General features: G+C 35.6%; 1 protein-coding gene across 1 annotated transcript; it reads left to right on the forward strand.

Moving 5' to 3' along the window:
- Positions 1 to 40088: 40088 nt before the first annotated feature.
- On the forward strand, positions 40089 to 53274 carry LOC107625183 (CLIP-associated protein). The gene is made up of 21 exons (XM_016327757.3): positions 40089 to 40849; positions 42729 to 42884; positions 42982 to 43044; positions 43504 to 43572; positions 43739 to 43904; positions 45742 to 45903; positions 46412 to 46509; positions 46969 to 47043; positions 47122 to 47190; positions 47267 to 47352; positions 47422 to 47539; positions 47735 to 47833; positions 47915 to 48272; positions 48422 to 50220; positions 50623 to 50724; positions 51108 to 51212; positions 51351 to 51425; positions 51505 to 51573; positions 51694 to 51762; positions 52526 to 52627; positions 52814 to 53274. Exons 1-21 carry the CDS (start codon positions 40496 to 40498, stop codon positions 52973 to 52975), a joined length of 4356 nt encoding a protein of 1451 aa, XP_016183243.1. The 5' UTR covers positions 40089 to 40495; the 3' UTR covers positions 52976 to 53274.
- The last annotated feature ends 18815 nt before the right edge of the window (positions 53275 to 72089 follow it).

The following is a 72089-nucleotide window of genomic DNA, read 5'->3' on the forward strand; positions in this document are numbered from 1 at the left end:
CAATATCATGCACACCATCAACATGGTTTCACCCACAATTCAATCTCAACCAATCATTAAGCATATATCAAATCATGCTTATCTCTCATGCATCATACCATCAAAACATCAGAAATCCACTAATCACATACATAACCACACAATTCATCTCAACCAATCAACAATATCAATAGTTCAAATTCTATCTTAGGGTCTCTATCCCAAGTTTTCACACCACATTACATTTTAGATACAGAAAACCGAAACCATACCTTGGCCGATTCCCCGCTCAACCCGGAACACCTCCAAATCACTTTTTCATAAGCTCTCAAGGCTTCAACACCTCCAAGAACATATTTTTAACACACAAAATCCCTTTTTCCAAGTTTTTCAAGACTTCAATCAAGCTCTAACACACATATATACACTTCCTAAATCACAATACCACATTCAAACATACCCACTCAATACCCAAACATCATAAACCAATAAATTCTACTAGGGTTGAGAATCTTACCACACCCAAGGATCAAGGAGATAAGATTAAGCCTCTCCTTCAAGCTAGTTGGATCCTATAACATCAAAAGCTCACAAATCTCAATATTTTCACCCAAAATTTCGAAATTAAGGCTGGAATTTCAGTGAGAAAATCGTGGCTTACCTCAAGAACAAAATTGTGAACTTTGTATAATTCGATGCGGTGAACGTGTGGCCGCAAACGGTGCGGCAATTAGAGCTCCGGATCAAAAGTTATGGTATTTTGAAGATCAAGTAAGGGTTAGAACTTTGGAAGATTGTTCTTCCCCCTTTCCTTGCAATTTCAGCGTTTTTGAGGTTTAAGAGAGGAGAGAGAGTGCTGAATAAGGGTTTTAGGTTGAGCTTGGTTGGGCCAAGGGCCCAATATGAGTCCGGTTGGCCCAGTTTGACCTGTTCGGCCCAATCTTGGGCCGTTTTCTTTAAAATTGGTGTCAAAATTCTCGTTTTAATTTTCTCTATCATATTAAGCCATAAAAATTATATTTCTAATTTTCTATAATAAATTTTAATTTATGGGTTAATTACTCATTAATTAACCGGGTTTTACACAAGGTCCTTTCAAGTAAATGACCTTGTGCTCAGAAGAATCGAACAGGCTAGAAAACCATCAAGCCATGGCAAGCTAGCAGCTAACTGGGAAGGCCCTTTCCGGATCATAGAAGTCCTCAGAAATGGGGCTTACCAACTACAAACCCTAGATGGTAACACTTTGCCTAATACTTGAAATGTATCATTTTTAAAGTTATATTACAGTTAAAAGTCAGGGATAGGCAAGTACACTTTTTCCTACTGCCAAGACTTTTTTCCAAAACGGGTTTTGCTTAGAGAGGTTTTAATGAGGCTTGCCTACCTGCACCTTTGTACTCAAAGGTCTATCAATATACTTTCCATTCTATTTAACTATAAGCATCTTTACTTTCTTTTCGCAACTTTAGCTATTACCTATATTCCGAATCCGATCTATCGGAAATTGCCTATCAAACAAATAACCTAATTATGAATCCGATTAATCGGAACCCGCTGATCAAAGACATACTCAAACTCTATTAGACATCCGATATTATCGGATATTACCGATCAATCAAATAGTCCAACTCTATTCCAAATCCGAACACTCGGGCTTTGTCGACAAACAACTATTATCGATCAATGCAAACAATTGTTGATTAAATTGGAAGTTACCGATTAAACAACAATTAAATCAGACAAACCTATTTGTTTATCTATATCTCTTCTAGATATAGCCAACCAATCTTTTATACATCTCTATTCTCAACAAATCTGAAAGGCAGAGCAACAATCCGCTATCTTTCCGCATCACACTTTGTGAATCATCAATCCATTCTGACAATTCAAAACTTACAATTCCAAAAGGCATCTCACCAGCCATGACTACTCAACAACATTACCACCATCATATCTGGCAAATCAAATTATACAAATTCAAAATTACCTATTTCTCAAAATAAATAATGCCTTTTCTTTTTTATCAGAAAAGGCACATGCAAAAATAGTCAAATACTCACAAAATGAGCAAATCAGTTCACCAACTACTACCAAGAAGTTCAAACAAATTATAAGAAAAACATAAACTACTGTTCAAACATTTTCATCCTCCTCTTTAGCATCACCATCATCCTCTACCATAACCCCATCTTGAACTATCTTTCCCGAATCTATTTGGGAAAGGTCCACTTAAGGGGCTAAAAATTTAGCCTGCTGAGAAGCTCAGTCAAACCCTTCAACAAAGGAATCAAGGATCTCCGTTCCTTTTTGGTTTTCCACCTCCTTCAACTTCGTCGTCACCTCTATCACTTGAGCACTCATGGCAGAAAGGTCGGCCTCTTTCTTCTTCAGATCCTCCACCTCTTTCGTATAATTCTCCTTCATCAACATCAATTCCTTCTCAACATCTGATAACTTAGCTTCCAGTTCGGATATTCTGGTACTTTTCAAAACCGACTCATTTCTTAAAGTTGGCTTCTCCTTTTGTCCAGTAGTTTCATGATGCCTTTTTTCTCGGCTACACCCTAAGCTCGCCAACCGAAGACCAACCACCTTTAAAAATAGATACCATGCCCGATAAATACCCAAATAAACTAATAAATACAACCCAAATTACACAAACAAACAACACACATACCTGCAGATACTAATCAATAGCAATGTCACCAACCTCGTCCACCAAAGTCAAATTTGCCAAGGTCTGACAAACTTCGTCGGCAACAACCATATAAGGAAAATATTTTCCCCACAGAGAAGAGCCATCACTCTTAGTCAGCAACCTCATGCAATTTCTTCTGTTTTTCAAAAAATCCCCAAATCTCCTCCATGGGAAACCCATCCCTCGTATCTTCAGATCCCTCAGAAAGATCCACCACATCATGTTTCCTTTTCTTCATAATCACCTTTACTCTTCTAGGCTTTGGCTGGTTCACTTCACCAGTACCAACAACCTTCTCGGCTTTAGACGTCAACCCTTCCTTATCCAGTTTTTTGCTCTTTACCCAAGCTCTAAGGGTCATCACGGAAACACCGGGATATTTTCCACCTAACAATAACAAAATCAAACAGTTACTATAATTTTCCAATTCCATCCTAACTACTATGATCAAACAGCTCACCTAAGTACTCTACCACTGCCTGCCTATTCTCGTCCCACTGTAGTAGATCGAAAACGGAAATCAACTCTTTCCGATCAACACTCTCAACTAAATATTCCATTATACATTCATCCCTTCCACTTATGGTTTCAGGGCCGAGAATATTTTGAGGCTCCGAGCACCACCAAAGGGGAAACTTCTCCCCCAAATGCTCGTCCACATAAAAAGAAAAATCTCCTTCCACCGTTCTAACCTTCAAAAACATCTCCTTAAAATTTTTAAAGGACGATTTATACAATTTAAAAACAGCAAACCTCGATGAACTGTTCAAATTCACCCAACCACCTTTCCGAACGCCTTTAGATTGAAACAGAGAGAAAAACAACTCCACTGTAGCTGTTTCTTTCAAGAACTCCATCAAGATTTCAAAACCACGAAGAAATGCCCACATATTAGGATAAAGTTGAAAAGTTGCACAATTCAACTGATTAAGCACTTGACATTGAAAATCTGTAAAAGGGAGTTTCACCCTCAACTCTTCTAACACACAACTATACATGTAAAAATACTCGAAACCTTCCCCCCTATGAAACACCCAGTCACTATCAGAACAAGAAAGTAACTCAAGCCAGATCCCAGAACCACCCCTCACAATCTTACTCTTATTTATCTCTTTCACAGCATCCTCATCCAGAAACAAAGATGAATGTTTCTTCACATCCTCGTTTACCCAATCATATGACCACTCAACTTTCTCCTTTTTCTCCTTCTCAAACCCCATTAGCAAAGAAAAAACACAACACACAGAAAGACAAAGAAGAAAAGGTTGTAGAAAGCTATAGAGAAAATAGGACAATACCTCTCTTGTTCATTTTCTCTTCGAATGCCTCTGATAAACTCAAAATCCTTGTACAAAATACCAAAACCTTTTGGTATCCTTAGTTTTAATTGAAACCCCAAAAACCGTTTTCCAATACCACTAACCCATCACTTCAGTTGCCATAGGTGAAATGATTTGCATTGGAAACACGCACGTCATCAACGAGCAGTCAGTTTACCTTATCTCTCCTACCACTTAATTACTGTTTAATAAAGCAACTTGAACTGTGGGCTACAGGACCAAACCAAACTCGCCGAATTAACTAACACACTAAATGGCCGACTTATGATTCATTTAAAGCTCAACCTGCTTCATCAAACATACTCTCAGGTTAAGCTTAGGGGCTATGATCCGGACCACTACATAACCGACATTATAAATCGGCATCGCACGGACCTAACAGACTACATCCTAGAAATCATAACATTCGATCAAGTATTATCACCTATTAAGACCTAATAATTACTCTTCAATTCAGATTATCAACGGTAATGTAACCGACCTTTATGCTCCACCTATAAAAGTATGATATTTTATCCTTAAAGGACATATTGAATTCTGAACACTAACTTAAGTTTCGAAGTGCCTTTGCAGGTACACTTCTCCATTTTAGATTACCCTCTTTACAAGCGCAAACTCGAACTTCTCAAAGTTCACAGATCAGCGTCGGAAGAAACAACTTGGCATCGACTTATAAAAGCCGAGCTCCCCTCAAGGTATCCACACAAGAACAGTCTCAAATCAAAGTGTTAAACTGAAGCTGAATATTCTTCTTTGAAGTCAATGGGACAATGAACTCGAATTCCCTTTCAATTTGTCAAATGTGCGGCTTATAGACCAACTAATCTTTCTTCCGAGAAACTCTCAAGTCTCATTCAACCAGCCTGTAAAAGGGTAAATTATTTTAGTTGCTTAATTAATTTGCATAATGTACATTATGCTTTTATTCCTTCTAAAGCAAACATACCCCATGCTTTTATTCCATCTATCTTTGCTTTCTTTTATCTTGAACTATGTTTAAAATGAGTTGTTGATTAAGCTTTGTCAAGAAGTTAACCTTTTCCCCCAAACTTCGTCACTGCTTCCTTCGGCCAATATTAAAAAAAAAAAGGAATATTATATACATTATTTTTGTATAAAGATATTTTATATGTCTTTTATTTTTATATTAAAATTAAATGATAAAAAATAAAAAATACTTTATTTTTTATAATATAAAAAAATATGAACAAAAATAATATAAATATCATTTCTCTTAAAAATATCCCGTATCAAAAACCACTTAATAAATCTTAATAATATCGTTAAAAGATCCATGAAAGTTGTATTATCTAGTTGCTTTTTAGCAACTGTAAGCGGATTTTCATTATTTAATAACTTTTTATTCTCATTATTTAATAATTTTTTATTCATGTAACTTCTTTTTTATATAAAATTCATATTCGATGAAAAGGTTATACCTTAAAATTATCTTTATAAATTTTCATATCAATAACAAATTATTTGATATATTATTCTAATGAATTAGATAGCATATTTAGTAAATAGATAATAATCCGAGGATTTTACTAAATTAAATAGAAACACACTAAGTCTTCATTTATATCAGTGATCTATATTTTTAATCTTTCACAACATATTTTAGCATCTCTTTCTCTTTTAGTATCACAGTTAATCAGTATATGGTTCAACAGTTTATTTAGCAATAACAAATACAAGTAATAGGGTATAAACACAATCAATAGAAATTACAACAAATATAGCAATTAGCAGTTAAACAGAATATTCACATAGGTAAATCAAATACAATATGCACACTCAAATAATTTCACATAGAAGCATATAATGTATATCTAGTTCTAAACAAACCATGAGCTCATGTATCAGTTGGTTGCCTGCATCCGATAACATCCCTAAGATAGGCGTTACGTATCGCCGTCCTCATGGGGGATCATCCTTCTGGTTTCAAGTGAGCATTATGTATCGTCGTCCTCACTGAGCCGTACTCACAGTCTCACGTGGGCGTTACGTATCGCCATCCCCACTGAGCTGTACCCTCAATCTCAAGTGGGCGTTACGTATCGCTATCCCCACTGAGCCTCACTCACCATATCTCAAGTGAGAGTTACGTATCGTCGTTCTCACGAGATTGTGCTCAATAATAATCACACAAGCGGGACAAAGCCTCCGTCCTTGCCAACTAACAATCATTATCGATTTCAAATACACAAGGGTGGCTATATGATTGATGAGTAATGAGTTAGTGTTTGATGAGTCATGATAATATTTGAAATGGTTTTGTTTAGATTGGGTTGAATTTAGTTTGGAAAACTTGAGTTTTAAGTTTTTGGAAAAAAAAATGATTTTTAACCAACTTCTGCAGATCATAACTTGAGTCTCAAATTTTGGATTTGAATGAAATTTGATTCAAATTAAAGATAATTTCAAGAGCTTTAAAATGGCTTAAAGTTTGTGAAATCGAAGTTTTGTAGAGGAAGTTATGAATGTCGAAAGTTAGGTGTAGAAAATTGGTTTTTATGACTTAGCAGCTTTTTGAGAAAAAGGAAGAGTTGCGTACGTGAGCATGCACACACGACACGAGATTCATTCACTGCCTTGATATCTCGCGTACACGAACATGGTCTCGCATACGCAGACTTGAAAATTTGGATGCCTGCGTACACGAGAGTCCCCCTCTGTTTATGTAAGAACCACGATTAATTAACCGTTTAATTAAAGAATTAAATGGCCCAAAGTAGGTTCCAAAAATTTAGAATGTTAATTAGAAAATATAAATATGATTTTTGGACTCAGTAGATTTTTCTGAGTTGGAAAATGTAATTTTCTGTGAAAAACCGCACAAAAACGTGAACCGGTAAATTAACCGGCCATATTGGCTTAAACTGTCCGGTATTGTGCGAGAATGATAAAAACAGTAGAAAACCTTAGGAAAATATTTAGAATTAAAAATCGGTTGCTAATTTTAAAGATTTGGTCAAAAACGCTAACGGGTTGGACCGGACCCAAATTGGTCCCAAGCCCAATGTATATAAGTTCATTAATGAACCCATTTCAGCCACATTCAACCTCAAACACCACACATACCATCTACGTGAGTTGAGAGAGAAGAGAGGAAGAATACTATTCACTTCCTCGCTCTTTTGGCTATATCTCGAGCTACGGTACTCCGATTCGCATGCCGTCAGCAGCTACATAAAGCTCTTTCTGAGCCCGTCACTTCTAGCTAAGTATTGTGGTAAGCTTCTTGAAAATCTGATAAACCACTATTTTATGGTTTATATTGTGTTTAGTTATGTGGTTTTATCATGATCCTCATCCACTTATTCATCAATTTATCATGCATTTAAATATCCTTCCTGGAATTAGTACATGATTGAAAACTGCTTCCTAGAGACTTTTAATTGTGCATTTTAATTCTTCTTTATTCCATTTGATGCCGTGATCTGTGTGTTAAGTGTTTCAGGCTTTATAGGGCATGAATGAGTTGGAGATTTGAAAGGGAAGCTAGCAAAAATAGAAGGAACAGAAGAAATTGAGGAGATGACCAGCGAGAGGCGACGCGGCCGCATGGACGACGCGACCGCGTGGAAGAGAGCAAATTGCAGTGACGCGGCCGCATGGATGACGCGACCGCGCGGCATGGAATAGCACGAGTGACGCGGCCGCATCGATGACGCGCCCGCGTGGTAAAGCGAAATGCGAATGACGCGTCCGCATGAGCGACGCGATCGCGTGACATGCGCGATCTGCATAATTTGCAGAATCACTGGGGGCAATGCCGGGCCACATTTTGACCCAGTTTTTGGCCCAGAACAGCAGACTAAAGCCAGAGAACATGCAAAAACAAAGCACAACATTCATTCTACACAGTTTTAGTTTTTTAGATCTAGTTTTACTCCTCCTCTAGGTTTTCTCTCTAGACATTCATAGTTTTAGGATTTTAATTTTTACTCGCTCTTTGCATTGGAACACTGAGAAGAGTTATTACCTCATCAAGACTCTGTCATTCTAATTCGTTTTCTTTACTGGGTACTATTCTTCCATGTCCTTTGCTTTGTTTAATTTCACCATTGGGATACTTTTATGCTTATTTAATACAAAGATTACTTTTATTTTCTAATTAATCAATTTAAATTCTATTTATCATGTCTTCTTTTAATTCCCTTTCATATGTTATGGATTTATTATTTACAATGAGCGAGTAGTTCCCTCACTTGATGGGGAGTTGATTGAAAGGAACTCTTGAGTTGGAAGGATTGAAAGAGAAATTGTAATTGGGTTAACTGTTGGATTGCTCTCAAGTCACCAACACCAATCCCTTCGAACTAAGTGGGTTGCAACTCGTGAATAGACGTAGTATTCCAACTTGTTTGACTTTCCTTTACCTAGTAAAGGATAACTAAACAGAACAACCATTAATTATCAATTAATCTTGAAAGCATTCCAACAATAATAGAGATTCCAACTAATCAACTCCCAGTCAAGGCTTTTATTTATATTATTTAATTTCATCAATTTGAATTTCCTGTTTACTCAACTCATTTCCTTGAAAATTTCTGGTTAATAAAATAGCACACTTTTCTGCAACTCGTTGGGAGACGACCTGGGATTCATACTCCCAGTAATTTAAATTTTAATTCTCTGTGACACCTTTCTAAATTGATGAGCGGATTTCTGGCAAGTTAAGAACTATACTTGCAACGTGAATATTTTAACAATTTTTAATTTGCCAATTTCTGCACCCCATCAATTTTTGGCGCCGTTGCTGGGGAGTTGCAATAGAGTGCTAAAGTTATTAAGTAGAATTTATTTATTTGCATTTTATTTTATTTTACTACTATCAGCTGCATGTTTCTTTCGTCAAATGACACGTTCACTTCCTGATCCGTGCTTGCTAATATTCGATCCTGAAATTGAAAGGACTATTTCACGAATAAGGCGAGATCGGCGTCGGTTAGTCCGCTCTGAGGGCGGATCTGAAAGTGAACTCGAGGAAGAAACCAGCCCCCGTTCTACTGATTCGGTTGATTTACGCACAGGTAACATGGCGGCAGCCAGAAGAGTTACTATCCAGGAGGAAGGAGCTCCTGATTTTACAATGCAACCGTTTCAAGCGCATCACCCAGCAGTGGCTACAGATTTCGAAATAAAGACCGCACTGCTTAACTTGATGCCCAAGTTTCATGGCTTACCTGCTCAAGAGCCTATCAAGCACCTGAGAGATTTCCAGGCAGCCTGTTCTACTGTCAGGCGAGATGGTACGGATGAAACTTCAATTCTGCTGAAAGCTTTTCCGTTTTCTCTGGAGGGAAAAGCAAGGGAGTGGTACTACACTCAACCTCTAGCAAATGTATCCAACTGGGATACACTCAAAAAAGAGTTTTTGGAGAAATTCTTTCCATCTGAAGTTACTGATAAACTAAGGAAAGACATTTCCACGATCATTCAAGATGACAATGAGACTCTTTTTGAATACTGGGAGCGCTTCAATAATCTTCTGGAAGCATGCCCCCACCACATGATTGACAAGATAGTGTTACTTAGCTATATCACACAGGGCATGAGGCCCCAAGATAAGACCACATTGGAAAGTGCTAGCAATGGGTCTATGAAGAAGTACAAGACCACTGATAAGGCTTGGCAATTGATCAGTGACTTGGCTGAATCTACTAGGAACCACAGACAGAAGCAAGGCCATTCAAAAGCCGTTGCAGAAGTATCCTCTAGCAGAGAGACTGCTGCTCTAACTCAGAGTATCTGTGAAATGACCAACTTGCTGAAGCAGATGCAATTGAATCAACAACAAGTTCAGCAAGCTCCACCTCCTTCGCCACAGCAAAACCAACAATTAGTCCCGCAGAGAATTTGTGAAATCTGTACTGATTATAGCCATTACACTGATGAATACCCGCAGCTCCAACAAGAAGACAACATGATGGCATCCACTCATAATTTTTATGACCGCCCCAACCAAGGGTACAATCACAGTGGAAATAATAACCATGGATGGCAGGACAATTCTAACCAGAATTGTAGGGACAACAATAACAGAGGAGGCAGAGATAATCAGGGAAATCAGAGGTGGAATAATAACAATAACAGGCAGCAGAATCAACCCTACAGAGCACCTCACCTGAGGCAATCCCAAGGACCACAGAACAACCAACAGCAGACCTCTCAATTTACTCATTCTTCTTCATCTCCTAATGATGAGTTACTGCAATCTATTGAGCGGAGGCAACAGACCATGAAAAATACCATTAATGCCAATCTGAATGGTTTGACCGCTACTTTGCAAGCTCTTGTCTCACATATTGGATCAATGCAAAATTCCAGTAACCAACCTTCAAGCTCCACTGGAATCCCCTCTCAACCATTACCCAATCCAAAGGGAGGCATTAATGCCATCGCCCTAAGGTCCGGAACCACACTGCAGAAGAGGACTCAGGAAGAGCCAAGCTCACCAGAACACGCCTCAGCTGAAGAGGTAGTAGAAATAGAAGATGTTGAGGAGGAAGAGGACACACAGGACATAGCTGAAGAAGAAGCAGCCCAACCACAGGAGGAAGCAAAAAAGGGCGCAGACACTACAGAAAACACTACTCCTATTCCATTTCCACAGCTTGCAAGGAAGCCCAGGAAGCAGCTGGAACCTGATCCCAAAATGGTAGAAATATTCAAAAAGGTTGAGGTAACTGTTCCTCTTTTTGATGTCATTCAACAGGTACCTAAATATGCAAAGTTTCTAAAAGATTTATGTATACATAAAGATAAAATTAATGAATTAGAAACTATTCCTTTAGGTAGTTCTATATCTGCTTTAATGGGAGGATTACCTGAAAAATATAGTGATCCAGGTCCTTGTATAGTTAGTTGTACTATTGGTGGTGTAGTAATTTATGATTGCATGTGTGATTTAGGAGCATGTGTTAGTATAATGCCTTTGTCTATATATGATGTTTTGAGGCTCCCTCCCTTAAAAAGGTCGGCAGCTCGTTTTGTGTTAGCAGATAAAAGCATTATTACAGTGGCTGGAGTTGCTGAAGATGTTTTAGTGAACATTAAAGGGCTTACATTTCCCACTGATTTTTATATTTTGGAGATGCCCCATAATGACTCAGATAAGCCATCATCAATCCTACTTGGAAGACCATTCCTGAAGACATCAAAATTCAAATCGGATGCTTTTTCAGGAACATACTCTTTTGAAATAGATGGCCGCATAGTAATTTTCAATCTGAATGGAGTCATAAACAACCCTCCAGAAGATCATTCTATCTTCCAGTGTGATGTCATAGATGAAAGTGTAGCTGAAGTTCACAAGGAAGAGTTTGAAGAGAGGCACACTGGACAAGGTCCAAGTGTGAGGACCTTTTTAACTGACAATGAGAGTACTTCGCCATTTTCACAAGCCCCAGATAATCCAGAGCCTGCCCACGATTAGAAGTTAGAATTGAAACCCCTCCCTCCGCATCTCAAATATGCTTATCTTGAAGATGATCAGAGGTTTCCAGTTATCATTGCAAGGGAACTTACTTCTCAACAAGAAGAGCAGTTACTTGATGTGCTAAGGAGGCATAAGAAGGCAATTGGGTGGAGTTTGGCAGACATAGTAGGAATCAACCCTCAAGTATGTGAGCACAGAATTTTTCTAGAAGAGGGAGCAAGACCTATCCGCCAACCCCAAAGAAGATTGAATCCCACTATCCTAGAAGTTGTCAAAAAGGAAGTGACCAGACTATTGGAAGCAGGGATCATCTATCCCATTTCAGACAGTGAATGGGTCAGCCCAGTACAAGTGGTGCCCAAGAAGTCTGGAGTCACTACAGTGAAGAATGAGCATGGAGAGCTCATAGCAACTAGAGTTCAGAATGCTTGGAGAGTCTGCATTGATTACAGGCGTCTCAACCAAGCCACCCGTAACGATCACTACCCACTTCCATTTATTGATCAAATGCTGGATCGCCTGTCAGTTAAATCACATTATTGCTTTTTAGATGGTTACATAGGTTATTTCCAGATTCATATAGCTCCTGAGGATCAAGAAAATACCACTTTTACATGTCCTTTTGGGACTTATGCTTACAAAAGAATGCCCTTTGGCTTGTGCAATGCACCAGCTACTTTCCAAAGGTGTATGATGAGTCTTTTCTCTGATCTTATTGAGGACTGTATGGAAGTTTTCATGGATGATTTTAGCATTTATGGTGATTCTTTTAGCCTTTGCTTAGATAGATTATCTAGAGTATTGGATAGATGTGTCAATACAAACCTTGTATTAAATTTTGAAAAATGTCACTTTATGGTAAAACAAGGGATTGTATTAGGACATGTGGTATCTAATACTGGCATTTCTGTAGACCCAGCAAAGGTGAATATTATTTCTAGTTTACCTTACCCCTCTTCTGTGAGGGAAGTCTGTTCGTTCCTTGGCCATGCAGGTTTTTACAGGAGATTTATTAAGGACTTTAGCAAGGTAGCACTTCCCTTATCCAGATTACTACAAAAGGATATAGAGTTCGAGTTCAGTGAGGATTGTAAAGACGCGTTTGATAAACTGAAGACCGCTCTGACTCAAGCTCCAATTTTGAGAGGACAAGACTGGAGCCAACCGTTTGAAATCATGTGCGATGCTTCCAACCATGCAGTAGGAGCAGCGCTGGCTCAGCGTGAAGGTAAGGATCCTTTTGTTATTGCTTATGCGTCTAAGACTTTAGACACTGCCCAGTCCAATTATACTACTACTGAGAAAGAGCTTCTTGCTATTGTTTTTGCTCTGGATAAATTCCGAGCTTATTTACTTGGTACTAAAGTAGTAGTGTATTCGGACCATACAGCTTTAAAGTATCTATTAGCTAAAAAGGAGTCCAATCCAAGGCTTATACGTTGGATACTGCTATTACAAGAATTTGATTTAGAAATTAAGGATAGGAGTGGTAACCATAATTTAGTGGCAGACCACTTGAGTTGCCTTGAGCATATTAAGGATGATTCTACTCCTATAGATGATAATTTTCCTTTTGATAACCTGCAAGCAGTATCTAAGGTAGCCCCCTGGTACGCACCTGTAGCTAATTATCTAGTTAGCCGCACATTTCCCCCAAACTTTTCTAAGCATCAAAGAGACAAGCTGAAAAGCGAGTCTAAATATTATATATGGGATGGCCCATATTTATGGAGATGTGGCGCTGACCAGGTAATTAGACGTTGTGTGCCTCAATCAGAATTTCAGTCCATTTTAGAGGCTTGTCACTCATCCGAGAGTGGAGGATACTTTAGCCCTCAAAGAACAGCTAGGAAGATCCTAGACTGTGAATTCTGGTGGCCTACTCTTTTTAGAGACGCTGCTAAGTTTTGTAAATCTTGTCTCCCATGCCAAAAATTTGGTAATATATCCAGGAAGGATGAGATGCCTCAACAAATTATGCTTTTCTGTGAAATTTTTTATGTTTGGGGCATTGACTTCATGGGTCCATTTCCAAATTCTAATGGATATTTTTATATATTGTTAGCTTATGTTTCCAAATGGGTGGAAGCAATTCCTACCCGCACTGATGATGCTAACACTGTTGTTTCCTTTGTGAGAAACCACATTATTTGTCGCTTTGGATCACCACGCACAATCGTGAGCGATCAAGGCACCTATTTTTGTAACAGGAGACTAACAGGATTAATGACGAAGCATGGGATAATTCATAAAGTTGCAACAGCATACCACCCTCAGACCAATGGGCAAGCCGAGGTGTCAAACAGAGAGATAAAGCGTATCTTGCAGAAGATAGTCAAACCTCATAGAAAAGACTGGAGCACCCGGCTACAAGATACTCTCTGGGCATATAGAACAGCATACAAGACACCCATTGGGATGAGTCCTTTCCGCTTAGTTTATGGAAAAGTTTTCCATCTACCAGTTGAAGTGGAGCACAAAGCCTTTTGGGCAGTCAAGGAGTGCAACATGGGAATGGAGAAAGCCGGAGCTGAAAGGAAGTTGCAACTGCAGGAACTGGAAAGCCTTCGCCTAGAAGCTTATGAGAATTCAAGAATATACAAGGAGAAAATGAAGGCTGTGCATGATCAGAATATCAAGAAGAAAGAGTTCCAACCTGGGGATTTAGTCCTCCTTTACAAATCTCGACTGCGGCTCATGCCAGGCAAGTTGAGATCAAGATGGGAAGGTCCATACAAAGCGGAGAAGGCCGAACCGTACGGAGTTTATCATCTAAGCCATCCTTCAAGCTCTGAACTTATTAAAGTTAATGGACAACGCCTAAAGCTATACCATGGCGAGAAGATGCAGAGAAACAAGGAACTTGAGATCTTCCTCTTGGAAGATCCCTACATAGCAGAAGATTGAGCTAGTGGAGCGTCCAACTTACAGACGTTAAAGCAAAGTGCTAGGTGGAAGATAACCCACCATGGTATGATCGTTCTTCTCTTTATTTTTAGTTTTTCCTATTCAATAACTCTTCTCTTTATCAGTGCATTTTGTGCATTTACATCTGCATATTTAAAAAAATGCCCACGCGACCGCATCAGCGACGCGTCCGCATCGCATGGAGAAGGGAGAAAAATAAAACTGAACAGAGAGTCACGCTGAAGCGTGGCTGGAGGCGTGCCAATGGCACGACTTGTCCCACGCGATCGCGTCGATGACGTGTCTGCGTCGCATGAAAAAAATGGCCTCCCACGCGACCGCGTGTCCCACGCAGCCGCGTGCCCTACTTTTCGACGCAAAAAGGGTGCACAACGAAATATTGTGCGAGAGTGGTGCTGGATTGGTGCTAGACGCACAATCCCTATCACGCGATCGCGTCGATTACGCGTCCGCGTGACCCCTTTTCCGAAGCCCACTCACGCGATCGCATGCCCCACGCGATCGCGTCACCCAATTTTGGCATATGATTTAATTTGAACAGAGAGTTGTGCTGGCGCGAGGCTGCACTCACGCCAGAAGCATAACACGGGTCACGCGACCGCGTGACCGATGCGATTGCGTCACCTTACTTGAAGTGCATTCACACGAACACGTGCCTCACGCGGCCGCGTCGCTTGCGTTGCACAGCTCAACCTAGATCGCCAAAATATCTTATCTTTTTCCTCTCTAATCCTGATTTTTCTCTTCCCTCCTTACTTCTTCCTTCCCCCTTCTCCCTTCTATCTCACCTTTCACTCTCTCTCTCCCTCACCTCCATTAACAAGGTTTTATTTTCTTTTTCACCCTTTTCTTTTCTACCATTCTTCTTATCTTATATGTTATTTTCTTTTCTTTCTTCTTTCATTATTCTTATTTTCTTTCTTTTTCTTTTCCTTTTTACGTGGTGTTAGAAATTTATTTGAGTCATTATTCCTCATTATATGCTTGTGGATTGTTACAAATTGTTTGACAATTATTATTATTCTATTTAAGGGATTGCTTGCATGTTCACCTTCATATTTTCTATACCTTATTCACCATGCATGCTATGTGTTTGTAAAAAAGCCCATATAGCATTATGCACTTCTCTATGTTGTTCTACTATTCAATGCTTGCTTTTCACAAATTCCCCTTACTATTGTATTAATTGAATTTAATTGTCAATACAAACGTGATGGTTTGTTACAAAGTATTGCTTGGTCTATGCTACTCATGCCCTTTTCCGGCATGCCAATAAACACCTTGCATTCCCTTGTCGTTATATGCACTTGCTATTTTCTATTAATGATTTTTCACATGTACTCATGAGCATGTGTTCACATCATTTATCTTTTAATGTGCATTTATAACCATCCTCTTCCGTTCTCTTCATTGCTATATATCTCTTTAAATTTAATTTTCTTTCTCTTCTTTTTTTTTTTTCAGGATGGCCACCAAGAAAGGAAAAGAGAAAGCTACTCCCAAACCCCCAGCAAGAAGAGGAACTAAACGAGCATTAGTGGCAGAGCCTTCTTCAACTGCAGTCAAGCCATCAACAAAGAGAGTTAAGAGGATCATCAAGGTTGATGAAAAGGAGAAAGCCTTTCCAGCAAAGGACACTGCGCGATTTCCAAATCGCTACTGTGAGCAGATGTTCCCTATTCTAGCTGAAAGGAGTTACAACAACGAACACCTTCTTATCCTCCCGCCCAATATTGCCACTTTTGTTGAGCCGCAAATTGAACGAAGACAATGGGGTTTCCTACAGAGACAACAAAAGCATGTCAATCTTTCTTGGGTAGTCGAGTTCTACTCTAACTTCCACCTGCCTACCCTGCAGTCTGTCTATGTCCGTCAGAAGCAAGTCCCCATTACAGAAGAGGCTATTCAACAAGCTTTGAGTATTCCCCCTATTCCAGAAGGATTGGACGCCTTTCAAGAAGCCACACACAAGCGCCAGATGTACCAATTTGACTGGGAAGCTGTTCTCAGAGTTATCGCACTACCTAGCAGCCGTTGGATCTACGGATACCATCGTACCCGCCCTAAGGGTATATTGGCTTCAGCACTTACCTTGAAGGCTCGTGTTTGGGCATAGATCATGTCCCATTACGTCTTTCTGAGCACTCAAGAGTCCTCCTTCACTGCAGACATGGTTGTTCTACTATGGTGCATCCTTACAGACCAACCTCTGAATCTATCAAGACATATCCGGAATGCCATGGGACACATACAGATTGTGGGCAACTTACCTTTTCCCGCCTTGGTCTCAGATCTTGTCTCAGCAGCCGAAGTTTCCTACAGAGCTGGAGACACCAAAGCCATGCTTCCACGGGATGATCAGTATGTCCCTAACGGAAAATACCTCAGACCTCCAGCAGCCACTACAAGCCTTCCTACTGCACCGGTTGAAGATATTCCTTCTTCCGTACCACAAGCACCGACAACAGCCCAACTGCTCCAGCAGATACTTGAAAAGTTGGATCGGCATGAACAGAAAGCTAAGCTGAGAGAGCGCCGTAACAAGCGCCGATTTACATACCTCAAGGAGCTGATCATGGGAAAATTCAAGGACTCCGACACCCCGGACTCCACTTTTTTTACCAGCACAGGGAGCCATGATGGTCCCGACTGTGGAGATACTGCTACCAGCCCACCTCTGTTCCTAACAGATGGCACCGAGGATGGTGCAAAGCCTTAAGAGTGGGGAGGTCGGTCAGTACCTGACTTCCGGAGGTAATTTCTCTTCCCTAGCACCAATAATTAGGATATTTTAGTTAGATTTTCTTTCTTTTATAAGAATAGGATAAATTGTATAGTAATAGGTTAGTCGCATGCATGTTCTCCTTGATTGAAAAGACAATAAGTTTCTTCTAAGACTCTATCTTTGGAACAAAATTTCACTAATTTTTAAAATTTTTATGATAAATTTGCTTGATGTTATATTTGGAACATGATGTTTGAGCTAAAGAACACACAACCTGTGAGGATTTGAGCCTTTATGCATGGTTACATTATTTAACCATAATTATTTTATTCTTTTGTGTTTACTTCTCTATGATTGTAATCTATATTTTGTTTTATCTTATATGTCCAATATTTATTATATTTATATGCTTGCACATGATTGAGGCCATTATTTGTTTAAACTCACTTATCCAAATTAAGCCTACCCTTTTCAATTACCTTTGTTAGCCACTTTGAGCCTATAAATCCCATTTGTTCTATATTTTACCACATTACTAGTCTTAAATGGAAAAACAATTGTATATCCCAAATTGAATCTTTGGTTAGCTTAAGATAGAATTGTGTGTACTAGTTAAGTATGGGAAATTGTGGGAACAAAAGTCATTAAAGGAATGTATCATGATAATACAATGGGAATTTGGATACCTACTCATGTGAGACTATAAGAATTAAAAATCTATGTGTATTGATAAGCTATATTTATTTTTATGAAAAAAAATATATAAAAATAATAATAATAAATAAATAAACAAGGGGACAAAATCACCCCAATGCTGAATTAAGATTCAAGGATCAATGCACATATGATAAAAATTAAAATAAAAAGTTGATACATGAGTATGGATTGAAAAAGGGAATTCTAGGTAGCTAGGTATGAATTTTAAAATTACATTATATATAGGTTGGGTTGAAGCTTGGGTTAATTAAAGATTCAATTTATAAGCTCACTTGACCATACATGTATCCTTACCTCTACCTTAGCCCCATTACAACCTTGAAAAGACCTCATGATGTTTGCATTGGTATATTAACTGTTGTTGATTGGTTAGGAGAAGAACAAAAGTTAGAGAGCATGATTAGAGAAGAATAGAGTGATCACCCTATACACTAGAGATTAGAGCGTACATACATTATCAGTGAGGGTTCAATGCTTGAATTTCCATGTTCCCTGCTTTCATGAGCTCTCTTCTTGCACTTTTATCTGTCTTACTGTATAATGATAAAATTAGTGGGATTTGATTTGTAATTGTTTTGAAGAGCCTATTTACTTTTGATCAAGTGGACAAGTATCATATAGTTGCATTCATTCATATATATATAGGATTGCATTGCATGAGTTTCTACATGTTCATACTTATTTACTGTATCTCCTTCAATTAAGCATGAGGACATGCCAATGTTTAAGTGTGGGGAGGTTGATAAACCACTATTTTATGGTTTATATTATGTTTAATTGTGTCGTTTTATCATGATCCTCATCCACTTATTCATCAATTTATCATGCATTTAAATATCCTTCCTGGAATTAGTACATGATTGAAAACTGCTTCCTAGAGACTTTAAATTGTGCATTTTAATTCTTCTTTATTCCATTCGATGCCGTGATCTGTGTGTTAAGTGTTTCAGGCTTTATAGGGCATAAATGAGTTGGAGATTTGAAAGGGAAGCTAGCAAAAATAGAAGGAACACAAGAAATTGAGCAGATGACCAGCGAGAGGCGACGCGGCCGCATGGACGACGCGACCGCGTGGAAGAGAGCAAATTGCAGTGACGCAGCCGCATGGATGACGCGACCGCGCGGCATGGAACAGCACGAGTGACGCGGCCGCATGGATGACGCGCCCGCATGGTAAAGCAAAACGCGAATGACACGTTCGCATGAGCGACGCGATCGCGTGACATGCGCGATCTGCATAATTTGCAGAATCACTGGGGGCAATGCCGGGCCGCATTTTGACCCAGTTTTCGGCCCAGAACAGCAGACTAAAGCCAGAGAACATGCAGAAACAAAGCACAACATTCATTCTACACAGTTTTAGTTTTTTAGATCTAGTTTTACTCCTCCTCTAGGTTTTCTCTCTAGACATTCATAGTTTTAGGATTTTAATTTTTACTCGCTCTTTGCATTGGAACACTGAGAAGAGTTATTACCTCATCAAGACTCCGTCATTCTAATTCGTTTTCTTTACTGAGTACTATTCTTCCATGTCCTTTGCTTTGTTTAATTTCACCATTGGGATACTTTTATGCTTATTTAATACAAAGATTACTTTTATTTTCTAATTAATCAATTTAAATTCTATTTATCATGTCTTCTTTTAATTCCCTTTCATATGTTATGGATTTATTATTTACAATGAGCGAGTAGTTCCCTCACTTGATGGGGAGTTGATTGAAAGAAACTCTTGAGTTGGAAGGATTGAAAGAGAAATTGTAATTGGGTTAACTGTTGGATTGCTCTCTAGTTACCAACACCAATCCCTTTGAACTAAGTGGGTTGCAACTTGTGAATAGACGTAGTATTCCAACTTGTTTGACTTTCCTTTACCTAGTAAAGGATAACTAAACAGAACAACCATTAATTATCAATTAATCTTGAAAGCATTTCAACAATAATAGAGATTCCAACTAATCAACTCCCAGTCAAGGCTTTTATTTATATTATTTAATTTCATCAATTTGAATTTCCTGTTTACTCAACTCATTTCCTTGAAAATTTTTGGTTAATAAAATAGCGTACTTTTCTGCAACTCGTTGGGAGACGACCTGGGATTCATACTCCCAGTAATTTAAATTTTAATTCTCTGTGACACCTTTCTAAATTGATGAGCGGATTTCTGGCAAGTTAAGAACTATACTTGCAACGTGAATATTTTAACAATTTTTAATTTGCCAATTTTTGCACCCCATCAAAATCCCTGCCCAGTTTTCATCCCTAAGAAATTCAAATTTTTGTCTTTTGGTTTTGAGTGAAATTGTATGTTTTAGTTGTTTAGGTATACTCTAGCACGTGATTGCTATTGGATTTTGCTCCCAAAACTGTTAGGCTAGGTAAGAAATCCCAAATCACTTGTGATTTTATGAATATATGGAACCTAAGTATTGATTTTTATGAATTAATTGTGTATAGCTTGATTATTGAGATATTGGGAGCATTTGGATTTGAGTTGGTGGCTTGGTTGTGGTTAAAAGTTTGTTGGGCACATATTTGGTGTTTTGCACATATTGGAAATCGGCCAAGGTATGATTTCGGTTTTCTCTATGTAATATGTAATATCTATGGACACTTAGACTAGTGGACCATAGAATTGGATTAAAATTGAATGTGGATGATTATGATGTATGATGACTTTGAGTTTATGTTGCATGATGATGGATTATTGATGTCGTGTTAAGATTGGTGTTGGGTGATTATTATGATAATGATGGGTGGTAAGTGATGGATTTGTGTATGAGAAATTATTAATGTGTGATGTTATTGTGTATTTTTTGAGAGACTAATGAATTGATTGATAATTTGGTATGGAAATAATGAAAATATGAATTTTAGGTTGTGGAATGACTTGGAGGATATATGAATATGATCTAGGCACATTATGACTATTTTGAATGTGCAATAGGTGATTTTGGATTGAGATTTTGGTAAAATTGAGGTTTAGAGATTTTTCATAAAAATGGATTTTTGGTGAACTTCGACGTATCATATTTTGAGCTACGGTTTTTAAAATTTCTTGAATTTTATATCAAATTAAAGATAATTCAAAGAGCTTTAAAACAGTATAGATTTTGTAGAAATCTAAATTTTGTAGAGAAAGATATGATCATTAGAAGTTGGTGTCAAAAATCTGAATTCTGTGATGTTGCAGAATTTGTGATTTCTGGTTTGTGTGCGCACGCAAACTACTGTGCGCGTGCTCTGAACAGTGGCTATGTTTTGACTTGTGCGTACACACAGCCTTGTGCACATGCAGACCTTGTAAAATTTTGAAAATGTGCATACGCACACACTGGTGCGTACGCACAACAGGGAGATGCATTCTATTGAGAGCGCTAGCACACTCTGGTGCGCACACACACACCCTGTGAAATGTGCAAGTTGTGCGTACGCACAACATCGTGCAAACGCACACGCTGGGAAGCGCATTCTGTTGAGGGCGTTCGCACGTATCTGTGCGTGCGTTTAAAATGAAAACTTTTACCTTCTGTGCGTGCGCACACCTCTATGCATACGCACACTTCTCGAAAACTCTTCTGGGAGTGTGTACGCATAACCCTATTGGTGCACGGAATTGCAATCACACCTTTTCAACTCTGCACAACTAACCAGCAAGTGCATTGGGTCGTCCAAGTAATACCTTACGTGAGTAAGGGTCGATCCCACGGAGATTGCCGGCTTGAAGCAAGATGTGGTCATCCTGTAAATCTTAGTCAGGTGGATTCAAATGGTTATGAGGTTTTGATAATTAAAAGATAAATAAAACATAAATTAAAATAAAGATACTTATGTAATTCATCAGTGGGAATTTCAGATAAGCGTTTGGAGATGCTTTGTTGCTTCTGAACCTCTGCTTTCCTATTGTCTTCATCCAATCATGCGTGCTCCCTTCCATGGCAAGCTGTATGTTGGTGGATCACCGTTGTCAATGGCTACCATCCGTCCTCTCGGATGAAAAATACTAGGTACGGTTTCTACACGGCTAATCAACTGTCGGATTTCTCGTCTCGGATGAAAAATACCAAGCACAACTACCGCACGTCTAATCATCTGTCGGTTCCCACTTGTGTCGGAATAGGATCTCTCTATCCTTTTGCACACTATCACTGCGCCCAACATTTGTGAGTTTGAATCTCGTCACAGTCATCCCATCCCAGATCCTACTCGAAATATCACAGACAAGGTTTAGACTTTTTGGATCTCAAGAATGCTGCCAATTGGTTCTAGCCTCTACCACGAAGGTTCAAATCTCACGGATTTGAATGCTCTGTTGTCAGGAGAGGCAAGTCAAATCCGTGGATCAGAGACCCAAGAGACTATACTCCGGCTGTCATCCAATGACTACGTTGAACATCATGTAGACCGATTGTGGTTGTCAGGCACGCGGATCGTGGCTAAGCGAGTAACTAAGATAGTGGGTGATTGTCACGGGTCACCCCTTCATTCTGACTTAACTGAATTAAGTACGAGAGTATATCTTGGAGAAGAAGTAAGCATGAATTGAAAGAGAAACAATAGTACTTGCATTAATTCATGAAGAACAGCAGAGCTCCGCACCTTAATCTATGAGGTGTAGAAACTCCACCGTACAAAATACATAAGAGAAAAAGGTCTAGACATGGCCGAATGGCCAGCCTCCCAAATGTAACATAAAACTCCAAAGATGATCTAAGATCTGAATACAATAGTAAAAAGTGCTATTTATACTAAACTAGTTACTAAGGATTACAGAAAATAAGTAACTAAGTGCAGATAGTGCAGAAATCTACTTCCGGGGCCCACTTGGTGTGTGCTTGGGCTGAGCATTGAGCTTTACACGTGCATAGGCCTTTTCTAGAGTTAAACTTCAGCTTGGATGCCAGTTTGGGCGTTTAACTCCAGTTCTGGTGCCAGTTCTGGCGTTTTACGCCAGAAAAGGGTCTCTAGCTGGCGTTGAATGCCAGTTTGGGCCATCAAATCTCGGGCAAAGTATGGACTATTATACATTACTGGAAAGCCCAAGATGTCTAATTTCCAACGCAATTGAGAGCGCGCCAATTGAGCTTCTGTAGCTCTAGAAAATCCACTTCGAGTGCAGGAGGGTCAGAATCCAACAGCATCTGCAGTCCTTTTTCAGCCTCTGAATCAGACTTTTGCTCAGGTCCCTCAATTTCAGCCAGAAAATACCTGAAATTATAGAAAAACATACAAACTCATAGTAAAGTCCAGAAATATGATTTTTGCATAAAAACTAATAAAAATATAATAAAAAGTAACTAAAACATACTAAAAACTACCTAAAAATAATGCCAAAAAGCATATAAATTATCCGCTCATCACCTATGCGTACGCACACTGCCCTATTTTTCAATGAAAACCTTGTTTTTAACTGTTTTACCTTCCCGGCAAGCTTGTAAACTTCCGTAATATTTATCTAAGATTTTTTTTAGCTTGTTTTTAGGCGTCAAAACATAGAGGATGCTTTAGGTAAGTTTGATTAGGAATTTTCTGGTAAAAAGTTTAGAAGAAGGAGGCTTAGGTTTCTGAAGCTTGCGAGTGGACCGTTGGAGTATTATGTTGATGATGATTATGGTAAACTGTGGAAGTAAGAATTTATGATGCTCGAGAGGAGTCTGGGACTCGGAGTGGACTGAATAATGAAAATGATTTCTAAAAACTACTGAACTATTGATTTATACTGAGATTATTGAGACGCTATGCGCCTGGCAAGGATGGTTGGTTAATCTTGCTTGTCGAGGTCGCTGCGGCAGCGTAAGGACGGTTGGTTTATCCCGCTTACGTTGAGATGTGAAGTCTGTGGCAAGAGTATCCCGCTCGCATCCCTTCAGAATCACTAGAGTATGCAGGCACTATATCTGGACCGTGTTCCAGGCATGATATCTCAGGGGTTCCTATTCTGAGACTGAAGGGCGACATCTCCATGGAGATGTGTTGGGTTGACAGTTGAACCGACAATGTGATATCACAGCCAAATAGGACAGGAATTCATCATGTGCATCTTCTATATGTTTGTTTGCTTTGCCGACTCGAATTGCATGCCTAATTGTATAACATGATTAATTGCTTCTTGAATTTCTTGATATACATGCTATACTTGTGCTTTAATTGCATTGTTATTACTTGTGTTTTCTACAGGGATTGAGGAGGTTCGGAAGGCAGTGGCGATGGGATCGCATAGCGGTTAGGCTGGTAAAGGCTGTGGGACAGCGGTGAACTGATAGTTAGAAATCCCTTAAGTTAGTTTACCCCATTTCATAAAGGTTTTAAAGTTATGGTTTTAATTTTTAGTTATGCTTTAAGTTGAATCTTATTATTGATATGAAGCTCTAGGATTGCCTCTGGCGTCCCGGAGTCTTATATCTTATATTACTGGGCACTATTACCATACTGGAAACCTCTGGTTCTCATTCCATACTTTGTTGTTATTTTTCAGATGCAAAACGTAACCCACCTCGGTGAGTTGCGGAGGGTGACAGAGCGGAGGACCTTGATTATCTTTTGGAGTCTTTTGATCACTTTTGTTTAGATTCTCTCACTTTTGTATTTATACTTTGCCTTAGATGTTTACTTTGAGAGAGATGTTTTGTATATGTTATTTTAACTTTCAAAATTTTATATGTCTGTATAACACTAGTCAGCCTAAACTCCGTGGGCTGAGGCTAGTTCCTTATGACTATTATACTCTCTTATATACTTATATCCTGTTACCTTGAGTCTTTATCTTGTGCTTTAAGTTTGTAGCTTTGCTTAAATATTTGCGCTTTTGTAACTTTATTTTTGAGCTTATTCCTTAATCGAACTTCTAGAATTATTATTCTTGTCTATATATATTTATGTATAAGATTTAGAATTGTCGTAACCTTTGATTAACCTTTTCTATATTTAGGGTAATTAGGGGTGTTATAGGTTTGAGGGTAGACGAGTAATTTCTATCCGAGATGCAATTTATGAGAGTAGAAAGTAATTCTTATCCGAAGATAGACAAGTAATTCCTATCTGAGTCATGGCCTATGGATAGATGAGTAATCCCTATCCGGGTTATGGTTTGAGGCACCTACCTGAGTGGATGAGTAATACCTATTCTGGGTTAGGTGAAACATCGGCATGGAGAGACGAGTAATACCTATTCCGTGTTGTGGTGTTCTATCTAGGGTTCGCTACTAGACATGTCGGGTTTGGCTGTATAATCGACAGATGATATTATCGACTATATGGCAGACATGCATCATATGCATTTGCATGCTTTGTTTGAGTTTGAATTTATTTTGGTTTGCCTAATTGCTTATCTGTTATTAGCTGCTATCTGATCTATTTGCTGTATCTGCTTCTTAATTGTGTTTTTCTTGTTTTCATTGTATGTGTTTGAACAACTAAGAGATCCCTCATGCTAGTGGTGGAAAACTGAGGGTTGTTTCCGAATGTGATGTTTGATTGTTGATTTGATTGAATTGCTTGGGTCAGAAGCCGTGGTTGATTATGTGATGGGTCGGAGGCCGTGTTTAGTTTCTGATTAAGTTTTAGTAAAGTATGAAATATCAAGCTGGTTCAGTATAGACTTAATAAATCTATGTTTGGAACATGTTAGTTATTCATACTGTTAGGAAACTTTTAGGATTCTTTTATAAGAAAGTGAGTTTTGAATTTCTGGATAATTAACTGATTTCTTTTAAAAATGTTTTGAATTTTTGGATGGTTAAACCATCGATTTTCAAAAGATTCATAAGACAACGATAATCACTGAGCTTGAAAACAGTTTTCTTATTAAATATCTTCTTATAGCAATTTTGAAACTCCGGAGTGAGACCGTGTGGTTAAGTTCTCACCCCCTACATCTTTATCTTTTCAGGAAACGAATAAAGAAGCTTACGAAGAATTTAATCGCATTTTGCTTATACAATTTTGTTGTTATATTAGTATAGTTGTTATTTACTTATCCCTCGCCATTAATATTGTATCTTGTAAAGAGGGGTTAGGAGTTTTGATGGTTATGTTTGTAAGTTGTTGTATAAAGAACTTAGTTATTGTGTGTGTGTGTGTGTGTGTGTGTGTGTGTGTGTGTGTGTGTGTGTGTGTGTGTGTGTGTATAGTATGAATATATATGTATGAATGTATGTATATGTATTTAAGTAGTTGTGATTGATTTGTACATATGTATGTGCGTTTTTCAAACAAAAGGTATTTCCGGTTTTTAAAAAAATAGTTTATACAGTTTTGAGTTTTACAATGACTCCTATTTTATTATTAAATATGGAAGTCATCGTAATACTCCTCACTATATATATATATATATATATATATATATATGTATGTATGAATGTATGTATATGTATTTAAGTAGTTGTGATTGATTTGTACATATGTATGTGCGTTTTTCAAACAAAAAGTATTTCCGGTTTTTAAAAAAATAGTTTATACAGTTTTGAGTTTTACAATGACTCCTATTTTATTATTAAATATGGAAGTCATCGTAATACTCCTCACTATCAGAGTGGCGCAGTCGGAAGCGTGACATTCTGGTAATAAGGGTGTTAGACATCAGTTTGCTATGCTTTGTTTATTTTTATATTTCACTCTTCGTTTTGCAGGCTCAAGATAACATTATGAACCTTCTATTGGCAAATGGTTGGGGCGAAAAGCACAATCTCTTTGTGAAATGAAAATTTGTAGAAGCAAAGGTAGGGGGTTCTTTGCATCTTGATATTTGTTGAGCTTTTCTTTATCCTTTCCAATATTTGGCTTGGGAGGTACTATTATGTATTTGGTTTTCTGCTGGTAGTTCTTCTACAGTTGATTATCATTTGCACAGAAGTTTCTGTTGTACTCACATATATGCATCTTTGTGTGGAAGATTGGCAGTGATGGTGGAAGGCATTCTTTGCTACAGGTTCTATTTCGTTATATGTCTTCAGGTTCTCATTGACTACGTAAGCGAAAGATCAATTGATTTGTAACATCTGCTGAGTTTATTTTGTAGCTTCGCTTGTATTATAGAACAATGAGTAGTAGCAACTCATTGTAATTGATCTCAAAAAGGAGTTGTGAATTATTATATTACATATTGCAATATTTGCAGTTTGTTCCTCTTCTCTCTATCTTCCAAAGTGATGTTCTTGTTTTAGTATTCAACTAGTGTTGTAGCTCTTTTTGTTTCAAGTACTTTAGTTAATTTGATTTAGGAACTTGTAACTTTTTAGACTCTCATCATATTTTACTACTGAAAAAAAAATTATTAGATGGATATTGTCAGATTTCATTGTGATTTTTAGTTTTTTGTACATAATTTTTTTTCTTTTTTGTTCTTCCTCTATATAAGCAAGGAGAACATAATGTTTTTTGACGTAAGACTTAGAGCTCCATGAATGGTCTATCTTGAGATGGAAACAATACTACAAGCATACTTATCTTTAATATAAACTAGAGTTTGCTTTCTAATCTGACATTCAAATATCATATTAGAGTAACATGGAATATGATGATCGGTAATTGACACTTTTTTGTGAAGATGCACATTTTTTCATTGAAAAAATAGATCTTCTATACTTTCTTTCCATACTTAAAATTCTAAAAATGTGTTTGTGATCTTTCTAGAATAGAGCGGTTCTTATCCTTTTTTAGTTGTATTTTTGTTCCTCTACATAAGTAGCAATTCACTTTGAGATATTTTTTATTGATAAGTAAAGAAAGTGGCAGGGAATAAAGAATTCAATCACAAGTTTGTTGATAAATTTTGAATGGTATATAATCTTAACAACTTATTTGTGTATAGAGAAGTCGGCAGTTCGACCGCGAATGCATTAGGTATGTCCCTTACATAATTGATACTTGCCAAGTTTAGCTCAAGTGCACTTCATTAATGTTATGGAGTGGATTCATGCAGGTATTGCATATATCGAAAGGTGAAGAAGCCAGCATAGAGTTAGTTAGAGAACTCCTGGAATATAATATGGTGTGGTCTCTACAATAAAGAAAAATGTTACATGCTTCATGTATAAGAATCTAGAAAGCATTACATGTATATAAGAATGTATGCCTTATATTCTTCTTTTCCACTGATGTAATGTATATTTTTGCTTACATTGTGTACAATAGCTTTAATAATAAAATTCTGTACATATCAATAATATAGAACGTTTTAGTAATTTTTTTCTAGTTTAGTAATATGATAAATTTATTTATTTTTTGAAATACTATGAATATTCTAATACAAATTAGATGAAAATTAGATGAAAATTTATCTTGATTAAAATTATATTTATTTTGTATGAAATCGGGTTTATTTTGCAATAAAAAATTTTTAAAAAATTCTATTTTACTTTACTGATGGATATATAGACGGAAAATCCATCTGTATTCAGAGTTCGGAATACTTTTTTAGGCTCTAATTATCGACAGAAAATCTGTCAAAAAATCTGATGCTAGTTATTGACGAAAAATTTGCCAAAAAATCTGACATTTTGAGCAAAATGAAGGGGACAATTACTAAGGAAAAATCTGTTGGTAACGAAAAAAATCTGTCGGTAAATAATTTTTGACGAGGCTTTTACAGATGGACAAAATTCATCGGTAATTTTATTAGTAACCGAAAATCCGTCTGTAATAAAGACCAAATATGTCTGTAAATTTATCTGTAATAAATAATTTTCTAGTTGTGAGTGTATTTTACACTAAATATAATATAGAGGTTAAATTTAGTCTCTATCTATCAATCTCAATCTCCCTTTCAAATGTAGGCTAAGAGGCAGCCGACTTCTCTATATGAGGTACATAAGCGAGCTGAAAAGTATATCAACATGGATGAGGTAGCTCAAATAAGAAAACATGTGGCCAAGTGGGACAATCCATATCAGTTCGAGATGAAGAGATGGAGCAAAGGAAGAAGGAGGGCGACAACTCAGATAAACCTAGAAGGTATCATTCATACACCTCATTGTGTGTTTTCTTGGTAATTGCCTATAGAAAAATATGCCACACAAAAAAATACCACCGTCAAGGTTAATTCGAGGCAAAAAAGAGTATATTGGTAAGAATATTGTGAAAATAATCGAATCTACTATCACTCTACCAACGATTGTTACGATTTGAAAAATATAATAGAAAAGTTGGCTAGAAAGGGGAGATTAGATAAATGTTTTGCTAGGAGGCCAGAGAAAACCAGCAAAAAGAAAAGAGAAGATGAAGAGATAGTAGAGCGCCCAACAAAGACCCCGGAAAGGCATGTTCACGTTATTGTTGGAGGATTTGCAGGAGGAGGGGTAACTAATTTTCCTCGAAAAAGACGTTTAAAAGAAGTCTATTAGGTCATGAAAAATGGCAGGATATCCAACTTGACTACAATTACCTTCACAAAAGAGGATGCCAAAGGTGTGATCCTTGGTCATGATGATCTAGTAGTGATAGCAATTATATTAGTCAATGCTAACCTCCACAGGACGTTAGTGGATCAGGAAAGTTCAGCAGATATCCTATTCAAGCCATCTTTTGACAAGCTCGGTTTGAAAGAAAAAGATTTGAAAGCATACCCAAACACCATCTACGGATTAGAAGAAGCACCAATCTGATCTCTTGGTTACATAACTCTCTATACTACCCTTGGCAAAGGTTTAAGAACACATACCATAAATGTCAACTACATTGTAGTAGACACTCCATTAGCATATAATACCTTGATAGGTCGAGCCATGTTGAACCGACTTGACGTGGTAGAGTCTACTCCTCACCTATGTATGAAGTTTCTAACTCAAGAAGGAATAGCTACCATAAGAAGGGATCAGAAGATGGGGCAAATGGATTATAATGAAAGCTTTTAAACCTGTGGAACAACCTCATGAGCAAGGAATTCCATTCGATAAAACTTGAAGGTGTATTGTCTGAGTAAGAAAAGACATGAGGCCTCATCCCGAAGAAAAGATGGAAGAAATATGGATAGGTGATGAGTTATAGAAGATCACTAATGTGGGAGTCAATCTAGAGCAAAGGCTAAAAGAAGAAATCATTAGTCTATTAAAACAAAATGCCAATCTCTTTACATGGAAAGCTTCCGATATGTTAGGCATACATCTCGATTTCATATGTATAGTGGCGACGATGAAAGCTCAGTCCTGATAGAACATAGGTCGTGGAAGAAAAAGTCTAGATACTCTTGGAAGCAAGATTTATCAAGGAAGTCAAGTGCTCTATATGGCTAGACAATGTGGTCCTTGAAAGAAATAGAACGGCAAGTAAAGGATGTGTGTAAATTACACCGGCCTTAATATGGCTTGTCCCAAAGATCTATACCCGCTATCTAGCATTGATGCTCTTGTAGATTCAACTTTGGGATACAAATTCCTTTCTTTTATGAACACTTGCTCAGGATACAATCAAATCTCGATGTATGAGCCTAACCAAGAGAAGACATCATTCATTACCCTAAAGGCAAATTATGATTATTTTGTAATGCCTTTTAGGTTAAAGAACACGAGATCAAACCAACGGCTAATGAACAAGGTGTTCTCACCTCCACTTAGAAAAGTTAATAGAGGTCTATGTAAATGACATGTTAGTCAAGAAAAAAGAGGAAGCTACATTACTGATCAACCTCTCTGCAGTTTTCAACACCATTAGGCATCATAGGATGAGACTTAATCCTACCAAATATGATTTTGTAGTAGAGGCAAGAAGATTTCTCGGATTCATGCTCACCCAAAGGGGAATTAAAGCTAACCCTGATAAATGCAACGCGGTCGTGGATATAAAAAGCTTGACCTGTTTGAAAGAAGTTTAGCAATTGAATTAAAGACTAACAACTCTTTCAAGATTTCTAGCTGGATTAGCCTTGAAGTCACTATCACTTTTCGCAATCCTCTAAAAAAGGCACAATTTTATTTGAACTCAAGAATGTAAGCAAGCCTTTCGAAGAACTCGCTTTGTATTTAGCCGTGGTAGTTAAAGCGGTAGCCTCCGCATTGGTTTGAGAAGATAAAACATGACAAAAAAGCCTATTTATTTCACAAGCAAGACATTACAAGGCGCCAAATTGAATTATCAAAGAATTGAAAAGTTCACTTATGTTATGGTCATGGCATCTAGGAGGCTACGATCCTATTTTCAACCTCACATCATTAATATCTGTATCAACCAATCTATTTACAGAAGGTGAACATTGCAGAGTAAGAAAAATAGACATACCCAGGAAGTACAACAAAAGTGAGAAAAACATTTAGAAAATAATACAGTCTTTTCATTAAAGGGAAGCATAAAATCATGGAGTATGTTCTTCCTATTAGAGAAGATACAGAAAACGCGAGGAAAGCACATGAATAACCACATTAGAAAAGATACAACAACAATAGCATTGAAAAACAAAGAAATAAATGTAACACCTTAATTAGCCTAAGCTTTACCTCGCGCCGTAAAGCAAGGGTTAATCAGAGATTACGACAGTTCTAAGCTCATACATAATATATATATATATAGAAAGAATAATATAGTCTAGAAGCCCGATGAAAGATATAGCTCAAAATTAGGATTTCAAGGCGCAAACGTATTACGAAGCTTCTAACTTAAGGCACAAGAAACATATAAGATATAACAAAAGATAAGTATATAATATCATAGGAAACTAGCCACGGCTCGCGGAGTTTAAGCTGGCTAGCCAAATATAGATATGCAGAACCATACAGTGAAAACAACTTATACAGTTTTGTTCTCTCAAATACAAGCCTCTAAGCTAAACAAAATACAAAAGTGAGAGACATATAAAATAACCCAAAAAGACTCCAAAAGAATCCAAGATCCTTCGCTTCTGTCACCATCCAAAGCAACTCACCGAGGTGGGTTGCGACCTGCATCTGAAAAACACAACAGAAATATGGTATGAGAACCGGAGGTTCTCAGTATGATAACAGTGCCCAGTGATGTAGGATATAAGATCCCGGGACGCCAAAGGCAATCCTAAGTTCCATATCCATCACAAGATTCAAACTTAAGCATTCTAAAACAAATAATCATAATTATAACAACATTGACTTAAATAAACCAGGTAATCTATCTTAGGAATTTTTATTCTAATCAAACATCGCTGTCCCACAGCCTTCACCGACCTATCCTCCATGCGATCCCATCGCCACCGCCTTCCGAACCTCCTCAATCACAGTAGAAAGCACAATTAATGACAATGCAAGTAATTCACAAGTAAAAGCATATAAGGCAAATAATTCAGATAGCAATTAGGTATGTTATTTAATTAGGCAAGCCATTACAAGTAATCAAAGCATACAAGCAGATAGAAAAAGCATATGATGAATGCCTGCTCTACTGGCTGTGATATCACATTGTCGATTCAACTACCAACCCGACACATCTCCATGGAGATGTCGCCCTTCGGATTTCTCATATGGAAACCCCCGAGATATAGTGCTCGGATCACTGTCCAGGTATCGGCGCTTGCACGCTCTATAGATCCGAAGGGATGCGAGCGGGATACTCTTGTCTCAGACCTCACATCTCAACGTAAGCGGGATTAACCACTGTCCTTACCCTGCCGTCGCTATCTTGACAGGCGGGATTAACCACCGTCCCTGCCGGGCGCATAGCGTCTCATAATCTCAGTAAAAATATTATTTCAGTGGTTTTCAAAAACATTTTCAGCATACAGAGATCCATCATCTCAATCCGAGTCCTCGACTCATATCAACCACTATCCATTCATAACTCAGTTTCCAAATATCAAAAGTTCATGATTACTCATCTCATATATCAATCATGCTTCACCTAACATCAAATCATTCTCAGCATGTCAAAAACCTAGGCCTCCGTTTTCTAATTTATCATAAAATTATGTACTAGAACCCTTAAGTTATATCCCATGTTCTAATACTCAATACTAGGTCCAAAAGTCTTAAAATGGTGTTTTAGAAGCTTACAACCTTGTTGAGAAGGTAGAATAGTTGAAAATAAGAAAAATTTAAGAAACAGGATGTGTGCAGCCGCACAGGGGTGTGCGCGTGCGCACGCCTAGGAAATTTTAAAATGTGTGCGTACGCACAGGGGTGTGCGTATGCACATGTGACAAAACTTACAGAATCTGTTCACTCACACAACCTGTGCTAGTGCCCCCAACAGACTGGCCTTCCTAACGTGTGCGTCTGCACAGTTGAAGTTTTTCCTTAGATATGTGCGTGCACAAGCTGTGCTAGCGCTGCAAACAGATCTTTAACACCAACTTTGAATGATCATAACTTCCTCTACAAAATTCCAAATTTCACAAACTTTATATCGATTTAAAGGGTTTTCAAAGATCTTTAATCCTAGACAAGTTTCATAAAATTTTGAAAACTAAGACAAAAGTTATGATCGAACAAAGTTCACCAAAAATCCCATTTTACCAAACTTCACAATTTGCACAACTTCTAACCATACACATTGCAACTCATACCAAACCATTCAAAAACTTCATCTTTCATCAAAATTGACCTGTTGTGCCCTAATACACCAATGTTACCACATCATTTCCCTTCACATTTCATCATCTTCAACATCAACACCAATATATCACAATTTTACAACTATAATGCCAATTCATCAAATCCAACATCACTTATATCATCATTATGCCTTTTCAATTTACACAATCAATCATCATTATCATATTACCATCAATCATCATACTCAAATCCAACAATCATTAATTCATCATAAATCACCACATATCATCATTTAACAACTCAACAGCCATTTAAATTCAAACCTATCCTATGAGTCACTAGCTTAAGTGTCCATGAATATTATATACTACATAGAGGAAACCGAAACCATACCTTGGCCGATCCCCTTTAAGCAACAAAACCCAAATGAGCATAAACTATGCTTTCCTACACAATCCAAGCTTTCAATTCCACTCCAATAAGCACAATTAATTTCCAAAAGCTCCCAAAGGCACAATAATCAAACTATATACATATAAATCACCTCAAATCAACCTAGGGTTCCAATTAAACATAAATTCACAAGGGTTTAATGGCTCTTACCTCTTCCAACAGATTTGGATGTCAAAACCCAATGCTAAGCAAGGCTTAGAACAAACCTAAACATCCAAAATCACAAAAACTCACTTAATCACAAACCCTAAGAACCGAAATTTTGGAGAGAAAAATAGAAAGGATTTCATGGTTACCTCTCCAGTTTCTTGTATGGGTTTTGTAGAGCTCTTTGCGAGGAACGCGTAGTCGCAAATGGTGCGGCGATCAGAACTCTATAGCTCAAGATATGAGCTTCGGAAGAAGATGGTGAATAGTGCTTCTTCTTCCCCTTCTCCCCTTTCTATTTTCCGCTGTGTGTTGTGTTTTGTGAGTGAAAAGGGTTCACTTAAGTGCTTATATATGTTGGGCTTAGGCCCAACCCGTTAGCGTTTTTAGCCCGTTTGGCCCAACTTCGGGCCAAATCTTTAAAATTAACGCCCGGTTTTCCATTTCTAACATTTTTCTAAGGTTTTTGACTGTTTTCACTTTTTCTCGTGCAGTATCAGGCAGACTTGAACCGATTCAACCAGTTGAACTGCCGGTTCATAGTTTTTTATGGTTTTTCGTGGAAAGCACATTTTCTGACTCAAAAAGACCCACTGAGTCTAAAAATTACCTTTAAATCCTAAAATTCTCTCTCTAACTTTTCAGAATCTAATTTGGACAATATTAATCACTTAATTAATCGGTTGATTAATTGCGGTTCTTACAATAAAGGTGGCATAGAAGAGCATAGCTAATAAAGCTCGGGGAAGCCAAAAGGTGTAAAAAGAAATTGGAAAGTCTAAATGGATAGTATGAAAGGTTGGAGAAACAGAAGAAAGACGAAAAGGTAGAATGAGAAGGATATATGTACACAATTATAAATAGGGGCAAAAAGTAACTTCCTGCTGAAGGTATCTAAAGAGATGCACGAACAGTTGAAGCGATGCTATAATTATAAGACGTCGATGAACTTCAGCTATTCACGTGGCAAAACACATTAAGATTCTGATCTCTTCGCGAAAATGTACAAACTTATATTGAAGAGTGACCATAAAAGATTCATCATTCAACTTGCTTGAAGAACGACCTCTTTTGAGTTTGAATTCTAGTACGGATACTGTTCATACCTTGACCTAAATAGCTTGGGACCAGAACCCAGTAAAGGTTGGGCCATTTTAAGGAAGCCCATTAAGCTTTCAAATCTAATCCAACTAGATTCTAGATCCACCAACCTAACTTGATAACCCGTGTCCCAACCCAACTTGTGTAGTAAGCAAAGCTTTGTCATTCCACTACCTCAGGCACTATTTACAGATCATCATTCCTAACAACGTGGAATAACTTTCCAAGATACAAGAGAAGAAAATTACCCATTATCTACAAATAAAGTGATGACCAAGTCATCATCCTCTATAAATACCCTGCCAAACTCAGGTATTTTTCAATTTCAATTCACTTAAACCAGCCTAAAACTCTAGCTAACTTAAGCATCGGAGTCCCTTGTAGGTACCTCCAACATCATCCATCCAAGGACATCAGACAGCTTCACCCCTTTGGTAAAAGATGTCATAGGCTTCATCTATAATAACTTGTGATGGTTATCATTGGCTAGGGAGTTGAATCTTGGCCTCCTTTTTTATTTTGCTTTCAACCTTGAGTTCAGTTGAGATACTTTGAGTAGAAAACAGCAGAGACTATGGTTTTGTCTCTTGGCGTGGTAGGAGACAAAACAGAGTTACGTGCAAGGTGTGTTATGAAGAAGTGTTACTGAATAGTAGAATCAGGAGATACTTCAGTTTTGTTTCCTATAATGCAAAACCAAAAACTGAAAAGAGAAAGAATAATGACACACAAATGTATCATAGTTTAGCTACTAAGTGCAATGTAGCCTACATCCAATCTCCATCACAACATAAGAGAATTTCACTATCTTTCAACAGAATTACATTCACCAATTCTCTCTAGGATTCTAACCAATTCTATATGGGACAAATCCAGTTTCTAACCCAAACTAGACTTGATTAGGAATTCACCTTGAGTTTTCAACAATAAAATGCTAACCCAACTTGCAAGGAAATCTCCTCAGGATTCATGACAACAAAACAGAAAAACTTATAAAGAGTTTCTGAAATAATTATGGTTTTTTCTCCAAGTCTAACTCTCTGCCTTTTTTCACTTAATGGCTTTTTCTTACATACCTCACCATTTTACCTTTTACTATTGAAACACAGAAAGACTAAACTGAGAAAAAGGCACACTCAATGACAACTATGAAGAAGAAGAATAAACAGCTTAGTGAGATATGGGAACCTAAACTTTGTGCTCTCACTCCTTGCATCAATCCTTGGCTGTTCACCTCTTTAATATAGGAGTGAAACTTCTAGGGTTTGAAACTTGCTTCAACACCTTGTTTGAATTCTTTTCCCACAATCAGTGGTAGTAGCGGCGTGACATAGGAGACAGAGGGTAGAAGTAGTGACTGAATCAAACATACAACCATACTTTCAATCTTCTCTTTCAACCTTTTTCATTTTTCCTCTTGAATATGAACTGTGTCTTCTTACTTTGGCTCCAAGTCAGATTCTTGAGCGTTGATTTATAGCAGAGCACCATTATCTTTACTTTCTTCATTTTTTCAAAGATCGGTGCTTGTAGCTTAGAGAATTTGTTCAGCAACCTTCAACGAAGCACAAATGTTGAAATCTCCTTTTTGTGATTTGCCTTTGGATGTGATCTTGCCTTTTGCCCTAGCCTTTTTTACTTTCTCTTCTTTGCTTGAAAATAGAAATTTTGGTTTTTGTTCTTTAATTTGCCCTAGCTTCAGAATTTTCCCATTCTTCTTTTTTTGTTTCAGAGAGTTCACGTGAGTGATGTGAAAGAAAAGAGAAGATAGACTTTGTCTTTCAGTGATATGCAGTTTGGTTCAAATGAAATGGGATTGCATTACTTAGTTAGCAACTAAGTTGAGTATGTGGATTTAGATATGGACCACGGTTTGGACTTAGGTTTGATCTTGAGCCAAATTTCTTGCTTTTCTTCCACACAGTTCAGCAACTTAATTTTGGATTAAGAGTGATGAGTGATGTGTTCAAGCTGAACCAATATTGGGCTTGTATACGTGCTTCTTGGGCCAGTTTTATTTCAATTTGTTTTTTGCACATTACACAAGATAAATTATACAAACAATTTGATTTTAACCAAATAATATTTAGTCATCATTTCAAATTGTTTTAGTTCTTCAAACTCAACTTGAATCCCACATCCAAATCCAAATCACCTTGGTTTTAGGCATTTTTTTAAAACAATTTAGGAAGTGATTTTCTTTTTAATTGAGTCCTTATACCAAATTAAATTTTGTAATTAAGTATCTACCGTAATAAAAATATTGAAATTAACAGAATATTTTGTTGAACAAAACGAAATATTTTGTTAATTTTAACATTTTTATCACAATAACTCAATAAGTACTTAATTATAAAATTTGATATGGTATAAAAATTTAATATATATATAAAATTAAAAATTAGATAAAATTTTAAAAATTGACAGAATAATTAAACCTAATTTAAATTGGTCTCTAAATTTTATTAAATGACTCATTTAGGTCGAATAAATTAAAGGATGTGATTCAAATGATGAAATTAGTCACTAGACCAATTTCTCTCCCTCTCTTGTTTTATAAATTTAACATTATCTATTATTTATAACTCACTATTTTTTTTGTTTCGCATGTTATTGAAATATAAATATTTATCAAATATTTTTAAGTCTTAGATTTTGAACATATAACCTTTTTTTTATAATAATCTAATATTTATAAGCTTAATAATATATAAATATGTTATTCATAAGATAGTTATATGACTAATTAAAATACATATTTTTTTTCCATCCAAATAACGGAAATTTTATTTAAGATAGTTGTGCCTAGAGTGTATCACCTTCATTGTGAAATTTTGAAATCGGAAGCACCGATATCGAAGACATCGATTTCTCACTTGATAAATGGTGTTCAGCATAAATTGGACACAGTGATTTGTGTTATTTATTTTAAAGGGTAAAGTATATTTTTTGCCCCTGAAGTTTTGATAAAAATTTTAAAAATATCCGTAAATTTTATTTTGTTTCAATTTTGTTCTAAAAGTTTTCGATTTGCATCAAATATACCATTGACGGCTAATTTTTCAAAAAATTTAAGACCAATTCAATAACAATTTCATAAGAACAACCCTCAACATAAGTAAATCAAGCATAATTTTCATGCATTATTGTTAGATTGGTCTTAAATTTTTTGAAAATTTACCCGTCGAGGATATATTTGATGCAAATCGAAAACTTCTGAGACAAAATTAAAACAAAATAAAATTTAGGGATATTTTTAAAACTTTTGCCAAACTTTAGGGACAAAAATATACTTTACCCTATTTTAAAAAATAAATAAAAAATCAGATTCTCTTATTTATTTGTTTCGAATTTGTTAAATTGAAATTGGACCACCTGATTTTATTTTTAACAAAATAAAAAATAAAAAATTTATAATGTTAAAATCAGACTATTCAATTTTAAACTTGTTTTTTTCCATTCAATTTGTTTAATATCAATTAAAAAAAATTATTTCATATGAATGAAAAACACTTAGACTTTCAATATCAACGCACTGCATCTATGTTTGATCCATATAAAAAAAATTATAAAAACTAGAAACTTATTAATTCTTACCTTTCTGCATCTTACTAAAAAAAATTAACAAAACAATATTTTTAGAGCTTGTTTGGGTGAGTTTTTAATTTTTTTTTTCAAGTTATCTCTTTTCAAAAGATTTTATAGAAAAATAAAAGTAATTTTATGTTTAGATATCTCATACAAAAAGATCTTTTTTATTTATCAATTATGTACGAGTATAACCATATAAAAGTATCTTTTTATTTATTTATTACGTAAAAAATATTTTTTTTTTTCAAAAAATCTTTTAAAAAAATGATATAAATGGTAACTTCTCAAAAAAAAAATATTTTTTATTTTTCTAGTATTTTTACTTTTATTATTAGAAATTTATCAAATACACTAAAAAATAAAAAATATTTTTTTTATCAACTTAATAGCGCCAAACAAACACTTATTCTAATACCAATAAAAATTATATTATCTTAGAGTGAAATAAAAGTCATTGTTTTAAAGACAAAACTGATATCATATTATATTCTATCATAAATGTATTCATATAACTTTTAATACTTTTTATATACAAGTTATATTGTTATTATTTTTATAAAATAATTTGTAGTATGATAAGTTTTTTGAAATAGTTTTTTTATTTTATAAAAAAGATTTTATTTGAATTACGCGAGAAAAAATAAAAGAAAAAAAATAGTACATTTGAATATGTTTTAAAAACTTTGATTTATAAAACAAAAAATAAGAGAGAATAGTTTATGAACTAATTTGATTCACATAATTTAATTTTAGAAAAAGATGCTTTATTTAATAAAAATTTGATGCCAATTTGAATCAATTAAAACAATGACATATTAAATGATATGTGAATAAATAATGTCGTTATGTTATATTGATATGTGAATAAATTATGTTTTAACTTACGGTTTTAAAGATTTGATTTTAATTTAATTTTATTTTGGGTCTTATAAAATATTAAATTAATTATTGTGGGATCATATATTTGAGACTAATGTAAAATTTTTCATTTTAATGTTTAATTTTAATTTATTAGAAACTTTATGTAAGACAACAAAAATTAATTAGTTCTCCATAAAAGTAAAATTGTCTCTTTGAAGTAAGATTGATATTATTTTATTAATTATCTATATATAATACAAAATAAAATTTAGCATTATTTTATTTCATATATATGTCACATTTAAAATTTTAAAAATTGTCAACTAAAATTAAGTTTTGATAATTAAGTTGGACCAAATTAATTTAATAGTTTGAGACAATAAAAATTAATTAAAGGAAAAAAGAGATATATAAAAAGAAAAAAATTGAAAAACTTATTCAGCTAAACCTTTCCTATTAAATTAATGTAAAATTCAGAGACTATTTTGGGTTGGGAATGAAGATTCAGAGATGATTTTAAATGTTAACTCACAAGTCTACTTTATCTCCATTTTTAAAAAAAATAAAACTACAAAAGCAACACCTTTTTTTTTTTTTGGACTTGAAGAAAAAAAAGGCAACACTGGTATACAATTATATACATCATAGATTAGGAGCACATGGCTGGTTAAATTTCCAAGTTCCAACCAACAACCTCAATAAAAGAGACAGAAAAGGAAAAAGAAAAAACAAAAACCGCATAAACAATTAAACACTGTTTCCTCCTCGTAACTCATTTCAATTTCATTTCTTCACATTCCATCATCTTCTTCCCTCGTCAATCTCAGTCTCGCTCTATCTCTCTACTACACTAAATTGCACTCTCCTCCTTCCGAATTTATCGCCCTTTATCTTGTTGCATTTGCATCTGCAGTTCAATTTGCATTTTGCGTTTCTCATTTGCATTTGCATTTGCATTTGCAACCGCTCAATGTAACTAACTTCAACACTCACTAACCTGGTTTCCCGAAGCCAGATCTGAACCCTCCCGCACCAGATCCGATCCTCTCTCTGTTCGGCAAAATGGAGGAAGCGATAGAGCTGGCGCGTGCGAAGGATGCGAAGGAGAGGATGGCCGGAGTCGAGCGCCTCCACGAGCTTCTAGAAGCTTCAAGAAGGAGCCTCACGTCTTCCGAGGTAGCTTCGCTTGTCAATTGCTGCTTGGATCTCTTGAAGGACGGTGCTGGTGGCGGAAGCGGTGGCAGCTTCAAGGTGTCGCAGGGTGCACTTCAGGCGCTTGCTTCCGCCGCCGTTCTCTCCGGCGAGCAGTTCAAGCTTCACCTCGATGCGCTCGTCCCCGCGGTCGTCGACCGCCTTGGCGATGCCAAACAACCCGTCCGCGACGCCGCGCGGAGGCTCCTGCTCACTCTCATGGAGGTAACCGTTTTTTGGAATTCGATTGCGATTTTTGTGAAGAAATTGAAGTAGCTATGTGTGATGGGAGAGTATTGATGTGTAAGTAAGTGGAAAAACTGTATCTTATACACTTCGATATGCTTGAGAGTATTCAATAAATTTTGAAAAAGATTAAGTATATTAGTTTATCTATGCTAAAGGAAAATCTATTATGGAGGAAAATTATGTTTTAGCATTTGTGAATCTGAGCACTAGTAATTGCCTAGTTTGGATTTGGAATTAATAACTAATTAAGTGCATAAGTCATAATACATGCATATAATATATCCTTATATATTAAAATATAACGTCATATAAACAGATCTCTTCGAATTAATTTATCTTTTTGATAATTCCATGTCCTCTTTACTGTGTGGATAGTTTATTTTATTTATTTATTTTTACATTCCAAAAATAATCCGTTACGTTATTTTTTTTTGGTAACTACTCGTTACGTTAATTTACTTCTATACGCTTATTTTATTATTATTTTTTTAATCATTGATCATAAAAGGCATCAATCAATTATATATAAAGGTTTATTAAAAAAGAACAATATCATATATAAAAGTAAATCTAGTAAAAAATTTTAAAAGGTATAATAATTCCATTTATAATTGCTTGTTGAATAATTAATTTTCACAGATGATCCAAATACACCCTTATTAAAGGTAGATTCTCAGTCACCAAAAAAAAAAAGGTAGATTCTTGCCCAGAGGAGAATCCGTGTAAAGGAAAGTGGGAAAAGCTTGTGTTAGCTTGCTTGTAACGTTATGGTCCTGTGGACTGTTCAGCCATGAGAGATGACAGTGAAAACTGTTAAAAAAGGGCAATGGGCATAAAGACTTTGAGTGTATGAAGAGAAAGCTCAGTGGTATTAAACTTAAAAGTCATATCACAGTTTTAATGTTTGTGCATGAAGGTTTCATTCTTTGCCGTTTGGTTATAATGCTTCTCTAGGCTACACTTTTAGTTCTAGTTAACCTGTTAGAAAGTCCTATGATTCTGGAGAAATGGAAAATCTGATAAGCGATGATCATTGATTACTTGGATATGACGTAATCTGTGGCTAATTGATTCATAGAAGACTTCCTATTTCTGAATAATATTGCAAGTTTTTAATTGCAATTGTGATCTTATTGGAAATCAGTCAAGGCTGGTATGCAGCCATGCTATTCTGTTGGAGTGTCATGATGTGCAGTGCCTAAGTATCTTCCTAACCGAAGTGGTTGGTTAGGTTTACGTAGCAAACAATTGTTATTATTATTAGAGTGGAGCTGTGGTGATGATATATCTCTTCCCGAAGTTTAAGCTGTTGGGCAGAGAAAAATGTGTACTAGTAAACTGCTGCTGGAATAGAATGTCTGAAATGAGATATGAATGAGTTTAGTTTAGTTTTTTCCTAAATTCTTACAAGCTAAGATGGAAGCTTGTTAGAGTGGATGATTGCTATATATTGTATGTTGCTTCTTTGGTAGCTCAATTTAGACTTTGGTATTAAGCTACGTTGCTCATGTTGTAGGCATTAGAAAAATGTATGTTGGAGATGTTGGCAATAGGCTATGATTTATTTCCAGACAAATCATTATTTCTCTGAATACTCTACAGAAGTTTGAGTTTGAATATGTTCATCTAATTGTCCTGGCTGTATCTTAACTGATCTCACAGAATGCCATTTCTGTATGTTTGTCCTAAGTCCTAACAGGAAAATATCAATGAACTTATGTTGATAATGTGGGAACTATGTATTTAGTGAAGTCATTCCATCCCACTGGGCTGACCTCATTCAATATTAAAAGACTTTGTGGGAACTCTTCACGTTCCATTCATTTTGTGATTGAGATACCATTATTATTTGCAGGTTTCTTCTCCTACAATAATTGTGGAAAGAGCAGGGGCCTTTGCTTGGACATGCAAAAGCTGGAGAGTCAGAGAGGAGTTTTCACGAACTGTAACATCTGCAATTGGTTTATTTTCATCTACTGAACTTCCCCTTCAACGGACTATTCTCCCTCCTGTATGTTTACTGGATTTTACAAATATGCAGTGATACATATATATATATTAGTTCAATACTCTATTATGCAAAGCTAACCCTGTTCGATCACTGACAGATTTTGCATTTGCTGAATGATCCAAATCCTGCTGTTAGAGAAGCAGCTATCCTTTGTATTGAAGTATGTCTTATGTTGGAATTTTATATTGTATAATTGGGCTGCATTTTTATGTTAAAATATTGGCAGTGACTTTTAAAAAATTGGGAAAAAAAAAATGAAGTCTGCCTTGCAGAAAGTGTTTTGATGTTAGAATACTTTAACTGGAGATTATTGGCCAAACGATTTTTGAGGTTGATGTCACAATTTGTTATATATTTTTCTACGTGGTCTTGTTAACTGGATACAACTTTGAATTTGTGAGTTGACGTAATCTAGGTTTTAGAAGCCTGAAGTTTTGGATTAATGGAACTTGTTAAATTATGGATAATGGGATTGTTGTTGTTGTTGTTGTTATTATCAGATTTTTCTTTGAAGTGCATTATTATTGGTTTAATCACATAGTCATACTTAATTTGGATTTTGGAGATTTAAATTTGTGGCAAATCCAAATACATTTCTTTAATCCTCGTTTTTTTACAGGAGATGTATGCTCAAGCTGGGTCTCAATTCCGTGATGAACTTCAACGCCACAATCTTCCTTCAACCTTGGTAAATGTTAAAGGAAGAACCAAAATCCTGAGTTCCTTGTTATTTAATATTTTACTCAGCCACAAAAAATTCACATATTTAATTTGGATCTGAGTTCATTTTGCATTTTCATGATAACTACTGTGAGGATTCATCCTTCTTTTTTATTAAACCACTATTGCTTCAGATGAAAGATATTAATGCCCGGCTGGAGGGCATTCAACCTAAAGTTCATCCTTCGGATGGTATTTCTAGCGGTTATATGACTGGGGAGATTAAGCCTTTGAGTGTTAATCCCAAGAAAAGTAGCCCAAAGGCTAAAACTTCATCAAGGGAGACCTCTCTTTTTGGAGGTTAGTATGTCTGCAATTTTTTTTTATAGCAATTGTTAGATAGTATATCAGATAGTAGCAATTTTTTATAGTATTGTGCATAATTTATCCACATATTAGTTTATTAATAGGCACGTTCATCTTTTTATGAATTAAATATGTGCAATACTAACAAATGTGATATTAGTTATGATGGTAAGTATTTTATACTAAGACTAAAAAGTTATGGGTTCAAGTCTTAGACATTATAAAGTATATTTTTATAGATTATATATGATGAAGGGTATTTTGGAAAAGAAAATTTTGCACTAAATCTCTCTCATGTTGCCATTATGTACACTAGACTAGATGTATATATTCCATTTCTCTCTTGCACTATGATTGGCTATTTGCCTTATAACTCCTGTGATAATAATAGCTCATTGACCATTCGATATGTGCTGGACAAAATTGTGGTTGAAATGTAGGGATAAGGTTGGTTTGCCGAAGTATTTCAAGCTAAGGAAATGGTGAAAATATGTTTGTTTGATCCATTTTCAAAATGAATTTTCAATACTAAAATTAATTAATTAATATATATATAAGCATTATAAATATACTTTATTTAATAAGTTATTAATCAACTACAATAATTTATAAATCCGTTAGATTGCAAGAATTTTTTTTAAAGCTCAATTAAATTTTAAAAAGATGAATATATTGTTCCTAGATTAACTTTTATATTTATATACAATGACCTTATTATTGGATAAGAAAATTGAACTTAAATTGGAACAAAAAGAATAACGAATTGAAATTGTACGGTGATATTATTTTAAATAAATAAATAATAATTAATGTTGAATAATTTTTGAAGGCAAAAGTGATAACAACTGAATATAACTTCAAAAGATGAAATAAGAAAATCACAAACAAATGGTTGTCCAATACTTGCACTACCATTTGTTTGAGGCTTAATAAAAACTGTTATCCTGTAGGATCAAACCTGCGCCTTGTATCATAAAAAGGCTGAAATCAGCCTAATTTAACAATAACCCCCGCGTTTTCGAATGAAAACATTATCAATCGTATACACTGCAATTTCTTGAAAATGCTGTAAATGTAAAAACAAAGTTTTTAGTTTTGTGTGTATTTTTTGAAAATATTTTCAACAAAAACGTTTCTAATTGTGTGCCACCAAACATATTTTCTGTTTTTATTGAGAATGAAAATAGAAAACCAATCATCCCCTAAATGTTTCTTTTTGGTCTCGCCTATTTTTCTTTCATTTTAGGTTAGTTGGTTTTCTATCACTAAGTGCTTTCAATTCATATCATGATTGGTAGGAGTTCTGAGAATATCAATTTTGACACATGAGGATGAGTGCTACTTGCTATTCCAATTGGCAACTTGTGCTGTAATTATTTTCATGTTGGGTGTCAATCTATAATTAGAAATTGGGATTTTGTTACTATTGTGGCTGGTTTCTAATTCCACCAATTCAGCCTACTTGATTTTTTCAGATTCTGCCTTCGGTACATTGTAGTACTAAAATTTTTAGTAATCAAGATGATGGATATTTGCTCCGAACTTCTTTTAGTAAGAAATATAGCATTCAAGTGCGAATTGTGGAAAAATTTAGATGATGTTGGTGGTGGAAGTAAAGTTATTCTAGGAAGATAAAGTAATATTATGAAGAGATTAATAAAATCCAGACTATCAAATTTGGATAATTTCATGTTACACAGTATATATTGTTTACGTTCTATGTCTTCAAAAAGTTGATATGCACACTTTCAGTTCCCTGGTCAGCCTAAGTGTTGGACTTTCAATGTTCTTTACTAAAGCTGTATCATGTTTGATGGTTAATTATGAACAGGGGAAGGTGATCTCACTGAGAAACCCATAGATCCTATCAAGGTGTATTCAGAGAAGGAGTTAATCAGGGAAATTGAGAAGATTGCATTGACCCTCGTTCCTGAGAAGGACTGGTCAATTAGAATTGCTGCCATGCAGAGAATTGAAGGTCTTGTTTTGGGAGGTAGGTGTTTTCCGTATTCTTCTCAGAAATATGTAGTATGTTACCGGATTTTATATGCTTGGACAAACTACGTACTTCCTCAGTTCCTCCTGTTTTGGAAAAAGTTGCTGTTGTAGAATATCTTAATATGAGCTTTGTGTAATGTGAAAGATGTTTTACTTGTAGCTATTGGTTCATTATGCCTTTATTAATCGAACTATTTCAACTGATAATTATTAAAATAAATGTATATGTTGGACAAGAAAGAGAAAAATTTAGTGATGGTTAAAGCATCTGTTGCGAGCCACCTTTTATAGAAGTGTGGATTTTGTAATCCTGATTTTACACACAGGAGGGGCTTGTTAGTTAAACATGTGGTGCACCTAAAATTCTATCTTTTAAGTTTTAATGGACGGTGGCTTTACTTTTTTTGTTTTTTTATTTTGATGTTCATGGATATTTTGAATTATGATATCTGCTTTTTTATTCTGACATTAATGCTGAATTTCTTTTGATACCACCTTATCAGGTGCTACTGAATATCAAAGTTTCTCTGGACTACTAAAGCAGCTTGTTGGACCTTTAACCACCCAACTATCGGATAGAAGGTCTAGCATTGTGAAGCAGGTACACTGACATTTTACTTGGTTTCCTATTCTTGGTGTATCATTATTGTTAGAATTACTTTATGTAATTATTGATGTTATTGGAATGCATTGGATTGTGGTGAGTTATGAGTTATAGCTTCTTGTTCCACCTCCCATTATAGAATGAAGGAATTGATGAATATTCCCTTTTGAAGTACTCCTTTTTTCCTAAAATATGTTGGCTCCAACCAGACCTAGAGGGTGTTCAACTATATAAACTCGGGAAAGGTAGATAGCAAACTATGAAACAGTGTATCTCTCTTTTTTTGTGATCTTCTTTTGCTTTTCTCCCATTATTTTTGATTGGCGTTATGTTAGCTTGGATTGAAATGTTATCACGTAAGACATAAGTGCATGTTATACACAAAGTTCTGCCCTTGATCTTTAACTACTATTAGTAATTCACAAATGCTTTTTGTTTGTATTTGGTTTGTTCTAGGCTTGCCATTTATTATGCTTCTTGTCAAAGGACCTCCTAGGAGATTTCGAATCATGTGCTGAAATGTTCATACCAGTAAGTTCAACCTTTTGTCTAGAACTTCAATGATGATAGTTACATTTTCAGAATCTTAATGCTTTATCTGATAATCAGGTCCTTCTGAAGCTGGTTGTGATTACTGTGCTTGTAATTGCAGAATCTGCAGATAACTGTGTTAAAACGGTAATTTATTATGCTTATTAAAAGTCTTTTATCTCCTTGCAACATCTCATTTTCACTTTGGTTCTCTACTCTCCAGATGCTGCGTAACTGTAAAGTTTCTCGTGTGCTTCCTCGTATAGCTGATTGTGCAAAAAATGATCGTAGTTCAGTTCTTCGTGCAAGGTGTGTATTATTACTCATAGGAAAGATATGCCAGTGCTTTGAGCTTTAATTATATCATTTGTATTGTAGGTGTTGTGATTATGCACTTTTGATTCTAGAACATTGGCCTGATGCACCAGAAATACAGCGATCAGCTGATTTGTATGAAGATATGATAAGGTGTTGTGTTTCAGATGCCATGAGTGAGGTATTCTTAATTGTAGGTTATTTAATTTTTGGTAAATATAAAACCTTGTTGCATTGTGACTTAAATACCTTCTTACTGGTAAATATAAATTCTGTATTATTTCGGCATTTTATTGACATGCACATGCGACCACATCATTGGTGGCAAGGTATATGTGCATGAAAATGATTATAACATGATTATGAAACATGATAGGTGCGGTCTACTGCAAGGATGTGCTACCGTATGTTTGCAAAAACTTGGCCTGAGCGCTCCCGTCGTCTTTTTTCATCATTTGATCCTGCTATTCAAAGGGTACACATATAGATGTCAGTAGTATTATTTTTCTTGCATTCATTTCCTTAGTCATTTGCTTAAGGTAAACATAACTTGCAGCTAATAAATGAAGAGGATGGAGGAATGCATAGGCGACATGCATCCCCTTCCATTCGTGATAGAACTGCACTGACGTCATTAACTAGTCAGGCATCTGCTTCCTCTAATCTACCTGGTTATGGAACCTCTGCTATTGTTGCAATGGACAGAAGTTCAAGTCTATCATCAGGGACATCGGTTTCCTCTGGTGTTCTTTTTTCACAAGCCAAATCACTTGGTAAAGGTACAGAACGTAGTTTGGAAAGTGTATTGAATGCAAGCAAACAGAAGGTCTCTGCTATTGAAAGCATGCTTAGAGGTTTGGATTTGTCCGATAAACGTAATTCATCTGCACTCCGGTCATCAAGTTTGGATCTAGGTACCAAAGTTTACCTGTTCAGTATTTTTGTTTCTACCTCAACTTCACTTTTCAGGATTTGTTGTCATTCTATAATTACAAGTGCTTGTGGTGTGGATTTTGAACTATTTGTGAGCGGCTAAATTTATCTCTTATTGTCCCTAGTGCAGGAGTTGACCCTCCATCATCTCGGGATCCACCGTTCCCTGCTGCTGCCCCGGCATCAAATCGTCTGCTTAGCACTTCAGCAAGGGATTCAACTTCTTTTGGTGTCAATAAAGGTAGCAACCGAAATGGTAGTTTGGGTATGTCTGACATAATGGCCCAAATTCAGGCTTCCAAAGATTCTGTCAAGTTATCATATCACAGTAATGTTGGCCCGGAGCCGCCTTCATCATTTTCAACATATTCAAGTAAAAGAGCTTCTGAAAGATTTCAAGAAAGAAGTTCTGTTGACGAAATCAATGAGATCAGAGAGGCTAGGCGATATATGAACCCCAACATGGATAGACAGTATATGGATACACAATACAGAGAAGGCACTGCTAGGGATTCTCACAGTAGTTATGTACCTCATTTCCAGAGGCCATTGTTGAGAAAGAATGTTGCTGCACGTACATCGTCAACTGGCAGGAGGAGGAGTTTTGACGATAGTCAATTATCTCCTGCAGAGATTTCAAACTTTTCAGATGGACCAGCATCTCTTCATGAAGCTCTGAATGAAGGGCTTAATTCGGGTTCTGGCTGGTCTGCTAGGGTTTCTGCCTTTAATTATATTCATTCTTTGTTGCAGCAAGGTCAAAAAGGAATTCAGGAAGTAATCCAGAATTTTGAGAAGGTAATGAAGTTGTTTTTCCGGCACTTGGATGATCCTCACCATAAAGTTGCACAGGCTGCTCTTTCCACACTTGCAGAAATTATTCTTGCATGCCGAAAGCCCTTTGAGGGTTATATGGAACGGATGTTACCTCATGTGTTTTCTCGATTAATTGACCCTAAAGATGTTGTTAAGCAAGCAGGTTCAACAACTCTTGGAGTTGTTGGCAAAACATACAGTGTAGATTCTCTATTACCAGCATTGCTGCGCTCACTGGATGAACAACGGTCTCCAAAGGCAAAATTGGCTGTTATTGAATTTGCAGTTAGTTCCTTTAACAAGCATGCAATGAATCCAGAAGGTGCTTCTAATATTGGCATCCTAAAATTATGGCTTACAAAGTTAACACCATTGGTTCATGATAAAAATACAAAGCTTAAAGAGGCAGCTATTACATGCATTATATCCGTGTACACTCACTTTGATACAGCTGCTGTTCTGAATTATATTCTTGGCTTGTCTGTCGAGGAACAGAACTCTTTGAGACGAGCTCTTAAACAACGCACCCCTCGTATTGAAGTAGACTTAATAAACTATCTGCAGAACAAGAAAGAGCGACAACGATCAAAGTCTTCCTATGATCCATCTGATGCTGCAGGAACATCGTCTGAAGATGGTTATGTTGGTTTGTCTAGAAAAACTCATTACCTTGGTAGGTATGCGGCTGGTTCACTAGATAGTGATGTTGGCAGGAAGTGGAGTTCCCAAGATTCAACCCTTGTTAAAACTAGTATTGGTCAAGCAGCTTCTGATGAAACCCAGGAACAACCATATCAGAATTTCGAAACCGATTCCAATGGTGGCTTTCTTGGTTCCAAAACTAACAATCTTCCATACACGGTCAATTCAATAGGTCAAAACCTAGGTTTTCACTCTAGCCAAGTTGGACAAGTGGATGGTAGCATGAGTTTTGAGGGTCTGTCATCACATCTTGATGGCAATGATGTTATGTCATTGGAACATTCAAATACTGCTGAAAGCATTGGACATGACAAAGAACATTTGTCTGAGCTGAACCATAATCATCACTCAAATGAATCTGTAAAGGTTAACTCCATGACAGGACCAAGCATTCCTCAAATTCTTCATATGGTAAGTTTAAAATTATTAAAAGAAGAGTTACAGTTGTCTTTACAATTTTGTATTTTGGAATGAAGAAGATTTGATTTTGAGAGTTTGGTTATGAGGTAAGATAACTGTTTTAAGAACAGAAAAATACAGAAAATATAGAAAGTGAAAGTATCTATCAACGAAATCCCTTTTCAGAACATATGAAGAAATAAAGTTCATGTGCTTTAACCCATATGGCGGCCAAGAGCGCATGTTGAAGACATAATCAGAATCGTTGTTTAGAACTATAGCATCATGCTGCAGCTAACTACACCAGCTAGAATTGCTTATTTCATAAGTTTCCGGGAGTCTCATGCACTGGGCTGCTGTTTCTATACTTATATTTCCCTGCTTTTAAAACGATATTTTATTTGTTTTGTGTAGATATGCAGTGGGGATGATGGTAGTTCTGTTTCAAGTAAGCAGACTGCACTTCAACAGCTCGTTGAAGCATCCATAGTAAATGATCCTTCTGTTTGGACACAGGTATGATTTGATAATACTTCCTTCATGGCCCCAAGTTATATGATTAATGGAATGGAAGTTTAGTTCATTGAACTTCATAATCATACCAGTGTTATTTCCTGTTATCGTCTAAGTGTTTTTGAATTCATTATGAATATTACTATTAAGTAATAATATATACATTTTCTATATTTGAAAACATATTGCATCTAAAGCTGGATATAATGATCATTTTTAATTCTTTGATTGCTGTATCAGCTATGACATTAGAAGTTAGAGAAGTTTTGCTTGTGAAAAGTTTAAGTCCTAATTTTTTCATCATGTTAACCACCATTGCGGCATAGCACAGTATATTAGATTTTTCTTTTTTGTCTTTTGTGATGTTTGTTTCATCGTCATTGCAGTACTTCAATCAGATTCTGACAGTTGTGCTTGAGGTGCTGGATGATTCAGATTCCTCAATCAGAGAGCTTGCTCTTTCAATGCTTGTTGAAATGCTTAAAAACCAGGTTCTTACCCCCTTTTATGTACTCCACTTTGTTTTATTGCCCTTGCCTATATTGGTACATGCAACCATACATATTTCTTTTATGGGCTTTTTGGAATATAATAAGAGGTTGTTCTATCTTTCTGTTTATTCTTTCCAGAAAGATGCCATGGAAAGTTCAGTCGAAATTGTTATTGAAAAGCTGCTTAATGTAACAAAGGATAGAATTCCTAAGGTATCCAACATTGCGATGTTCTTGTTTGTCTTCTTGTTAATTCTTCTCCTAATTTCAGCAAATTTCGTCCTGTTTTCAGGTCTCAAATGAAGCAGAGCACTGCCTGACTATTGTTTTATCCCAGCATGATCCATTCAGATGTTTAAGTGTATGTATTTCTTGAATTTTTCACTTGTTGGCTCTTCTTGCTTGTAAATGTATTTCAGATGAATGGGACTTGGGTTACTTTATTAACTTAATAATGATATCAATAATTAAAATATTTCAGGTTATTGTCCCCCTATTGGTTACTGAGGATGAGAAAACTCTTGTTACTTGCATAAATTGCTTGACAAAGGTAATGATCAAGTTTTGCTGCAAATGATGGTTTCCTATCAGTGATGTCTTAAATGAATTCTACTTTGGCATACTTATTTTTTAAAGCTTCTTTCTGCTTGGACTCTTAGTAGGAGCTAGGAAGTATCCCCATCCCTATGAAATGATGATGCTTCAAAATTGGGAAAAATTCCCCGTTAAACTCATATCCAATGTCAATATGCTGGTGATACTTGTAGAAAGGTTATCTTTGGACCGGGTTGATCTTATTTTTAATAAAAACATTATTTTAACCCTTTTTCTTTTATATGTATATATATTTGAAATTTTAAATCATGGATAAGTTAAACCAATATGTCATTGGTTTGACTTTGTCAAGAACGGCTGGATCAATATACTCACACAAGTTCCTGGATTCTTTTATATGCGTCGAATTAAATATGTCCCGGTTTTAAATTTACCAAGGAAAAGATACATAATGTATCATTTAGTGATAGTAAGCAGAATTGTAGGTGGGTATCATATCACTAATACTAAAAAGTAATTCCCTTTTTCTTTCTCTCTATTGTTGTATTGTGCTTGCTGCCCACTATTATTACATTTCATATTTTTCTAGAACTAGGTGGATGCATATCGCCGACCCCACCTAATGAGATAAGGCTTTGTAGTTGTTGTTGTTTAGGTGGGTCCATATCAGACTAGCCAGTGACCTATCTTTTTGTGTGCATGAGCTAAAATTTCATAATGAACATATATATTAATTACCTGGACATCATTTTCATCAGCTTGTAGGCCAACTTTCTCAGGAGGAACTGATGGCTCAGTTACCCTCATTTTTGCCTTCTCTGTTTGAAGCTTTTGGAAACCAGAGTGCAGATGTTCGTAAGGTACCTTAATGTTTAATAGTATACGAAATGGATGGTAAACGTGACTGACTATAAATGATTTCTTTGAATTAGAGGAATTGATGTTACTTCTCTTGCTATTTATTTTTGGCATGTTTTCACGTGCCATTCTCTATGTAACTGTCTTTTTCATTGTTCTCATTTTTTTGTCTATGATGTTTGGTGCAGACTGTTGTTTTCTGTCTAGTTGATATCTATATCATGCTTGGCAAAGCATTCTTGCCATATTTGGAAGGGCTCAACAGCACGCAGTTGAAGTTGGTCACCATTTATGCAAATCGAATCTCGCAGGCTAGAACAGGAAAAGCAATTGATGCCATTCATGATTAGCTGGTTCGTCCGGAAGAAAATTGTGGGGTTTGGAGTGTTTTCTTATTCTTTGTGTTGTCTATTCTGTATATCTGCATTCGTGAAATTTTTTTGGTGTGTTTTCATTGTCTTTCCTTTCCTCATCTTTGTCTTATATATATGTATTTTTGGTCTTCCGATTTCCCTGCCATTGTTTGACTTGGAGAGTACTGGCGGGGGAATACAAAGCGCAAACTGTAATCAACATTGAATTGATTGATTGTATTATATGGCTTTGGATAATGGATATGATCTCTTTTTCTTTGGTTCGGCTGCTTCAATATTTTGGTTTTGGTTTCTCATTTCCCGAGATTCAGGTTGTAATTCTTACATGAATGTTGTTGCATCTTTGCCTAATTGCCTGTAGCCCTAATCCGGGACTGGGTGTGTTACGCCTTTGACATGTAAAGATACAGCATAGTATTAGTTAACTGTTCTTAAATGGCTCATAGTTAAAGGTTTCAGCAGTTAGGACCTAATTTCTCCTAAGTCCTAATATTGAGTGGGTGGTTATGCTTTGCTGAAGAACTATTCTTCGAGTTGGAGTATGTCTAAAATCGGCCTAACTATTTTGTGCGCATTAAATGCGTCATTTTTTATGAACCATTAGATTTTATTAAATGAAAATCAAATGATGTTATGAAAGAGGAGTACTGATAGACTTTATAAATAAAATCTAATGGTTCATAAAAAATGACGTATCTAATACGCACAAAATGGTTGGGCTGATTTTAGACATACCCTTCGAATTGCCTTATAAAATTCTTAATTCTAAGTACCAAGAAAAGAAAAGTTTAATTTTTTTTTTGGTCGATAAAAGTTTAGTTCTTTATTATTGAAATATTTGGATTAACTTTACAAAAATCTTTTAACCCCTATATTATGGCAAATCCGTACCCCGACAAAATCAAAGGCACATTTATTTAAAAACGAACTAGATTTTAGGTTTTAATAAAATTCTATATTTAAGTAAAATATTTAATTAAGTCTAACTAAGTTATAACAACTTTTTGAATCATGCGTCTCCTTTCTCAAAGGATCATCTGAGTAGATTGTGCATCATTGAACAGAGTGATAATATTTATGTTATGTGTAACAAGGAAGTTGAATCAATTCAACATCTGTTTGTTATGCGTGAGTTTACTTAACAGGTGTGGTGCGCATAGATTAATCATATGGGTCAGGTTTGGAGTGGTGCGCATAGATTAATCATATGGGTCGGGTTTGGAGCATCCCAAACTCCATAAAAGAGCACTTTGAGAGTTGGAGGACGATGCCTTTGAAAAAAGACATGCGAAAAAAATGGTTAGTGAGCTTCTTCTCGGTTATATGGAAATATCTGGCTGTGTAGAAATGATTTCATTTTTCAGAACAAGACAACGGATGTGGTGGAGTGTGTTGCTAGGTCGTTTTGTTGCTCTAAGGAGTGGTGTAAAAGCTGACTCATGTTGTTGATGGCTATGCCGGAGATGACATAGGACTTGCTTGGCTACAATTCTGTCTTTGTACGCTCCACCGAGTGTGTTGAACATGTTTTCTCTTTCAAAAAAAAAAAAAAAAAAAATCACGCGCCTCCTCCTCCTCCTCCTCTTCGCACACACAAGTTCTTCTTCCTTTTCCTCTTCCTCCTCTCCCCAATGTTTTGTCTTCTTTTTCTTTTTCTTTTTTGTTATCGTCATCACCAATAACACCAACATTTTGCTAACATTTCTATTAGTTCTGATTTCCTCTGATACCATCATTAAATAATTTCAATTCATTTTTTAGTTTGTTTCGATTCATTTGTGTGTTAATTGAAGTTCACTTGATGCTGCTGATAAGTATTCACCAAATTTTTTATTCTTTAAATAATTTCGGTTTATTTCTTAGTTTAATTGAGGTTCTTTTGGATCCAAAAATGAATTCGATGTATTTTTGTTAATGATTAAGTCTTTTTAACTGTTTGTTCAAATCTAAACTAATTTCGGTTTATTTATGTACTAATTGAAGTTCACTTGATGCTGCTGATAAGTATTGCCCAAAATTTTTTAGTAAAAAAGAATAAAATTATTCATTATCACTTTATTCAATTGCATTAGATTCCATTCCATTCCATTCAATTAGTTCAGTTTTGAACAAGCAGCCAAAAAGACTCAATTATTAACAAAAACACACCAAATTTTTTTCTGGATCCAAATGAAACTCAAATAAACTAAGAAATGAACCGAAATTACTTAAGAATTAAAAAAGAGTAAAGTATCGTTTTTGTCCCCAACGTTTGGGGTAAATCCTATTTGTATCCCTAACGTTTAAATCGTCCTATTTGTATCCCTAACGTTTGTAAAAGTGATTCAATGTTATCCTGCCGTCAATTACACATCATGAGCGCTTTAGTTTGAGTTTTAAAAATATCTTCTTGAAGTTAGAATACAAATGTTTGGAATAGAATCGATGATCTACTCCGAAAAATAACTCATTAAATGTTGAAAGTAATTCTTACAACATTTACATAATTCACTTTTCTAGGGATATAATTGAATCTAAACACAAATAGTGGGTATAATATTAAAATCGAACACATCCAAGTGAGACCTAATTGAGAATGAATACATCCAAGTGAGAATAACTGAAAAATATAATCTGATTTGTTAGTATAATTGATAGTAGGATAACATTGAATCACTTTTATAAACGTTAAGGATACAAATAGGACGATTTAAACGTTAGGGACACACATAGGACTTACCCCAAACGTTGGGGACAAAAACGATACTTTACTCATTAAAAAATTTGGTCAATATTTATCAGTAGTATCAAGTGAACATCAATTAACACAAATAAGCCAAAATTAATTCAGTTTTGAACAAGAAGTCAAAAAGACTCAATCATCAACAAAAACACATACAATTTATTTCTGGATCTAAAAGAACCTCAATTAAACTAAGAAATAAACCAAATTACTTGAGAAATAAAAAATTTAGTCAATACTTATCAGCAGCATCAAGTAAATCTAATTTCAATTCACAAATGAATTGAAATTAGTTCAATTTTGAATAAGCAGTCAAAAAGACTCGATCATTAACAAAAACACATTGAATTCATTTGTTGATCCAAATAAACCTCAATTAAAAGGAGGAAAAGAAAAAACGCAACAACAACAGTAGCAACAAAAGAATGACAATCGAGAAAAAAACACGCGAAGAATAAGAAGGAATGCGATGAAGGAGGAAGACGAAAAAGAAAGAAGAACGCGAAAAAGAAGAAGGAAGAATGCGAAGACTAATAAGAAAGAAAGTCAAGAAGAAGAAGAAAGAACGCAAACGCAAAACCGAAGACGAAGAAGGATTTACATCATTGAAATGCGCGTGTATGCATGCTGGTGTGATGAAAGTGATTTTTGTTAAATTTGAGCTAACTTGGTTGTCAAAAATACTTGGATGCGTAGCTAGACTGTTTTTGTTTTACTTTTAATCTGGTTGGCCTGAGTTTCAATTTATCAATCGTGTCAATTGCAAGGTTTAAATGAACTTAAATATAAGGATGAAAAAATGCTACATTTTGATTGTTTTTAAATGACGACCAGATATTTCTTGCATAACTTAACCAGAGCTTTCAACTTCGATGAGAGTTAATCCAGCAATGGAGATGCGGCGCTTTCTCTACTCATTTTCTCTAATCTTACAGAATATGCTTAAAGAAATTTCTGACAAAAATAAATAAATAAAGAGAATAAACTACAGCAATTCTTATTATTATAATACATAGACAAAAATGAAATCTCATCCATTATATAAAAGCTTGTTTTTTTTTTTATAACGTTGAATACAAATTAATTCATCTATTTCATATGGACACCACTCGTATAAAGATAACAAATAATTTTCTCTTTAAAGTTGTTTATTTGACTGAAGTTAAAAACATAGATTAATAATAAAAGTATAAATTATGAATAAAATAAAAAATTAAAAAAAAATTATATTAATAATTTTAACTAATATTAATTCAAATGATACTAAATTTCTTAAATTAATATAAAATAATTTTTTTAAAATCTCAATTTTATAATAAATTTTATTCCAAAAATTCAAAAATAAATAAGAAATGTTAGACTAAAAATAAAAGAATTAGCAATAAAAATTTGTAGATTAAAATATCGATCTTTAAAAATAAAAAATATTAAAAGAATTATTAAAATTATTAAATTTGCAAAATGAGAAAAAGTATCAAAATGATAATGAAAGAAAGCAGAAAAATTTTATAAAAATATAAAAAATAATAAAAAAATAAAACAATTCCGTAATAAATTTTTTGTTAAAAATTTAAATTTTAAACAAATTAAAAAATTGGTTTCATATTTAAGAATATAGAAACATTTTTTTAATGAAGATAACACTTTTAATATATGTCACGTGTCAAAAATCTAATACATGATAATTAATTTAATGGACGAAATCAAAAATTTTTATTTAAAGATGTTTTAAATATTTTTGCCTGAATCTCTGCCATTTCATATAATGTAAAATTTAATTTTGATGTTTTGCTTACTAGACTAAATTGCCATAGTGGTTTCTAAAATTCAAAACTTTTACCATTTTAATTCCTCAAATTCAAAGTTCATTATACTGATTATCGAAATCCAGCTCCAAGTATCATATTGGTTTCTAGACCCTTCCTAGCATTGAGTCAACGAACGAAATGCTAAGTTACCTCTAATTTGTTACCATAGACACATGACTAAATAACATCATTTTAATTTGGCGCTTAAACAAGGTAAAAACGAGGTCGTTTTGGAGAATGAAAAAAGATAAAATAATTTGCACATCATATAAACTCTTCTTTGTCTTCTTATTTTTGATTTATTTAAACACTAAAATAAAATGTAACGAGTCACAGCCAACTTAACATTTGGTTTGCTAATTCAATGCTAAAAAGAGTCCAAAAATCAATATGGTAACTAAAGTTGAATCTCAGAGATTAATATATTAAATTTTGAATTTAATAGACTAAAATGATAAAAATCGAATTTAAGGACTACTTTAAGAATTTAGTCCTGCTAACTGCTATCTTTAATCTCATGACCTTGCTATGCTATGTATTGATTTTCCAGTTAACTAGATGTTTCAGTAAGTCTTATACCTGATCTCACCATTTTACCACCTGATATTCTAATAAAACTCTTAACTGTCAACATTAAACATTTAAACACATTCAAATTAAATCATACTAGTGTATTGAATATGGATGATAATAACAAATTTAAAATTGGCCAATATGATAGGTATGCTATACTAAAATAAAAATGGTCATGGTTCAACTCTTAGAGTTTAACTGACATGGTTGGAATCACATGACGACGAATCCAGTAGAATACATCAATTCTATGTTAAAGGACGCGTGAAATCTCCTAGCAACAACACTAATATAAGCCACAAGGTGACTTGAAGCGAACCTTCATGCAACTGATGAAAAGATTTAAGTGAGTCGTTTTGATAGACAAATAAAGTGTCGAGTCCTGGCAGGGAGCAATACACAGTGTATTTATATGCTAGATATTGTGATTGCAGTGACTTTCAAGCTGATCAAATTCCTTATCGTTACATCTGTGCTTGTGCCAACCAGCACCTTGACTGACACGTGTATATCAATGATGTCTATAGGATGAACCAAATTTGAAGAGTGTACATGGCAAAATTTTGACCTTGGGGAACTCAAGTACATGGCTAGCGCATATCGGACCAAGGTTGATCCCTAACCCAACTCTCAATTGAGTTGCGAAAAGCTGTCCTGGATGAACAAAATGGATACGCATGAGATGTGTGCTCCATGCATGACAGTGCCAGCTTTGTGGAAGCCAGAGTCATAGTCACAGTTGATGCCTTTAGTGCGTTGGGTCAATGATTAGTTAGCATGCTTATCTCTTAATAATTTCTTCTTCACTTGTGCTACGTCTACACATATCTTTGATAACAGTGACAAACATAAAATCCATATTTGTCACCGTTTTCATAAGTCAGGAATAGAATTGGTAGTTTGCTCTTGTATTATTATGTTTGATTAGACTAGCTTGTTTTCCCAGCAATTATATCTATTGGACGAACTTCTTTTTAGTATCTAATTTTGTTATGGAGCGCTGCAGAGTTTTTGAACAAGCTGAATTTCTACTGGAAATTTTGAGAACTACAAAAATGGAGTAAAGAGTTATTTTTGTTTTTATTATTTGGAGTAAATCTTAAAGTTGTTCCTAATATTTATGTATCGTATTTAATTTTTTAACGTTTTAAAATCGTCTTAATGTTATCATGCCATTAGTAATTAGTAATCTGTAGGATAACATTGAGACGATTTTCAAACGTTAGATACAAAACCGATATATTTCCCTCAGAGAAGAATTACTAAATTAAATAAAATAAAAATAAATTTTAACGGAATGAATTGCATTACGAATTCAGGATTTTTATTCATGCTTATAGAATGTTTAGCAGATAAACTTTTGGAAAAGGAAAAAAAAAGAACATGATACATATACAATAAAATATAAATTATACCTTTTTATCTCTAAATACTAAATTTTTTTAATGTTTAATTTAATTAAACTTTATTTTAATTTTAAAATAAATTTTAATTTTATCCTTTAATAATTTTAATTTTTTACGATAGATAACTATTTAATTTATTTTTTTAATTTTACTCTTAATAAAAAAATTAATTAGAATGAAAGTAATATAATTAAGAGTAACTTATTTAGATGTGATTAAAAAAATAATTGAATAATTATCTACTATTAAAAATTAATATTATTGAAGGACAAAATTTAAAATTTATTTTAAATTTAAAAATAAAGTTTAATTAAATTAATCATTAAAAGAAGTTTGGTACATTATTAGAGATAAAAAGGTGCGTATAATTTATTCTTCATTGCATGTATATCAATATCATGCTCTTTTCTTTTATTTTTTAAAACGCTACAAGAAAAATATTGAAAACCATCGGCTTTAGTGTCGGATGTTAACCGTCAGATTTGATAATAAATTCATCACCCTAAAATATTACAGTCAGAGTTGATGTTCCAACGGTAACGTCGACTGTAAAATTTGGAGGAAAAAGAAATTTCGGCGCGTTAGCGACCGTCGAATATACCAGCGAGTAAATCCGACGTAGAACCTTGTTTAGTAGAATGTTGCGTTTTGGTTACACGCATCACGGTACCATCGGATTAATCCGGCGGTAAATTCGATAGTAATTGTGTCCCAAATTCGAACTCCGAACTCTCTACCCCTTCGTTTCGAATTTGTTTTCTTGCTCTAATCTCTCACCTTTCTCTCTCTCTAATTTCTCTCCTCTCAGTGTTTCTTTAGCCCCTGATGTAAGATTCTAGATTTTTAAAAATTAAAATTAAATAAAAAATTATTTATGACTTATTATATTTATTTCAAGAATATATTTCAGATATTTTTATATATAAGTTGGGCAATTTCTTGTTTATAATTTAGAGCTTTAGTAATTGAAAAGTAATGAAAAATTTTATGTTTTTTAATTTGAATATTCAGGCTTTGAACCTTATTTTATGAATAAAGAAAGAATTAATTTGATTATCTCTAATTTCTATTGAATTCGTATTTATTTAAAAATAATTTACAAGTTGATGATAAAATGGTATTTCAAAGATAATTATTTTGTATTTAATTTGATTTTAAATTATTACTACACTACTCTTACCCCTTTTTAATTCAAACAGACCTTAACCCTAATTTGACACAACAAAACCCTAACTCACACTTTCCTAACCACCTTACTGCTGTCACCCCTCACACCCCAATACCCCATGTCCACCGAAAGGAAAAAGAAAAGAAAGAAAGGGAAAGAGAGAAGAGGGGCAACTTAAGGGGGAAGAAGAGAAGAGGAGGGGGAGAAAGGCTGTGGCGGCGGCACTGGGCTCGTTGTCGCTGTTGAGAGAGAGAGAGAGAGAGAGAGAGAGAGAGAGTCGTCACCACTGTCACCGGAGCTGTTGCACACAAAGGAGAGGGATGGCGTCGCAGTTGGAGCTGGACCCTTCCACTGCCATCGAGCCAACTTCATCGTCGCTTTTGTTCGTGTCGCCGTCGAGCTGCTACCGTGGTGGTCGCCGTGCTTGGTCCGCTACAAGGAGAAGCTCGCAGAGGATAGAAAAATGCGATGGTTAGAGAGGGAAGGAGAATCATGCGAGAAGGGAGGAGTTGGTATGCCTCCTCTATCGCTGCGGGCTGCGCCACTGCGTCTCTAGTCGTCGGGAGCAGTGCTGACGTCGCTGGGATTAGCCGCCAAAACTTCTGCTTCTGGTTTTTTGGTTTTCATGACTTTCACTGGAGCTCTATTGCCATTTAGCTTGCCAAAAATCATCACCGGAGCTACCGCTGCTCCGTTCTCTCACTGACTCTTTGGTATAGTAAGTTGTTTTACTTCGAAACCCCTTTTAATCGCTGTTCCGGTATATGTTGCTAAGGTTTTTGTGGTGTTATTGCAATAGGGTTGAGTTTTAGATCTTGCATGTCGCGTTTGGAGTTGTTGTTTTTGCGGAAGCGTTAAGGAGCTGTGGTTGCGGTTGCCGCTGTTGCAGGCAGGGAGAAAAAGTGTTTTGGCATGTTTTATGACTTTCGAGTTTCGACTATTTGAGAAAGGGGTTTTTTCTCAAATTCTTTTTATTTTCAAGAATTTTTACAAGTCGATATTAATGTGAAAAAAGTATTTTGATGATTTCGTAAGTCTTATGGATTGAACTGTGTTGAGTTAAGAAATTAACTAAATTAATTAATGATGACAAACATTATTTTTGGACAATTATCTAATTAATGTTAATAATTTGTGATTAAGTATTGCAGGCCAAAAATCAATACACAATAGCAGCCCAATTGGATAAATATAAAAACAAGGCTACAAATCAATAGAAGCCTAAAGAAAACAAAGCAAGGAATCAACGGGCTGAAATGAAAATATCCGATCCAAGGCCGATAGCAAGCAATTCCCCCTCATTTGATTTCAACAAAAGCAACGTTCACTTTTTCCCTCTTGGTCAAAAGTTAGAGAAGTGAGAGAAAGCTTAGTTCCTAAGCTAGTCACCGAAGAGGAAAGAAAGAGAAGGTTAAGCAAGAAAGGTTGAGGTCTAATCAAACCAAATCAAGCTAAGGCAGATGTCAAAGGTAACACATTTCCTCTTGCATGCATATTATTTTCTTCTCCTCTTTCCAACTCTCTGCCAGTCCAAAATAGGATACATGTGAAGGATAATATCTGCTCTACAATGCTGTGCATCTACGGTCACAAGTGTATCTTGGAGACCAAATAGTGTTTCAATGGCCAAGATCTGGACTTACCATTGAAAATGTTTGTTTCTACTATCTTGTGGCTTTCGGTCAACAAGAGAAGGTCAGAACCAAAGTTCCTATTTTGAGGATTAAGGGTGAAAAGGTGATGAGGTGAGTTGGTGAAGCACAAAGCTCGAGAGTTGACCTAGGAGAGAGCAACTCAGCAACATGCAAGGAGATACAAAAGAAGATTTTTTATCATTCAGAAGCCAAGGAGAGAAAACCAGTGTTTTGAGGTTTATGTTCTGAGAAGAGTTCTTTGAAGAAGTTCATCAACTTGGACAGTACTTCCTAGTCAAAGGAGCATTCCGCCAGAATGAGGAACTGAATCAGAGGCAAGTAAATTTGGTTTATTACATAGCAAAGAGGCCGTTGAAGCATCAATCTCCTTCATGTTTTATAGATTGCAATTTTTTTAATGTTTATCTTTCTGTAATTTTTTGAGGTAAAAGGCTGAATGAGAGAGTCATTGAAAAAGCCAAAGAGTGGAAAGAGGCAGAGAGATACACATGAGTGAATAGCCTAGAGTGATTTCAGATTTTTTTAGGTTAATTCTGTGTCTTGTATCTTGTACCTATGAGGTACCCCTTTCTTAGTTGGGTGAGCACTAAGAGTGAATAGTTAGGTATTAGCATAACCAAGTCAAGTTAGATTAGAACTTGAGAGTGAAAGGATTGTGTCAATCCTGTGGAATTGGTGTATATAATACTTTAACTGTAGTAAAAATTTCACCACTGTTGTGCTAGAGACTGGACGTAGGTTGTATCGCACAAGGCAACCGAACCAGGATACACGATGGTGTTAGTTTTTTACTTCCCTCTCTATTCTGTTTTCTGATATTCATGAGACAAAATGAAATTGTCTCATAAATTTTCCGCTGCTGAGTTCAAACAGATTCAGATTGCAAGTTTGTTTTAAAAGGGTTATTTCATTAAAGTAAAAGAAGGTCATACCCCCTTCTCTAAGCCTTCTACAACCTGCAATTGGTATAAGGAGCCTTGGTCTCAAGAATCAAGCTTCACTGCTTGGAGCAAAAGTCCAATGGCGAACAACTTGGGCACAACCACGGTTGCCTACACTCTAACTGAAGGCCAGACAAACAATAGGCCTCCCTTCTTCAACGGGAAGAACTATGCCTACTGGAAAGAGAGGATGATGATCTTCATCCAATCTATTGACTACAACATATGGAAGATTTTTGTGAGCAGCCCCAAGATTCTAACAAAAATAAGTGCTGATGGAGTGGTGACTCCAAAAGAAGAAGCTGAATGGAATGAAGACGACAAGAAGAAGATGGAGCTGAATGCTAAAGCCATCAACCTTTTTTACTGTGCTATTAGCTTTGAAGAGTACCGAAAGGTGTCTGGATGCAAGACAACTAAAGAAATCTGGAAAAAACTCTAGGTTACACACGAAGGCACTAAACAGGTCAAAGAAACGAGGATTGATATGCTGCAAAAAGAGTACGAGATGTTTAATATAAAGGATGGAGAAAGCATTGATGAAGTGTTTGAGAGATTCTCAATCATAATCAATAACCTTGATGTTATGGGTACAAACTACTCAGAACAAACCCTAGTGAGAAAACTCCTTAGAAGCCTCACAAAAGAATAGGAAACCACTGCTACTGTCCTAGCCGAGAGCAATAACCTAAGCCCTATAACCTTTGATGAGCTGAGAGAAAAACTTCTTACCTATCAAACCACACACACAAACCCAGACTCAAAGAAAAAGGGAATATCCCTCAAGTCAAAAATAGAATAAAAAGAGATTGAGTCTAGTGATGGTATTTCAGATGATGAGCTTATGTTTTTTGTTAGGAGACTTAGAAGGATGATGAAGAACAAGGGCAAGTATAAGGGTTCAAGTTCAAAGGAACACAAGATGGATTAGAGCAGGGTGACTTGTCATCATTGCAAGGAGGCTGGACATTTCAAGCAAAACTGTCCGAAGCTCAAGAAGGAGGACAAAGGGAAGAAAGAAAAGAAGAGAGTTCTCATGGCATCTTGGGAGGAGCTTGAGAATGATTTGAATGAAGAAAAAGATTCTGAAGGTGAAGACAAAATCTGCTTCATGGCTGGTAATGATCATCTTGATGAGGTAAATTATTATGACTTGTCCATAGATGATTTACATGCTATAATTGATGATCTTACACTAAATTCCTCAAAACTGTTGGATAAGTACAATAAATGTAGATCTGAAAAAAATGTGTTAAAAGTTAAAAATGATTTTTTAAGAGAAAAGGTAAAGAAAACTGAATGTGCTTTGGATATTATTGAAGAAAACAGATTTCTAAAATCTAAACTTGAAAAACTAAAAGGAAAGCACATTGTGGATCCTTCTCAAGAGCTTGTTGCTTAAAATAAAAGACTAAATGAAATGATTAAAAAGCTAAATGGTGACTTAGCAAAATTTGCTCAAAGTTCTAGTAACTTGGACAAATTACTTGCAAGTCAAAGACCATTGTTTGAAAAATCTGGTTTAGGTTATGTAACCAAAGAAAGTGCAGTTTTTAATAATTCCTCTATGAAATTTGTGGCTTCTTCATCAAATACTAAATCCACATCAAACAAATCTAGTATTGGATATGTTCCCACACTTGAGGAGAAATTTGATGAAGTTTACACCAACTGAGCCTTCACCAAGAACCGAACCTACTTCAAATAGGTCAGGTCTGGGATACATTTCGAACAATGAAGTTGCTTTCAAAAAACCAAAATTTTACAACAAAATCTCATATTCAAAAAATCCAAAAGTTTTCAAAAATTCTGGTTGGAATGCTTTTGCAAAGAGGAACAATTATAACAAAAATCAGTTTGTCAAAAGAAATGCACCTCTTCCAAAAACCAGAAAATTTCAGTCCTTTAATCATTTCCAGCACAATAAATCACCTCAATTTCAGTAATATGCATTAGAAAATCATTGCTTTAACTATAAGAAATTTGGTAACTCATATTCACAATGCTTCATTGAAAAAGAATTGTGGAAAACCAAATTTACAATGTTTTGTGTGATTTCAATGCACTTGAGCAACCAAGATGGATTAACTTCAAAGGATTCAAATTAATTTAGATACTTAAGGTTACTTGAAGTTTTTATTGCAGATTTGCCTAGCATCCAAGAACAAAAGGGATATGTGTTACTTGGATAGTGGATGCTCAAGGCACATGACTGGAAAGTCAACTTTTTTTTTTATCAAACTAAACAAGTATGATGGAGGTTTGTGACCTTTGGAGATGATGGTAAAGGTAAAATAGTGGCTGTTGAAAAAGTAGGTAATAATCACTCCACTTTCATTGATGATGTCTTTTTGGTAAATGGCTTGAGGTACAACCTTTTGAGTATAAGTCAACTTTGTGATCTAGGATATTTAGTGACTTTCAAAAGACTTGAATACTGTGTGGTAAATGAAAATTCAAGTGAAGTACTTTTTGTTGCTAAGTGTTGCAATAACGTGTATGTGGACTTACCCTTGATGAACTAAAGGATCAAAATGTAGCTTGTTTTCATTTTAAAGAATATGAAAAGTGGCTATGGCACAAGAGAATGGGTCATGCAAGTATGTTTCAAATAAACAAACTTGTAAAGAAAGGTTTAGTAAGAGGTCTTCCTTTGATAAGGTTTGACAAAGACATCACTTGTGATGCTTGCCAAATAGAAAAACAAACAAAAAATTCATTTAAGTCAAAGGAAGATATCTCTACTAAAAGGCCACTTGAATTGCTACATATTGATTTATTTGGTCCTACAAGAACTCAAAGCCTAGGTGGTAAACATTATGGTTTAGTGATTGTGGATGACTACACTAGGTTTCGTTGGGTTTTATTTCTTGCACAAAAAAATGAAGCCTTTTCGGCCTTTGAAGTTTTTAGCAAGAAAATTCAAAATGAAAAGGATTTAAAGAACTCTTCTATTAGAAGTGATCATGGAACTGAATTTAAAAACCATTTGTTTGAATCCTTTTGTGATGAATTTGGAATATCTCACAACTTCTCTTGTCGAAGAACATCACAACAAAATGGTGTTGTGGAAAGAAGAAATAGAAGTATTCAAGAAATGACAAGAGCTATGCTTTGTGAGAGCAATGTTCTAAAATTCCTTTGGGCTGAAGCGGTTAACACGACTTGCCACATTTTGAATAGAACCATCATAAGGAAATTTTTGAAGAAAACTCCTTATGAACTTTGGAAAAGTTACCCACCAAACTTGGACTACTTGCACATCTTTGGATGCAAATTCTTTGTTCTTAATAACAAAGATAATTTGGGAAAAATTGATCCAAAGGCATATGAGTGTTTGTTTATAGGATATTTCACAACTAGTAAAGCATATAGGGTTTATCATCAAGATGCTAGGATAATTGAGGAGTCCATACATGTTATATTTTGTGATACTAATTTGGTTCAAAGTATTTTGGAAGACTGTTGATAAACCACTATTTCATGGTTTATCTTGTGCTCAATTGAGTGGTTTTTATCAACTCTTTACCCACTTATTCATACTATTTGCATGGTTTTACATTTGCCTTCCTAATTATGTGCTTTGATTGAAAACATGCTTCTTTGGCCTTAAGTTTCCTATGTTTAATCTTCTCTTATTACCATTAGATGCCTTGATAAGTGTGTTAAGTGATTTCAGAGATTACAAGGTAGGAATAGCTCAGAGGATGGAAAGGAAGCATGTAAAAGTGGAAGGAATACAAGAAGTTGGAGAAATTGCTAAGTTGTCTAGCCTGACCTCTTTGCACTCAAATGGCTATAACTTTAGCCACAAAGGTCCAAATGATGCGGTTCTAGTTGCGTTAGAAAGCTAACGTCCGGAGCTTCGATTTGATATATAATATGCCATAGTTTCCCTGACGCTAGGCAACGCGAACGCGTGCTCCACGCGGACGCGTCGCAGTGGCGAAAATCAGCGTGGCAGATTTCTTCTCCAGCGATTTTTGGGCTGTTTTCGACCCAGTTTGCGGCCCAAAAAACACAGATTAGAAGCTATAAAGTGGAGAAATCCATTCATTCAAGAGAAGAAGCTCATAATACACAATTTTAGGATTTAGATGTAGTTTTTAGAGAGGGAGGTTCTCTCCTCTCTCTTAGGATTAGGATTTAGGATTTTTATTATGTTTAAGCTATGATCTCTTCATTCCAGGTTCTATGTTCCTTCAATATTTATTTTCTACTTTTAATGACTCTAATACTTTTATTTGTATTTGATTTATGTTGCCCAATTGACTTATGAACCATTCTATGTTAGAGTTGAATTTATGTTTAGACGTAATTTGATGTGTTTCAAATTTATGAATGCTTTTAATTTAATTTAGAATTTTTCCTTTTGGCTTTGGTTGAGTCATTGGAGACTCTTGAGTTGTCAAACTCATTGTTGATTGAAAATTAGAATTCTTCATGAATTAATTTGAGTTCCAATAACTCTAGCCTTTCCCAAGGAAAGACTAGGACCTGAGGAATAAAAATTAATTCCTCCACTTAACTTACCTTCATAGTTAGAGGTTAACAAAGTGGGAGAAAAAAATCCAATTCTCATCACAATTGATAAGGATAACTAGGATAGGACTTCCAGTTCTAATATCTTGCCAAGAGTTTATTTTATTATTACTATTTTATTTTTCTTATTATTTAACATACTTCTTCCCCCCAATTTACAAGACTCATAACCAATAATAAGAACACCTCCCTGCAATTCCTTGAGAAGACGACCCGAGGTTTAAATACTCGGTTATCAATTTTAAAGAGGTTTGTTACTTGTGACAACCAAAACTTTTGTAAGAAAGGTTGATTGCTTGGTTTAGTAACTATACTTGCAACGAGAGTTTACTATAACTTCTAAACCATCAATCTTCCAAGTTCTTTCAAAATGGCGCCGTTGCCGGGGAATTGCAAACGTGTTCCTTATTATTGGTTATTGTAAATATTTACTTTTTGCTTGTTTATTTGTTTTTATTTTTGCTTTTTCATAAATTGAGAGGTTATTGATTTTTATTTAGTTATTAAAAATTTTTTCAAAAATTTATTCTTGGTGTTCATCTTGATCTTCAAGTTGTTCTTCGTGTTCATATTGACCTTCAAGTTGTTCTTAATTGTTTTCCTCGTTTTGATCTAAAAATTTTAAGTTTGGTGTCATTTTATTGTTTTTCTCTTTCCTCATTAAATTCAAAAATTCAAAATTTAAAACTCAAATTTCAAATTTCAAATTTCAATTTTCAAAAATTCAAATAAATTTTTTTTTAAATTCAAATTTCAAAATTTAAAAAAATTTTTAAAAAATTTTAAATTTTCAGAATTTAAATTTCAAAATTCAAATCTTTTTCAAAAATCATATCTTTTTCAAAAACTTATCTTATATTATTTCAAAAATCAAATTTTAAAATTCAATATTTAAATTTTAAAATTCAAATCTCAAATTTCAAAATTAAAAAATTTAAAATTCAAAATTTAAATATCAATAACCTTTTAATTTAAAATTTGTTTTTATTTTTGTTTTTAATTTTTATTTACTATTATGAGTTCTCACCCCTCTCGCTTTGAGTTTGGTTCCAATGTTGTTGCAAGGAATGGAAATTATAACAGGAACATGCATCAAGGTCAAAACAATCAGAGATGGAAGGAGCCACGAGGATCTGATCAACCCTTCCGGCAACAACACCTTCCACAGTACCACAGACAAAGACCATTCCGCGATGCACACCAAGACAATAGTTATGGTGGACCCTTCCGTGACAACCAACATCCACCAAATCACTATGGTCAAAATCCATTTCGAGGTGCATACCAAGATGATAGATATGATGGACCCCCATCATATGCTTATGAACCACCTCCCCAACATACCTTTGAACCACCAAACTCACAAGCCCTTTTACACCATTTACCTCCATATGACCCTAACCCACATCCACCATACCAACCACCCTATGAACCAAATGAACCATACATAGATCCACCCCAACCTCTATTGGATAACAATACACTTATCTCTAACATCATTGGTCTCACCTCTACACTCCAAAATCTTATATCCCGCATGAACCAACCCTCTACCTCCAATATTCAACCCTCAAGCTCTAGTGCACTTCCATTTCAACCACATAATGATCTTTTCATCCCATCACCACCCTCCATAGGAGAGCACCGACATCCATCAATCCAAGAGCAAGATGATCCCAATTATGCTATTGATATGGAACAAGAAAGAAAGAATCATCTTCGCGAATCCATACTTCATAAGGAGCTAGAGGAGGCCCTACGGGTAAAGGTAGGAGAGACCCTTGAAGATGAAAGAGTAGTTGAAAGGAGTTGTCATGGAAAGAAAATCATCAAGAATGAGTATGATTTTATACTTAAACAACTGGACAAAGCAGCAATTATTAAAAAAGAAGAAGTGGTTGCAGACTTAAGAGATGCTGTACCTCCATTGGAAAGTCCAGTCACAGAGCCTCTTTCCACGGTGTTTGATGTTGATATTGAGGAGAGCGTATAACCTCCAAGGCAGATCATGGTTGAAGACTTTGTAAAGGTTGAACAAGAGATGGAGATTAAAGAAGAAGAAGCACAGCCTCCTATGCCCTTGGTGAGCAATGAAAAAGAGATTGAATTGGAAGAAAGCTACCAAGAGGAAGAGGTTGATATTGAAGAAACTTGCAAAGAGGTAGAAGTTGTCAGAGAAGAGCACAAGGGAGTAGAGCTTGCAATTTCATTAGAAATACCTCCCCCTAAGTTACCATCATCCTTCACAACATTCAAGTGGGTAAAATTCATATCCCTCAGCTTTCTAATTCCGCTTGAATATGGGCTATTGGAGACGGATGGTCAACTTAGAGCTCTTTGTGGCATTAAGAGTAAGAGGAAGATGGTTAGTGGTTGGAGTTGTCAAGCAAGGTTCAACATGGTTGTGTGCTCAAAGTTTAAATGCAAGGGTTGGTGTAAAGCTCAACTGAATGGGTCTAGGAAGTTGTTTGGCCGCTTTAGTGAGAATTCAGATTGCTTGCTACCCGGATGGAATCATGATGATCAACACAAAGATGGGTATAAAAGCAAAGTTTGGGATCCTGGAGTCTGTTCTGACATTCAGCATACTGGAAGCTTGAGAACCTATTTAAAACTGCTCAAGGGCTTTACGTGCCTTGTTTGGAATCTCGGAGGCTACTGGAATTACAAACATCGGTGGAGATTCCTGGATGAGTTCAAACACAAGCCACCATAACAGGGAGCTCACCAATTGTCCAACTTAAGGACTATAACTAAAAGTGCTAGGTGGGAGACAACCCACCATGGTATAATCGTTCCATTTTCATTTTTTTTAGTTTTATTTGTTTTCGAGTTTTATTTTATTTTATTGTATTGAACCTGGAGTTTTGCATAACATTCATATTAGCATTGCATTCTGCATACTTCATTATTATAAAAAAAAAGCAAACAAACACGCATGCGACGCGGCAGCGTCGCTGACGCGTCCGCGTCACTAGTGCATTGGGAGGAAAAGAAAATTGAACAGAGAGTCACGCGAAAGTGTGGCTGGAGGCGTGCCTTTGGCACAAATTGATCCACGCGACCACGTCGCCGACGCGGCCACGTCATTTGAAAAATAGCTTCCCCACGCGTCCGCGTCACCCACGCGAACGCGTGGCCCTGTAAAATCGACGTCAACGGGTGTTTGGCAGCAAGTTAGGCTGGAATGGGGCTGGAACCATGCTAGAAGAACAAGCCCTACCACGCGAACGCGTGCCCCACGCGTTCGCGTCATTTTTAAAAGAAAGGCCATTCACGCGGTCGCGTCAACCACGCGAACGCGTCACCCAGATTTTTGGCAAAATGCATTTAAAACAGAGAGTTGCGCGACCGCGAGGCTGCCCTCGCGCTAATGGCACAAATCACTCCACGCGAACGCGTGACCCATGCGTCCGCGTCACTTCATAGAAGCGCTATCCGCGCGAACGTGTGACCCACGCGTCCGCATCGCCTGCGCCGCACAACTTATCCAGATCAGCGCCAATTATCTTATCTTTTCTTTTCTAATCCTAATTTCTTCTATCTTTTCTTCTTTCTCTCTCCTTTCTTACTTTCTTTTTCTTCATCTTTTTAACTTCTCATCCTTTTTCACTTTCATTCATTGCATTTTAATTTTGTGCATATTTTTATTTTTCTTTTCTAAATTTCTTATTTTACCATTGGTGTTAAATGTTCTTATTCAACTGTTGCATCTTTTCTTAAATTATTTTGGTGCTAAGCGACTTGTTTTACACTATGGGATGATATTCATTATCTGCCAATGCCAATCTTTTGTGATACTTGCACTTCATTTGCATTGACATGAACTTATATTGATATTTTCATTACCCACACTCCTCTCCTTTGTTGCAAATTTTACACCACTGGTATGCCATGTGCTTCTATTATTTTCTCACGTACATGTTGAAGCTTCCATGTAAATGAGACCCTTATCAGTTGGCATTAACCCACCCATACTTCATTTATTTTCTTATCTTTATCTCTGAGTTACTGTTCTTCTTTTTCTCTTCTTTCAGGCTGGCCACCAAAGACGAAAAAAGGGAGAAACTTCTAAAAAAGGAGACAAACAAGTCCATCTGCACAATCCTTGAAGAAAAGCATCAGTTGGAACAACCCGTCCACCTGCACATCTCAGCATGCACCGAGGACGGTGCAATCTTTAAGTGTGGGGAGGTCGATACCGATCTCCATGGGTTAGTTACCTTCTTCTCAACACCAATGTTTTATTTTCTCTGTTAATTCATTGTTGCATTT

Source organism: Arachis ipaensis, chromosome B2 (genome assembly GCF_059453495.1).
Source record: "Arachis ipaensis isolate K30076 ecotype BB chromosome B2, ASM5945349v1, whole genome shotgun sequence".
In the NCBI taxonomy this organism is placed as follows: Eukaryota; Viridiplantae; Streptophyta; class Magnoliopsida; order Fabales; family Fabaceae; genus Arachis; species Arachis ipaensis.

Bases quoted from the DNA above. Each gene is read 5' to 3' on its own strand.
- LOC107625183 (XM_016327757.3), top strand. From the start codon at position 40,496: ATGGAGGAAGCGATAGAGCTGGCGCGTGCGAAGGATGCGAAGGAGAGG. The intron at 47,353-47,421 runs GTGTGTATTATT...TTTGTATTGTAG, and splicing joins AGTTCAGTTCTTCGTGCAAG to GTGTTGTGATTATGCACTTT. The intron at 47,540-47,734 runs GTATTCTTAATT...GAAACATGATAG, and splicing joins TTTCAGATGCCATGAGTGAG to GTGCGGTCTACTGCAAGGAT.